Source organism: Nerophis lumbriciformis, linkage group LG14 (genome assembly GCF_033978685.3).
Source record: "Nerophis lumbriciformis linkage group LG14, RoL_Nlum_v2.1, whole genome shotgun sequence".
Classification (NCBI taxonomy): domain Eukaryota; kingdom Metazoa; phylum Chordata; class Actinopteri; order Syngnathiformes; family Syngnathidae; genus Nerophis; species Nerophis lumbriciformis.
The window spans coordinates 35,105,314-35,177,402 of record NC_084561.2 but is presented as its reverse complement, the minus strand read 5'-3'; the positions used below and the strand labels follow the sequence as shown (position 1 = coordinate 35,177,402).

Sequence of the window (72,089 nt, the reverse complement as noted above, 5' to 3'; positions counted from 1 at the left end):
GTCTCAATAAAAGAAAAACAGGAAAAAAAGGGTTCAAGATGTTCATCATAATTCTTGTTCTGTGTACTTTGTGAACACCTGTAGTCCCTTGTGGATCATTAAAGTTTGTCTAAGTCTAAGTCTAAGTTTGAACCGTCTCTTAAACGGAATCATATTGGTGCTTTGTTTGATTTCTTTGATTAATCTGTTCCATAATTTAATTCCACATACTGATATACTAAAGGTTCTAAGTGTTGTACGAGCTTACAAATGTTTTAAATAAAATTTTCTTCTAAGGTTATATTTCTCCTGTTTTGTTGAGAAGAATTGTTTTACATTCTTGGGTAGCAGGTTATAGTTTGCTTTGTACATAATTTTAGCTGTTTGCAAATGCACCAAATCACTTTGTGTCCTGACTTTTGGAATAATTAGGAGATGAGTGCCGGAGGATCTCAGGGCCCGGGAAGGTTCATAGGGTAAAAGCAATATTGAAAGATAAGAAGGCCCAATACCATAAAAACATTTACAAAACATAAGAAGAACCTTAAAATTGATCCTGAAACACACGGGGAGTCAATGCAGAGATTTTAAAAACTGGTGTAATGTGAGCCCGCCTTCTGGTCTTCGTCAGGACACGTGCCGCTGAATTTTGGAGTAATTGTAAAGGTGCAATAACCTGTTTAGGAAGACCATATATCAGGGCGTTACAATAATCTATACGACTTGTAATAAAAGCATGCATTGTAGTGCTAGTATGATAGCCACCATTTCCGCTGTGAATACTAACAGGTTATTAGTGACTCTTGTACAGATTGACACCTCAACTTCTGGAATATGTAGTCCTGCCCCAACCTTCCCTGATATCGGGTCATTTGATCCGTCTGTATAAATAATCAGAAAACTATAGAATCTTGTGTTCAGATGTGTTTCCGCCATGGGCACATTATCATATTATTTCCACCCTTTCCTTCTCTCTATTAATTCAATGTCTACCCTTGGTCGAGGTAGAATCCAAGAAGTGGGGGACATCTCCCCACACTGAAACCGGACTGTACTCCACTTTGTTTAAACTTAGCTGCTGCACTTTCAATAGTCCTTCCAAAACCTGTACACTTTTGTTTTAGTCTGTATTCCCAGCAGTCCACCAAAACATGTGTTGCTGGTTGTTCCACCTCAGAACCCTTTAGTTTTATCCAGTACACCAAAAATAGTTTGTTTTGTTTTTAAATTTAGAGGTAGCTCATTTGCTTCAATTAAGATGGCATTTGTTTGACTTGTTTTAACTGCACCAATGCTAATTCGAATTGCTCTGTATTGTATTCTGTCTATTTTTGCTAACATTGTCTTAGCGGCTGCTCCATAAACAATACACCCATAGTCCAAACATGCCCTGATCAGTGCCCTATAAATGCCCTACAATGACTGTTTATCTGCTCCCCAGTTGTAGCTTGAGACTGACCTCATGAGATTCAGTACCTTTTTGCACTCTCGATTTTATTGCTATGTGTCTTCCAGAGACATCTTCATCAAACCACAGCCCAAGATATTTAAACTATTTAACTCTCTTAATGATTGGTCCATATATTGTCAGGTTGACGTCACAGATCTTGCGTTTCTTTGTAATAGTCATGAAGCATGTCTTGCACACAGACAATTTATATGACCAGTCTTCCACTGACAGTTTGTCTGACTGGTGATCGCGTGGCGTGAAGTCCAAACATATATAGGCTGCAGGTGATGAGTTGATGACAGGCAGGTGAGTTGATGAGGGAGCTGGGATCAGCCGTGCCAGGCTGAGAGCTGGAGCCAAGCCTACGCCCAAAACACGCCCACTCTCACGAACTGTTCTGGGTCGGCACAATGATGAGACTTTTTCCACTGTTCTCAGCTTCATTTATTTTCCTTCCAACCTGCGGGCGACAATCAGACAATGTCGGCATCCCGTCTTTCTTTGGCTTACGCCCTCAGCCATGTGAAACTTTTCTGTCACACATACATCTTTAACCATTTACAATGAAAAAGACAGATACAAACAGTCTGTAAAATATTGAAATGTATATTCTAAGCGCCATTCCGTGGCAGAACAAAACATGCAACATTTGCTATAGTTAACACTTTAGGAAATAAAATAAAACCACAAACCTGCGGGTGACAATCAGACAATGTCGGTATCCCGTCTTTCTTTGGCCTATCACTTCCGGTTCCGGTTCACCGTGCGTGACTGCTCGCTGTTTCGAAAAAGCTAAGTATCGTTCTATTTGTGTGCTTTTAATTGTTCTGCAGCTTTCTTTATTACTTTCTTAACATATATAGTAGTACTATTTAACTTGCAAATCACCCGATCTCTGTCTCACCACCCCTCCCGCAGCTAGCTGCTGCTAAGCTAACGAAGCGGCTCCACGCACACCGTGACCACGACTTCTCGGAAGACAGCAGGAACTTCACTCGGTGACAGAAAACACCGTGAGTATGGCTTCCTGCGCGTCTTGCACCTTACTCACGGAGAGGCTGGCTCTGCTAGAGGGCCGTGTCCGCCAGTTAGAGCAGAGTAATCTCGTAACTTTAGATGTTGCGGACACATCTGCTAGCGTTAGCTGTAGCGAGCTAACTAGCCCAGCCTGTAGTAGTCCTAAGCGGCCTACAAGCTACGGTGTACCGGTTGAGACGCATAATAGATTTAGCTCTTTAGCTAGTCCTACACCCCAGTCTACCGGGCACCACACCTTAGTCATAGGGGACTCCATCACCCGAAACATAAAGCTTAGCAAACCAGCCACAATTAAGTGTATCCCCGGTGCCAGAGCACCTGACATTGAAGCTAATCTTAGGGAGCTAACTCGCAACAGGCCTAGTAAACACGAACGACAGGCTAATCGCACCACTAGTTATGCGAATATAGTTGTACACGTTGGCTCCAATGACACTAGAATGAGACAGTCAGAGATTACAAAGAGAAACATAGCCAGGACTTGTGATCTCGCTAGAAAGATGTCCAGGCATCGAGTAATTGTCTCTGGCCCCCTGCCTGCGAGAGGCAATGATGAGAGATATAGCAGATTAGTCTCGCATAACAAGTGGCTGGCTAGCTTCTGTAGACAACAGGGACTAACGTTTATTGATAATTGGCCCTCTTTCTGGGGCAAACCAGGCTTGCTGATGAGAGACGGCCTTCACCCTAACCAGGAAGGCGCCATCATCCTGCCTAAAAACATAGACTACTGTTTAAGTCACATTTGACTAACTACACTAGAGCAAGCCCGGTCACAGGCAATTACAGAGCCTGCTAGTCCAGGTGAGGAGTCAGTTAAGCTAGAACTAGCCAGCGCCAGGCTGGATAATTCCTGTACGCATAGCAATTCTCTTAGAATAACACACAACTCACATAATGTGTTTTCTGTTGTGAATGTGTTAGAGGTACATATGCATTCTACTGAGGTGGCAAATCATGATGCGTTCAGTCTATCGCAGCATCAAGCAAACAATCTGAAAATTCCCGTCGTATCAATTCCTAGATATGGTCGAAACTATTTAAAGTGCACTACGTATAATAAACGCAACATTATTAAAATTGCTACTACGGATAATTTAAACAAAAACTCGTCAAAACAGCCCAATACTTATAATATGGGCTTTTTAAACATAAGATCATTGTCTCCCAAAACGTTATTAGTTAATGAGGTCATTAGAGACAACAATCTTAACGTCATTGGTCTTAGCGAAACCTGGCTCAAACCAGACGATTTTTTTGCGCTAAATGAGGCATCTCCTCCTAACTATACGAATGCGCATATTGCCCGTCCCCTCAAAGGGGGGGGGGGGGGGGGGCCACTAATATACAATGAAAACTTTAACCTTACCCCTAACCTAAATAATAAATACAAATCGTTTGAGGTGCTTACTATGAGGTCTGTCGCACCGCTGCCTCTCGATATGGCTGTTATCTACCGCCCCCCAGGGCCCTACTCGGAATTTATCAATGAATTCTCAGAGTTCCTTCCTGATCTAGTGACGCACGCAGACAATATAATCATAATGGGGGACTTTAATATCCTTATGAATACCCCATCGGACCCTCAGTGCGTGGCGCTCCAGACTATAATTGATAGCTGTGGTCTTACACAAATAACAAGTAATAATAAATGAACCTACGCATCGCAACGGTAATACGATAGATCTAGTGCTGGTCAGGGGTGTCACCACCTCCAAAGTTATGGTACTCCCGTATACTAAAGTAATGTCCGATCATTACCTTATAAAATTCGAAGTTCTGACTCATTGTCAACAAACTAATAATAATAATAACTGCTATAGCAGCCAACGATAAACAATACAATAAACAATGAGGCAACGATGACTCTTGCTGACCTACTGCCTTCGGTAATGGCACCATTCCCAAATTATGTCGGCTCTATTGATAACCTAACTAACAACTTTGACAATGCCCTGCGCGAAACCATTGATAGTATAGCACCGCTAAAACAAAAAAGGGCCCCTAAAAGGCGCACCCCATGGTTTACAGAAGAAACCAGAGCTCATAAATTATCATGTAGAAAGTTGGAACGCAAATGGCGCGCGACCAAGCTTGAGGTTTTCCATCAAGCATGGAGTGATAGTTTAATATCGTATAAACGCATGCTTACCTTAGCTAAAGCTAAATATTACTCAAATCTCATCCCCCTCAACAAAAACGACCCTAAATTTTTGTTTAGTACAGTAGCATCGCTAACCCAACAAGGGACTCCTCCCAATAGCTCCACCCACTCGGCAGATTACTTTATGAATTTCTTTAATAAGAAAATTGAACTCATTAGAAAGGAGATTAAAGACAACGCATCCCAGCTACAACTGGGTTCTATTAACACAGATATGACTGTATCTACGACAGATACTGCAATACAAAATAGTCTCTCTCTTTTTGATGAAATAACATTAGAGGAACTATTACGGCGTGTAAGTGGGATAAAACAAACATGTTTACTTGACCCACTTCCTGGGAAACTTATCAAGGAGCTTTTTGTATTATTAGGTCCATCAGTGCTAAATATTATAAACTTATCACTTTCCTCTGGCGCTGTTCCCCTAGCATTCAAGAAAGCAGTTATTCATCCTCTGCTCAAAAGACCTAACCTTGATCCTGACCTCATGGTAAACTACCGACCGGTGTCCCACCTTCCCTTTATTTCGAAAATCCTCGAAAGAATTGTCGCACAGCAGCTAAATGAACACTTAGTGTCTAACAATCTCTGTGAACCTTTTCAATCCGGTTTCAGGGCAAATCACTCTACGGAGACAGCCCTCGCAAAAATGACTAATGATCTATTGCTAACGATGGATTCTGATGCGTCATCTATGTTGCTGCTTCTTGATCTTAGCGCTGCTTTCGATACCGTCGATCATAATATTTTATTAGAGCGTATCAAAACACGTATTGGTATGTCAGACTTAGCTTTGTCGTGGTTTAACTCTTATCTTACTGACAGGATGCAGTGCGTCTCCCATAATAATGTGACCTTGGACTATGTTAAAGTAACGTGCGGAGTTCCTCAGGGTTCGGTTCTTGGCCCTGCACTCTTTAGTGTTTACATGCTGCCGCTAGGCGACATCATACGCAAATACGGTGTTAGCTTTCATTGTTATGCTGATGACACCCAACTCTACATGCCCCTAAAGCTGACCAACACGCCGGATTGTAGTCAGCTGGAGGCGTGTCTTAATGAAATTAAACAATGGATGTCCGCTAACTTCTTGCAACTCAACGCCAAGAAAACAGAAATGCTGATTATCGGTCCTGCTAAACACCGACATTTATTTAATAATACCACCTTAACATTTGACAACCAAACAATTACACAAGGCGAATCAGTAAAGAATCTGGGTATTATCTTCGACCCAACTCTCTCGTTTGAATCACATATTAAGAGTGTTACTAAAACGGCCTTCTTTCATCTCCGTAATATCGCTAAAATTCGTTCTATTTTATCCACTAGCGACGCTGAGATCATTATTCATGCGTTCGTTACGTCTCGTCTCGATTACTGTAACGTTTTATTTTCGGGTCTCCCTATGTCTAGCATTAAAAGATTACAATTGGTAGAAAATGCGGCTGCTAGACTTTTGACAAGAACAAGAAAGTTTGATCATATTACGCCTATACTGGCTCACCTGCACTGGCTTCCTGTGCACTTAAGATGTGACTTTAAGGTTTTACTACTTACGTATAAAATACTACACAGTCTAGCTCCGTCCTATCTTGTCGATTGTATTGTACCATATGTCCCGGCAAGAAATCTGCGTTCAAAGAACTCCGGCTTATTAGTGATTCCCAGAGCCCAAAAAAAGTCTGCGGGCTATAGAGCGTTTTCTATTCGGGCTCCAGTACTATGGAATGCCCTCCCGGTAAAAATTAGAGATGCTACCTCAGTAGAAGCATTTAAGTCCCATCTTAAAACTCATTTGTATACTCTAGCCTTTAAATAGACCCCCCTTTTAGACCAGTTGATCTGCCGTTTCTTTTCTTTTCTCCTCTGCTCCCCTCTTCCTTGTGGAGGGGGGGGCACAGGTCCAGTGGCCATGGATGAAGTGCTGGCTGTCCAGAGTTGGGACCCGGGGTGGACCGCTCGCCTGTGCATCGGCTGGGAACATCTCTGCGCTGCTGACCCGTCTCCGCTCGGGATGGTCCCTGCTAAAAATGTTCTATAGAATTTCTATAGAAAAAGTGTAAAGAATTTCTAAAGAATATCTCTATAGAATTTCTAATGAACTTTAGGACCAAAGTTCTATAGAACAGGATTCTAAAGAATGGTTCTATAGAACAGGGTTCTAAAGAATGGTTCTATAGAACAGGATTCTAAAGAATGGTTCTATAGAACAGGATTCTAAAGAATGGTTCTATAGAACACAATTCTGAAGAATGGTTCTATAAAAGAAAGTTCTAAAGAGTAGTTCTATAGAACAGGCTCCTATGGAATGGCTTTCTGTGGAATACGGTTCAGAATGATGTAGAAATGATTGGGCAGGCATTCTACAAAATCTGTGGTCTAACACTGGCAATGGAGAAAGACAAATATTGCAGTTGAATGAATGTTGACTTGTATTTATTATATACATGTAACTCAAATCTTGACTTTTGCTCCTGTTGTATATAAAATGTCAAATTGTCAGTTTGTGTGAAAGGTCCAATTCTAGTACTTGATGGGAGTCCCCAGTTGGTTTCAAACCCAAAACCTTCAGGATGAGGCACTGAATGGCCAGTAATAAATGTCAGCAGCATAAATCAACATGATCACCGCGCTTCCCCGACTGTTAGAGACGGCTAGACAGGTCCAGCAGAATTTGTTTCTGAGGACTTCTTTTTTTCCATTTTCTGCGCAATGTTCAGTTTCACTCCAATGATTTTCTTTATCACATTTGCTTCACTTGAGGGATGGAGCTTCTTCACAAAATCTGAAAGATCAATAAAATATACCAGAATTAGTGTCTGCAGACACCAAGACACTAGCTGTCATGCAATGAGTTACACTATGGCATTTTTCAGCTCGATAAAGAGAGTGATGTCTATCATTTAATCAATGCAATGGATAGTCAACACACTGCATACATTGCATATCACGCGTTTCTATGCTGTAAGGCACTTGCACTGCTTGACGCACACAAAATCATATGTGGTGCAATCATGCCAGGCTTTACGAACTGCAACAAATCTGTATCAAATTCTGACAGTGCATGTACACTATTCATTAGCTATATAGAAAATCCATTCAGTGTGTGAAATATTTTTCAAATTATTTTCAGGATTTCACTTTCTTGTGAATCTTGTTGTGTACTTGATGGGTGTCCCCAATGGCGTTCGAACAATCACGAAAGTGCATTAATAGATTTCTAATAAAAATATTTAACTTCAATCTGATTGAAACCATATCCACATCGGGAAGGGGATCTGACGAACAACTAGTGGTAATAATGGTAATAACAGTTGCAAATGGCTTGGGCATTTTAATACGACGCCTTGCTGTTGGTGTTCAGGACATGTACCACCGGTAGGAGACCACGAGGAAGACCCAGGACACACTGAAGAGACAATGTCTCTCAGCAGGCTTGGGAGCGCCTCGGGATCCCCAGGGAAGAGCGTGCGGAAGTGGCTGAGGAGAGGGAAGTTTGGGCTTCCCTGATTGGGCTGCTGCCCCCGCGACCCAAGGCCGGATAAGCAGTAGAAGATGGATGAATGGATTATTACACAGAGAAAGTGTTGTATACACATGTATTACATATCAGTGTCTTAGATTCGTTATTGACACTATGCGTAGAAAGAAGTTTATAGCACACATTATCTGGCCAGGTGGTGGGACAACAGTGCAGTCGGAGTCAGAGGAAGGAGCGAACTCCTCCATGGCATCCAACATAGGACTGCTGAACCACACAGGGTTGGACGGGATGGGAAGGGACTGTTGCACCGGCTGTGTTCCAGCCTTCCAAACATAAAAAAAAAAAGTCACATAGTTAATTTTATGCATACAGAAAGAGAAAGGTTTGTGAGCAAACAATAGCCGGAGACTGTGCCAACGTTTATAAAGGTTTCAGGCAACTCGTTAAGAAGAGACATGCTTAACACACTCCAATAAAACAAACTATGTTTATTGTCTTTTGATGACAGTGACAACCAAATGTCAGCAAAAGTAGGCTTATACGTCAATCAATCAATCAATATTTATATAGCCCTAAATCACAAGTGTCTCAAAGGGCTGCCCGTCGATGTGAATGACTATGAGAAACCAGGGAGAGGACTGCATGGGGGGGGGGGGGGGGGGGGTAGCGTAAGATAAAATAAAAAAGCTGTCTAAAAACATGACAGTTTTTGCCGGTTAATCAGCAACACCTGTCACTCACTGCGCTGTGTTGTCCTTTCTTGTAAGGAGGCCTCATCTTATAAAAATGTTAGTTCATTATACAAATTATATTATCATGGCGACGTCCACCAAGGGGAAGGAGGCGCAGGCTCCACCAGGACGGGCGAGCCACCTGTGACGGCATGAAGATAAGAAATTGTGTCTTAAACACATGCTCATCTACATGTGAAGAGTACCTATAAAGCAGGGGTGTCCAAACTTTTTCCACTGAGGGCTGCACATAAAAAAAATCAAAGCTAGCAGGGGCCATTTTGATAAGTTTTATTTAAAAAACCAATATATGTATAAAAAATATACATTTAGGCTTCCACCCAGGGACCCCAAAGGGTTTTTGTCCAAAAATCTAAAAAATGTGTCATAATTCTGTATTATTTTTGTTATTAGTCAAGTGTCTAAATCTGTAGATCAACATTAGGTCTATCTGTCAATATAACAATTGTTAAAGATTTAAATTGTATGTACTTTTTGTCAAAGAAAACCCTTTTTTTAATGAAAAAAAACAAAATATGCAATATTTGCACCCAATAAAAATTTTAAGTGGGATATTAGAGATTATATAATAATCGGAGCCGTAAAAAGGTCAATAACTCATAACACCATTGATTTTAATTCATTATTATGTTTTGAGCAATGACACTTAAAAACTAATCACACTAAAATTGTAGGGGATCCAAAAGGGCCCTACTCATAAAAGTGTAAAAAGATAAAATGTGTTTTTTTTACCGTTTACTTTTAACACTATAATCTCAAGATCAACTTCAGATCTATCTGTCAATTATAAGTTTTATGGGTTTTTTTTTTTTGTAAGTTCGTTTTAGGCCCTTCTTAAAAAAAAAAAAAAAAGCTAGTTTTTTTTACATGGCAAACACAAAAAATATCTCAAAATATTTAATGTGACGAAATTGGAGCCTTGAATAGGTCAATAATGCATAAGGGCGAAGTTGGTAGAGTGGCCGTGCCAGCAATCGGAGGGTTGCTGGTTACTGGCGTTCAATCCCCACCTTCTACCATCCTAGTCACGTCCGTTGTGTCCTTGGGCAAGACACTTCACCCCTTGCTCCTGATGGCTGCTGGTTAGCGCCTTGCATGGCAGCTCCCGCCATCAGTGTGTGAATGTGTGTGTGGATGTGGAAATACTGTCAAAGCGCTTTGAGTACCTTGAAGGTAGAAAAGCGCTATACAAGTATAACCCATTTATCATTTATCATTTTGATTCATTATTATTTTGTAAAGAAAGAAACAGCCTACATGGCAGCTTGGTGTGATAAGAGTAAACATTGCTACATTTTCTTGTTATATTTCACCTGTTTGCTCTTTAAATACCACTTTAAATGTTTTTTTTTTTTTTTCCAATCATATTTTTGAAATGTGCCGTGGGGCCGTTAAAAAATGACCCGCAAGCCACAAATGGGCCCCCAGGTCGCACTTTGGACACCCTGCTATAAAGCATATGATAAGCTGTTCAAAACTTACGAGCGACGAACTCGGGGACAGGAGGCATGGGGGTCCATGACTGCCGCTTTGCCATCTTCCTCCAAAAAACAGCAGATGCAGTGATGCAGGCCATCTAAACATGAAAAGTGCAGTATTACACTGTTACCGTTGTGATCTACCAAAAAAATTGGCACTTAGTTTATTTTATGTATACAGAATAAGAAAAGTTTCTGAGCAAACCATAGCCAGAAACTGTGGCAACTTTTCAAAAGGTTTCAGCCAACTCGTTAAGAGACATGCTTAACACACTCCAATAAAACAATCACTGGTTTTATTTTGATGTTTGTGACAATATAATCAAAACTAGGCTTATACTTAGCATAAGATAACATCAAAAAGCTGTCAAAAAACATGACTGTTTTAGCTGTTTAATCAGCAACACCTGTCACTCACTCCTCTATTTTGTCCTTTCTTATAAGGAGGCCTCGTCTTATAAAAATGTGCACTGTTAAAGTACATCATAAAGTATAGAGCCATTGGTTATTTCATGATACAAAATGTATCATCATAAATAAAAAAGTAACAAAAACAAAAAACGGCTCTAAAATACAGACAGCGGCCCACAGCAACACATTACCTTTCCCTCCTGTCCAACCCCGGGCCACGTTGGGGGATCCAGGCAGTCCGTCCGACGAGGGGAAGGAGGCGCAGGGGGGTCGGGTGCGAACAGGGTGAGCGCAGCGTCGCACAACAGCTTCACCAGGATGGGCGAGCCACCTGTGTCGCTGAGGTGCACCTGAATAATAGATACAGAACACATTGGCTCCATAAGTGTATCCAACACCACAGAAATCAAATAGGCTGTCATAACAACTGTACAGTGGCTGTACAACTGCTGTACTTACGCCGTCATAACACCACAGCTCCAACCGATTCAGCAGGAAGCTGCTGGTCACAGCCACGAATGGGAGACCTGATCCAGATTTAAGGAAAATCATTATACTTGCATACATTAAATTTGCTGTGAAAGCCACAATTGCGCCAGTGCAAAGATAAAAGCATGAACGTACCCATGCGTGTTGTGACGCGGTGGTGCTCCTGACGCAGCAGATCCTGCAGGCCCACGGGCTTGTTCAGACGCGGGGGGAAGTCCAGAACAAACACCTACATACAGACATTTTAGCACATATATGTCTTAAAATACAATAAAAAGACAGTGGCTGCTGTAAACAGCTGTACAGTAATATACAGCAAAAAGTGAAAACAAACGCACCTTGGGCCAGCGGCTGCGGACGCTGGTCAGGAGCGCGCCGAACTCCACCGCCGCATCGCAGAAGGGCCCACGGCTCAGGTCGTTGCTCGGGGCCAGCACGCAGACGACATCCGGGGTCCACGGGAACTCCAGGCGCCCCACCTCTGTCCTCAGGGCAGCTGCACCTCCACCTGGAACAGACAGAAAAGAAAAAGAGAGAGGTACCTTGGGTAAGGCGACGTCCCCATCCACCAGGCCCCTCAGGTGGGAATCGCCGATGACGAAGACAGTCTGAAACAACAAACACTTAGCTTTAGAACAGACAAAAGAACCATGACTCCTAACAACCAACGCAGTCTTTACGAAAGAGAAGAACTGGTACCTTCTTCTCCGGGTCGAAAGCTGGAGGGACAAACTCAAATGAGGAGTCATTTTCATGAGATTATATTAGTAATATTAGTGATTTGGCCCACTTGTAATGAAAAGAAAAGAAATCGTGTTTTTCATAAGCTATGGATTAGTATTATACAATATGTCTGGATGGGGGTCCTGCTTTGTAAAACATTTGTACCCCTTTCAGAGATAATATTTAGTTTCCCTAAAACATCCTCATGTTGCACAATGAAATGTAAGCATATGAAGTGTGCATTCCTGTAACTTTCTTGAGTAACAGCATTACATGATAAATGTCAATAAATTAACATTAATAATAAATGACAGTAAAATAAGCACACGTATGACTGAGGAGTCATAGTGTAACTTTGTGTGGCGTTTGAGATGTCCGACTATTTGTGTGGCCTTAAACGCACCAGTGTCTTAGTGGTATGCATGTTGGTGACAGATGACAAGTTGCTTTAGGCCAGGTTTGTACGGCAGAAAATGAGTAATTTATCGAGATAGAAGTTTTTTTAACACATGTTTTGGTGTGGCTATGGCCGAATGTAAACAGCATTGATCAATAAAGTGATCGATATAATTCCTGTCTTCGAAGCATGTCGATAGACGTTACAATAATTGAACGCTGTTGACGAACACCGCTAGGGCCGCTTGTTGTCAGTCACTCAGAGTAGCATTGCAAAATTACACAGAATAAATGTGTTTATTTTGTTTAGAATTCAGATGGGTTTGATTTGGTACGCGGCATATATTTGCTGTGCGCAGAGGACGCTTGAGCAGTGCGCAATAGCGCAGGCGCGCACCTTAGAGGGAACGTTGGTTATGACTGTATTTTTTCCCTCACCATTTCAATAAATAAAATAAATCAAACTCACCTTAGCAGGAACTATGTGATGGGAAGTGTGTCCAGTGAGTGTGTCTGTGTGCTTTTTCAGTGAGTGTGTCTGTGTGATTGGTTTATGTATATCTGTTATGTATATGCGTGTGTGTCAATTTTTGTTCTCACAACTCTGAAAGCATTCACCAGAAGCAGTGCACACAACCTGGAATCAGAGAATAGACAGATTCTATTTAACAGCAAAATGTGTATATTTCTATAACCTAGCACTTTCAAAAGGGTTCTAACACAGGCAAACCACATTAAAGAAAGCATCTTATAGCAGCAATAACACTCACATGACTTCAGTACTGCTGCTGAACATCAGCAGCAAATTCTTTTAAATAAAGAATGATCAGAAAGCAGTTCCTGTAAACGCACACGGCATATACGCGACAAAAAAACAGGGACAGGCAATGTTCCCTCTAATTTTGCATGTTAGTGAGCAAACGCACAAACTCCCTGAGCGTTCAGTGGAGCACATGAGTGCAACATCAGACATGCACACTGTGGCCACACCAGCATCACACCTGTCCCAAACTTGACATCATAACAATTAAAATGATTTATTAAAATAATTTTCTGATATAAGTGATTTTGCCTTCATACAATGACAATAACAAAAAAACCATGTTTTTCATGACCTATGTGCTAGTGGCTATGGCTGCGGGTCCGGCCTTTCAAAGAAATTTAACCCCTTTGAGATAACGTAGTTCCTGTAACTTTCTGTCTGTAAAATACATCTTTTTATTAGCATTTATGAAATCTAGTGACAATATTTCATGAATAATATCCTTTCTTAATGAAAGGCAGTAAAATAAGCACACATCTGATTGTGGAGTCGGACTGTTACAACCTGGCATTAACACATTGTGTGGCGTTGGGGATTTCCGACTTTTTGTGTGGCCATAAACGCAGCACTGGCTAAGTGCCATGAGTGAGTGTGTTGGTGCAGAAGAGAGAGCGAGCGACTTCTGTTGAAACGACGAATGATAAAGTCGGTTACGCCTGGTTTGTATGGCAGAAAATAACCAGTTGCTATAGATAAGTTTAACGCATCTTTTTGGTGTGGTTACAAACAGTTTTGCTGAATAAAGTGATTGATGGAATTCCTGTCCGTAAAGTGTCGCGACAGACGATAATGGAACTGTGTCGACAAAGATAGTATTATTCATTGGGGCCACTGTTGTTGTCACTTGTCACTCAGAGTAGCATAGCAAAATCATATAGAAGAAATAGTAATGTGTTTATTTAGTGTAAAGTGCAGTATAAAGAAGTTATACTGTTCGATTACCTCTGTTCATAGTACTGTCACAACACAACTGCCAAAAAAACTGTAGACACCTTGATATTTATTACTTCCTATACTTTATATACCGTATATACTGCTGTACTATTTGATATTGCATTGGTACTGTATGTGACTACTGTACTTTTACTTGTACTGATACTTCGACCATAAGTACTGGGACGTATAGTGCACCTTTTTGTCTTGTAATTATTGTACATCAGAGCAATTCAAATTGTTGTATTGTTTGTATTAGTGTATTAGATTCAGCAACAAGTGTTTGGATCCCACTGTACGCAAAATGTGAAGAGCATGGAAAAAACCTTTCACTGTGGTGTACCCTTTACTGTAGCATAAAAGGTGCAGATGGCCTTAAAATGCCACAACAGTCAGACACCATATGTAAGTAACCAAAATAAAGACTGGACATAAAAAGTAATTCAATCAGAGCAGAAACATAGGAGGAAATGGGATAAAAACCCGATGCTAACCGCCCATTGAAAATACATGGGTACGGCTCGTAGCTACTATTAGCAAACAGATACACATACCAACTCGGCGTAATATCATAACATCGACGCACTCTCTCGTCGCAACTGGGTCCTACACTTTTAACATGCATTATTATACAAAGCACATTAAAGCAAAGACACGCACAACATTGGGAAACGTAACATTTAGGCAAAAAGACGTTATCCCATCAAAAGTGCAAACCATCACAGGCCCATTTCTCCAAGGGGAAGAAATATCACCAAAAAGTCTCCAACAAGGCGAAAATCACAAAAACGATCCAGCAGTTAGATGTTTATCTTCCTTATAAACATGAAGATATAGCTCTGGTGGATGGATGTCAACGAAATTACAAGATGAGGCATGGATTGTCATAAATAGTTCGAGATTGCCGGCAGCCATCTTAAGAAAAGTTTCACACGACGGCGAAGATATTTCCAGGCGTAATGAACAATAGACCATACAATAGAGAGATATTTATGTATTATCCCTGGAATATGATGAACTACTGAACAAAGTCGATTTGTTAATTGTTAGCAAAGAATAATTATAGCTAAACCACAAGGAAAAAAACCAACAGCTTCTTACCTGGAGTTGAATTCAGAGAGAAAAAAAAAGGGCGGAGCAGAGTGTTTAAACGAAAGAAAAAAGAACAACGAGCCGAACAAAGAGCCAATCACAGCACCTCTCGCACGCATGTAGGTGCGCGCGCACAAAATCATATCCCCAACAAAAACCTTCCCCTCCCCATTTACTTCCGGGGCTGCGTCCAATAAAGGCACAAAGTTGCCTGGGGTCCTTAACCGGCACGCGACTGTCCTGTTTCGCGCCTGTACAAAAAAAAAAAAAACAATAATCGATGTCTTCAGATTATAGCAGCAGTAGTCAAAAGTTGAGAAAAACAAAAATATTGTTGCATCCTGTTAACCCTAGCCATTTACTTCCGGGGCTGCGTCCAAAAAAGTCACAAAGTAGCCGTGGGTCCTTATATATTCTTTAGAAATTCTTTACACTTTTTCTATAGAAATTCTATAGAACATTTTTAGCAGGGGAGGGTCGGTCAGTGAGCGCGGCTACGTGCCGCTGTCTACGTGATGACGTCAGCAGAAGGCCCCAACGTGGTGCGTAACGTAACATTCCATTCAGAGAAGAGGAAAAGATGGCGTCCTCTAACAATCCCCGTAAATTTAGCGAAAAAATCGCTCTGCACAACCAGAAACAGGCGGAGGAGACTGCGGTGTTCGAAGAAGTCATGAAAGATTTGAACATTACCAGAGCAGCGCGGGTAAGACGTGCATGACCCTTTTCTTTTTTTAAACACATTCCCTTTGGGAGTCCTTATACAGTGGCCCTGCTGCATGGAGATTGGTCTCCCTGGGGGTGTGGTTGCTGGTAGGAGACGGAAATGGAGCCGTCCGGTACACTCTGACTGCAACCCAGGGTGACCGATCTGGTGCTGCCAGGTATTAAGTGTGGCTTGTATATGTTATATGTGTTATATTTCTGTTTCTCTTGTACTTTGCCTTTAGCCCTTGTGGCATATGTGTCACATTGTGCAATAAACATTTGATTTGATTTGTATACAAAATCAACTGTTTTTATTTCCCCACATTTTGAATAAAAGTGAAGAGCACCTGCTTTAAAAATATGTGTTCTTATTTTATTTGCATTCAAATTCTGTCAAGGAATATGCGACAAGGAGTTCATTCTGTATAAATTGCAGCCTTTCACCCAGTTATCTTCTGCCGAAGTTCTGGGTGTCCGCCTTGAAATGACACCTCACAATTTTGAATGATACAAAATTAACATTTTCATAATTGAGGGAGACATCCTGCATTGTTCAAAAAACAAGCTGAAGTCTGGTGAATCAACTTAATGAGATTAATCAATGCTATGGTGATAGCGCTGCTGCCATTTTATAGAATTTTATTCCATGGAACAATCTATAGAACTTTCAGCAGATAAAGGATAATGTCTATAGAATTTCTGTTAGACATTCTATAGAATGCCCAGTTCTATAGAACAATCTATAGACCTTTCAGCAGATAAAGTAATGTCTATAGAATTTCTGTTAGACATTCTATAGAATGCCCAGTTCTATAGAACAATCTATAGACCTTTCAGCAGATAAAGTAATGTCTATAGAATTTCTGTTAGACATTCTATAGAATTCCCAGTTCTATAGAACAATCTATGGACTTTTCATCAGATAATGTAATGTCTATAGAATTTCTATAGGATATTCTATAGAATTCCCAGCTCTATAGAACAGTGAAAAGACCTTCCAGCACATGAAGCTGATGTCTATAGAATTTGAATACATATTCTATAGAATCTTCAGTTCTAAAGAAATTCTGACGAAATTCTATAGCGTTCTATATATTTCTATAGAAATTCTATAGAACAAGAGATGAACAAGATGAAGCTAGCAGACCCAGTCTGTAGGCAGTGAGAGGCCAAGCTGGGGCTAGGATAGATCCAGGCTGTGGCAGATGGAAGGCCAAGATGAAGCTAGTCGACCCAGACTGTAGGTAGTGGAAGGCCAAGCTAAGACTAGGATAGATCCAGACTGTGGCAGATGGAAGGCCAAGATGAAGCTCGAAGATCCAGTCTGTAGGCAATGGAAGGCCAGGGTGAAGCTAGCAGATCCAGTTTGAAGCTAGCAGATCCAGTCTGTAGGCAGTGGAAGGCCAAGATGAAGTTAGCAGACCCAGTCTGTAAGCAACAGAAGGCCAAGCTGGGGCCAGGATAGATCCGGGCTGTGGCAGTGGAAGGGCAAAATTTCAGCTAGCAAAACATCTCCCGGCTTCAGCAGGTCAAAGGCCTCCAGATTTCCAAATCCAACAAAAGCAGTCAGAAATGCCACTTTTTGGAAGTAAGCCTTCATTCATCAATTGTTACGCTTAAAACTAATACAATTTACTTTAATCGGCTAAAAGAGAGACTAAAACAGATAGAAATTCAGACCACTTTGACAAGCAGACAAACAAAAGACAGTGCTGTCGGCCATCTTGGTTTGTTACACAAACATGGACACATCCTCAGTGCTGTTGAATTCCAGAAGGATCGGGACCACCAGACTGTGTTAGAGCGCTCTAGGTATGGCTTTGGTGAGCACATTCCAAACAACTACTTTCTTTGTAACATATTACAATAATGTATTTTTTATTTTTATTATTAAAAAAAGTGCAGTCATGATTATTACAATCATTTGTTCAGCATTTGTTTTATAATCTACTTGATTCGGTCAGACACAAGAAGCCAAGTGTGCCCTACACTCACAATAATAAAATGACTAACAATGAATGTACAACACACTGTTTAGCTACATAGCCTAAAGCTTTTGTTATTGTTGTAATCGTTGTAGTATCCCCATCTTCTTTCTAGCCTCCAATTTCTCATGGCCTGTGACAATAAGCTGGTGTGCCCTAAGCTTCAGAGTGGTCAGGAGCTGAATGGAATGCTTATTCACAAGGTCTTTAAAACCAAATCCTTGTATGTTAGACCATCAAGGACCCTTTTAGTACGTTTGGGATTTGTTTTGCTTTTTACCACTTCAAAAAATTCTGCTAAATATGATAATTTAAAAAAAACATTTTTTTCTTTCTCTGTTTAAGACTGACTTCGAGGAAGAAAATGACTGTTCTACCGGATCTACATTAAACATGCGTGCATTTAAGGGCAGCGATGAGGATTGTTTTGAAGTAGATGGTCCTCAGAGTCACACAAACATTAGCAGTAATGTCACCACCAGGGCTGCTACCAGGTCTAGAGCAACGAGGAGTGCTCCGTATCACAATACGTGAAGTCGTGATGGAGATGGCAAGCCTGGAACTAGCACTGGTCAGGAAGACAGCTATAGCGCCAATCACACTGTCAGCAGTCGTGGTGATGATGGAGGCTGCTGCCTTGCAAGAGACGATGGAAACCCTGGCACTCGTGGTGATGATGGAGGCTGCTGTCTTGCAAAAGACGATGGGAACCCTGGCACTAGTGGTGATGATGGAGGCTGCTGCCTTGCAAGAGACGATGGAAACCCTGGCACTAGTGGGGATGATGGAGGCTGCTGCCTTGCAAGAGACGATGGGAACCCTGGCACTAGTGGTGATGATGGAGGCTGCTGCCTTGCAAGAGACGATGGGAACCCTGGCACTAGTGGTGATGATGGAGGCTGCTGCCTTGCAAGAGACGATGGGAACCCTGGCACTAGTGGTGATGATGGAGACTGCTGCCTTGCAAGAGACGATGGAAACCCTGGCACTAGTGGTGATGATGGAGGCTGCTGCCTTGCAAGAGACGATGGGAACCCTGGCACTAGTGGTGATGATGGAGGCTGCTGCCTTGCAAGAGACGATGGGAACCCTGGCACTAGTGGTGATGATGGAGGCTGCTGCCTTGCAAGAGACGATGGGAACCCTGGCACTAGAGGTGATGATGGAGGCTGCTGCCTTACAAGAGACGATGGAAACCCTGGCACTAGTGGTGATGATGGAGGCTGCTGCCTTGCAAGAGACGATGGAAACCCTGGCACTAGTGGTGATGATGGAGGCTGCTGCCTTGCAAGAGACGATGGAAACCCTGGCACTAGTGGTGAAGTTGGAGGCTGCTGCCTTGCAAGAGACGATGGAAACCCTGGCACTAGTGGTGATGATGGAGGCTGCTGCCTTGCAAGAGACGATGGAAACCCTGGCACTAGTGGTGATGATGGAGGCTGCTGCCTTGCAAGAGACGATGGGAACCCTGGCACTAGAGGTGATGATGGAGGCTGCTGCCTTACAAGAGACGATGGAAACCCTGGCACTAGTGGTGATGATGGAGGCTGCTGCCTTGCAAGAGACGATGGAAACCCTGGCACTAGTGGTGATGATGGAGGCTGCTGCCTTGCAAGAGACGATGGAAACCCTGGCACTAGTGGTGAAGATGGAGGCTGCTGCCTTGCAAGAGACGATGGAAACCCTGGCACTAGTGGTGATGATGGAGGCTGCTGCCTTGCAAGAGACGATGGAAACCCTGGCACTAGTGGTGATGATGGAGGCTGCTGCCTTGCAAGAGACGATGGGAACCCTGGCACTAGTGGTGATGATGGAGGCTGCTGCCTTGCAAGAGACGATGGAAACCCTGGCACTAGTGGTGATGATGGAGGCTGCTGCCTTGCAAGAGATGATGGAAACCCTGGCACTAGTGTTGATGATGGAGGCTGCCTTGCAAGACATGATGGGAACACTGGCACAACGGATAATGATGGTGACTACACATCATATTTGTCACTTGTGGCTACTCTTCCGCCTGGCTCTTCAGATGACGAGGAATTACATCAAGCAATAGTTGCCAGTATGGAGAGTCAAATGTGAGTAGCACACACAGTCTGTGAGTTTGAGTCATCAGAATAACGCTCAAGAATAATGTAATCTCATAAGTGATATGAAATCAATATCCCTCACATTATCCCATCCAAGTTTGGGGTTAAATGCTTGCCTACTTTAAAATGTTCACCAAATACAAATTGCTGTCTAATCTTTTATTTTTGATTTGTGTTCAAGTGCAGAAAAGGTCCCGGTTCAAGAAATACTGCTGCAGCTATCGAGCAAAATTAGCACAAAGAGACAGTGCAAATTCAATATTAACCGTTCTGCTGTATGGGAGGGAGCCATACGAGGCTTCCAAAGGATATCTTACAACCCCAATCTGACCATCAGTGTTATTTTCTCGGATGACATGGGTAGAAGTGAAGAAGGAGTGGATTTAGAAAGACCAAGAAGGGAATTCCTAAAGCTGCTGATGGAGAATATTGCCAGGTCACCCATGTTTGAAGGATAAGAAAAACAAATGAACTTGGCTCTTGACAGCACTGGTAATGCCTGGCTTTTTTTGTTTATTCATAATGTGAGCCATTTATTTACTGTTACATTCAGTTACTGAATTTGGATAGTCAGCTAAAAAGGAACAGTCAGTATTTTTCAAGATGGCAGCCATGTCTATTCTGTGTTCAGTGTGTTCTTACCTGAGGTCTGAGTTTTTGTGTTTTTATGTATGAGATTTTAATTATTTTTAGTCTGAATGAGTGGTACTCTGCAAGATAAACAAATTCTCTGCAGAGTGGGATTTCTGGTGGATAGTTTCTCATCAAATGTCACTGGATTGTCATAGACTTTGGCCTACCTATAATCCACCTGTTCAGGTAGCAGTAGCAGACAGCAAGCAACCTCGGCCTGCCTGCGAGCCTTCCACCATCGGCCTGCTTGCTGCTAGCCATTCCATCATCGACCTGCCTGCTGCTAGCCTTCCACCATCGGCCTGCTTGCTGCTAGCCAATCCACCATCGGCCTGCCTGCTGCTAGCCATTCCACCATCGGCCTGCCTGCTGCTAGCCTTCCACCATCAGCCTGCCTGCTGCCAGCCTTCCACCATCAGCTTTCCTGCTGATAGCCTTCCACCATCGGCCTGCCTGCTAACTTTCCAACATCGGCCTGCTTGCTGCTAGCCATTCCACCATCGGCCTGCCTGCTGCTAGCCTTCCACCATCGACCTGCCTGCTAACCTTCCAACATCGGCCTGCCTGCCTGCTAGCCATTCCAACATCGGCCTGCTTGCTGCTAGCCATTCCAACATTGGCCTGCTTACTGCTAGCCTTACACCATCGTCCTGCCTGCTAACCTTCCAACATCGGCTTGCCTGCCTGCTAACCTTTCAACATCGGCCTGCCTGCCTGCTAGCCATTCCAACATCGGCCTGTTTGCTGCTAGCCATTCCAACATCGGCCTGCTTGCTGCTAGCCTTCCACCATCGGCCTGCCTGCTGCTAGCCCTCCACCATTGGCCTGCTGTTTGCCTCCAGCCATTGGTTTCGTCTACGGGCTTCCACCCATCGGCCTTGGTTGCTAGCCTTCAGCCCTGTCTGCTAACATCTTCAAAAGTGGTAAAACAAGTGGAACTTCTCCTCTCACTATGTCACAAATCATTATATTGTGTTTTATACTTTTGTGTGGTTTTACTGGTATCCCAAATGGGTCTGGTCACCTCCCCTCACAAGCTATGCTACTTCAAGATGACAACTTTGATAATTTGACATTTCACCATAGTGGCAGCTACAAAAAAACCTCGACCTTATCTCAGTTGAAGATTTCTGTGACTTTGGACAAAACAAAATGGCTGCATACTATGGTAGTGTCCATTCATTCTTTGACCCAATACTAAAAACTCCTCAAAATCTTTTAGGTGCTTGTTATTGCGTTCGGTAGAGTTAAAGGTTGGTGGAGCACCTGGTCAGGTACCCCACTACAATTGCAGAAAACAAGTCCAGGAAAAAGCATTAATATTAAATAGAGAGCTTTTGTCAAAGCCATTGTTAAATTGTTTTACTACCTACCCAGGTCCAATATTCATAGTTCAGATGTCCAGGCTACAATAGTTGGAAGGCCAAGCTAAGGCTAGCAGAGGACCAGCCTTAGTCAGTCTGAGGCTAGGATAGATCCAGGCTGTGGCAGATGGAAGGCCAAGATGAAGCTAGCAGACCCAGTCTGTAGGCAGTGAGAGGCCAAGCTGGGGCTAGGATAGATCCAGGCTGTGGCAGATGGAAGGCCAAGATGAAGCTAGTCGACCCAGACTGTAGGTAGTGGAAGGCCAAGCCAAGACTAAGATAGATCCAGACTGTGGCAGATGGAAGGCCAAGATGAAGCTCGAAGATCCAGTCTGTAGGCAATGGAAGGCCAGGGTGAAGCTAGCAGATCCAGTTTGAAGCTAGCAGATCCAGTCTGTAGGCAGTGGAAGGCCAAGATGAAGTTAGCAGACCCAGTCTGTAAGCAACAGAAGGCCAAGCTGGGGCCAGGATAGATCCGGGCTGTGGCAGTGGAAGGGCAAAATTTCAGCAAGCAAAACATCTCCCGGCTTCAGCAGGTCAAAGGCCTCCAGATTTCCAAATCCAACAAAAGCAGTCAGAAATGCCACTTTTTGGAAGTAAGCCTTCATTCATCAATTGTTACGCTTAAAACTAATATAATTTACTTTAATCGGCTAAAAGAGAGACTAAAACAGATAGAAATTCAGACCACTTTGACAAGCAGACAAACAAAAGACAGTGCTGTAGGCCATCTTGGTTTGTTACACAAACATGGACACATCCTCAGTGCTGTTGAATTCCAGAAGGATCGGGACCACCAGACTGTGTTAGAACGCTCTAGGTATGGCTTTGGTGAGCACATTTCAAACAACTACTTTCTTTGTAACATATTACAATAATGTATTTTTTATTTTTATTATATAAAAAAGTGCAGTCATGATTATTACAATCATTTGTTCAGCATTTGTTTTATAATCTACTTGATTCGGTCAGACACAAGAAGCCAAGTGTGCCCTACACTCACAATAATAAAATGACTAACAATGAATGTACAACACACTGTTTAGCTACATAGCCTAAAGCTTTTGTTATTGTTGTAATCGTTGTAGTATCCCCATCTTCTTTCTAGCCTCCAATTTCTCATGGCCTGTGACAATAAGCTGGTGTGCCCTAAGCTTCAGAGTGGTCAGGAGCTGAATGGAATGCTTATTCACAAGGTCTTTAAAACCAAATCCTTGTATGTTAGACCATCAAGGACCCTTTTAGTACGTTTGGGATTTGTTTTGCTTTTTACCACTTCAAAAAATTCTGCTAAATATGATAATAAAAAAGAAACATATTTTTCTTTCTCTGTTTAAGACTGACTTCGAGGAAGAAAATGACTGTTCTACCGGATCTACATTAAACATGCGTGCATTTATGGGCAGCGATGAGGATTGTTTTGAAGTAGATGGTCCTCAGAGTCACACAAACATTAGCAATAATGTCACCACCAGGGCTGCTACCAGGTCTAGAGCAACGAGGAGTGCTCCGTATCACAATACGTGAAGTCGTGATGGAGATGGCAAGCCTGGAACTAGCACTGGTCAGGAAGACAGCTATAGCGCCAATCACACTGTCAGCAGTCGTGGTGATGATGGAGGCTGCTGCCTTGCAAGAGACGATGGAAACCCTGGCACTCGTGGTGATGATGGAGGCTGCTGCCTTGCAAGAGACGATGGAAACCCTGGCACTAGTGGTGATAATGGAGGCTGCTGCCTTGCAAAAGACGATGGGAACCCTGGCACTAGTGGTGATGATGGAGACTGCTGCCTTGCAAGACATGATGGAATGTCACTGGATTGTCATAGACTTTGGCCTACCTACAATCCACCTGTTCAGGTAGCAGTAGCAGACAGCAAGCAACCTCGGCCTGCCTGCGAGCCTTCCACCATCGGCCTGCTTGCTGCTAGCCATTTTATCATCGACCTGCCTGCTGCTAGCCTTCCACCATCGGCCTGCTTGCTGCTAGCCAATCCACCATCGGCCTGCCTGCTGCTAGCCATTCCACCATCGGCCTGCTTGCTGCTAGCCTTCCACCATCGGCCTGCTTGCTGCTAGCCATTCCACCATCGGCCTGCCTGCTGCTAGCCATTCCACCATCGGCCTGCCTGCTGCTAGCCTTCCACCATCAGCCTGCCTGCTGCCAGCCTTCCACCATCAGCTTGCCTGCTGATAGCCTTCCACCATCGGCCTGCCTGCTAACTTTCCAACATCGGCCTGCTTGCTGCTAGCCATTCCACCATCGGCCTGCCTGCTGCTAGCCTTCCACCATCGACCTGCCTGCTAACCTTCCAACATCGGCCTGCCTGCCTGCTAGCCATTCCAACATCGGCCTGCTTGCTGCTAGCCATTCCAACATTGGCCTGCTTGCTGCTAGCCTTACACCATCGTCCTGCCTGCTAACCTTCCAACATCGGCTTGCCTGCCTGCTAACCTTTCAACATCGGCCTGCCTGCCTGCTAGCCATTCCAACATCGGCCTGTTTGCTGCTAGCCATTCCAACATCGGCCTGCTTGCTGCTAGCCTTCCACCATCGGCCTGCCTGCTGCTAGCCCTCCACCATTGGCCTGCTGTTTGCCTCCAGCCATTGGTTTCGTCTACGGGCTTCCACCCATCGGCCTTGGTTGCTAGCCTTCAGCCCTGTCCGCTAACATCTTCAAAAGTGGTAAAACAAGTGGAACTTCTCCTCTCACTATGTCACAAATCATTATATTGTGTTTTATACTTTTGTGTGGTTTTACTGGTATCCCAAATGGGTCTGGTCACCTCCCCTCACAAGCTATGCTACTTCAAGATGACAACTTTGATAATTTGACATTTCACCATAGTGGCAGCTACAAAAAAACCTCGACCTTATCTCAGTTGAAGATTTCTGTGACTTTGGACAAAACAAAATGGCTGCATACTATGGTAGTGTCCATTCATTCTTTGACCCAATACTAAAAACTCCTCAAAATCTTTTAGGTGCTTGTTATTGCGTTCGGTAGAGTTAAAGGCATTAATATTAAATAGAGAGCTTTTGTCAAAGCCATTGTTAAATTGTTTTACTACCTACCCAGGTCCAATATTCAAAGTTCAGATGTCCAGGCTACAATAGTTGGAAGGCCAAGCTAAGGCTAGCAGAGGCCCAGCCTTAGTCAGTCTGAGGCTAGGATAGATCCAGGCTGTGGCAGATGGAAGGCCAAGATGAAGCTAGCAGACCCAGTCTGTAGGCAGTGAGAGGCCAAGCTGGGGCTAGGATAGATCCAGGCTGTGGCAGATGGAAGGCCAAGATGAAGCTAGTCGACCCAGACTGTAGGTAGTGGAAGGCCAAGCTAAGACTAGGATAGATCCAGACTGTGGCAGATGGAAGGCCAAGATGAAGCTTGAAGATCCAGTCTGTAGGCAATGGAAGGCCAGGGTGAAGCTAGCAGATCCAGTTTGAAGCTAGCAGATCCAGTCTGTAGGCAGTGGAAGGCCAAGATGAAGTTAGCAGACCCAGTCTGTAAGCAACAGAAGGCCAAGCTGGGGCCAGGATAGATCCGGGCTGTGGCAGTGGAAGGGCAAAATTTCAGCAAGCAAAACATCTCCCGGCTTCAGCAGGTCAAAGGCCTCCAGATTTCCAAATCCAACAAAAGCAGTCAGAAATGCCACTTTTTGGAAGTAAGCCTTCATTCATCAATTGTTACGCTTAAAACTAATATAATTTACTTTAATCGGCTAAAAGAGAGACTAAAACAGATAGAAATTCAGACCACTTTGACAAGCAGACAAACAAAAGACAGTGCTGTCGGCCATCTTGGTTTGTTACACAAACATGGACACATCCTCAGTGCTGTTGAATTCCAGAAGGATCGGGACCACCAGACTGTGTTAGAACGCTCTAGGTATGGCTTTGGTGAGCACATTCCAAACAACTACTTTCTTTGTAACATATTACAATAATGTATTTTTTATTTTTATTATAAAAAAAAGTGCAGTCATGATTATTACAATCATTTGTTCAGCATTTGTTTTATAATCTACTTGATTCGGTCAGACACAAGAAGCCAAGTGTGCCCTACACTCACAATAATAAAATGACTAACAATGAATGTACAACACACTGTTTAGCTACATAGCCTAAAGCTTTTGTTATTGTTGTAATCGTTGTAGTATCCCCATCTTCTTTCTAGCCTCCAATTTTTCATGGCCTGTGACAATAAGCTGGTGTGCCCTAAGCTTCAGAGTGGTCAGGAGCTGAATGGAATGCTTATTCACAAGGTCTTTAAAACCAAATCCTTGTATGTTAGACCATCAAGGACCCTTTTAGTACGTTTGGGATTTGTTTTGCTTTTTACCACTTCAAAAAATTCTGCTAAATATGATAATAAAAAAGAAACATATTTTTCTTTCTCTGTTTAAGACTGACTTCGAGGAAGAAAATGACTGTTCTACCGGATCTACATTAAACATGCGTGCATTTAAGGGCAGCGATGAGGATTGTTTTGAAGTTGATGGTCCTCAGAGTCACACAAACATTAGCAGTAATGTCACCACCAGGGCTGCTACCAGGTCTAGAGCAACGAGGAGTGCTCCGTATCACAATACGTGAAGTCGTGATGGAGATGGCAAGCCTGGAACTAGCACTGGTCAGGAAGACAGCTATAGCGCCAATCACACTGTCAGCAGTCGTGGTGATGATGGAGGCTGCTGCCTTGCAAGAGACGATGGAAACCCTGGCACTCGTGGTGATGATGGAGGCTGCTGCCTTGCAAGAGACGATGGAAACCCTGGCACTAGTGGTGATAATGGAGGCTGCTGCCTTGCAAGAGACGATGGGAACCCTGGCACTAGTGGTGATGATGGAGGCTGCTGCCTTGCAAGAGACGATGGGAACCCTGGCACTAGTGGTGATGATGGAGGCTGCTGCCTTGCAAGAGACGATGGGAACCCTGGCACTAGTGGTGATGATGGAGACTGCTGCCTTGCAAAAGACGATGGAAACCCTGGCACTAGTGGTGATGATGGAGGCTGCTGCCTTGCAAGAGACGATGGGAACCCTGGCACTAGTGGTGATGATGGAGGCTGCTGCCTTGCAAGAGACGATGGGAACCCTGGCACTAGTGGTGATGATGGAGGCTGCTGCCTTGCAAGAGACGATGAAAACCCTGGCACTAGTGGTGATGATGGAGGCTGCTGCCTTGCAAAAGACGATGGGAACCCTGGCACTAGTGGTGATGATGGAGGCTGCTGCCTTGCAAGAGACGATGGGAACCCTGGCACTAGTGGTGATGATGGAGACTGCTGCCTTGCAAGAGACGATGGAAACCCTGGCACTAGTGGTGATGATGGAGACTGCTGCCTTGCAAGAGACGATGGAAATCCTGGCACTAGTGGTGATGATGGAGGCTGCTGCCTTGCAAGAGACGATGGAAACCCTGGCACTAGTGGTGATGATGGAGGCTGCTGCCTTGCAAGAGACGATGGAAACCCTGGCACTAGTGGTGATGATGGAGGCTGCTGCCTTGCAAGAGACGATGGGAACCCTGGCACTAGTGGTGAAGATGGAGGCTGCTGCCTTGCAAGAGACGATGGGAACCCTGGCACTAGTGGTGATGATGGAGGCTGCTGCCTTGCAAGAGGCGATGGAAACCCTGGCACTAGTGGTGATGATGGAGGCTGCTGCCTTGCAAGAGACGATGGAAACCCTGGCACTAGTGGTGATGATGGAGGCTGCTGCCTTGCAAGAGACGATGGAAACCCTGGCACTAGTGGTGATGATGGAGGCTGCTGCCTTGCAAGAGACGATGGGAACCCTGGCACTAGTGGTGATGATGGAGGCTGCTGCCTTGCAAGAGACGATGGGAACCCTGGCACTAGTGGTGATGATGGAGGCTGCTGCCTTGCAAGAGACGATGGAAACCCTGGCACTAGTGGTGATGATGGAGGCTGCTGCCTTGCAAGAGACGATGAAAACCCTGGCACTAGTGGTGATGATGGAGGCTGCTGCCTTGCAAAAGACGATGGAAACCCTGGCACTAGTGGTGATGATGGAGGCTGCTGCCTTGCAAGAGACGATGGAAACCCTGGCACTAGTGGTGATGATGGAGGCTGCTGCCTTGCAAGAGACGATGGAAACCCTGGCACTAGTGGTGATGATGGAGGCTGCTGCCTTGCAAGAGACGATGGAAACCCTGGCACTAGTGGTGATGATGGAGGCTGCTGCCTTGCAAGAGACGATGGAAACCCTGGCACTAGTGGTGATGATGGAGGCTGCTGCCTTGCAAGAGACGATGGGAACCCTGGCACTAGTGGTGATGATGGAGGCTGCTGCCTTGCAAGAGATGATGGAAACCCTGGCACTAGTGGTGATGATGGAGGCTGCTGCCTTGCAAGAGACGATGGAAACCCTGGCACTAGTGGTGATGATGGAGGCTGCTGCCTTGCAAGAGATGATGGAAACCCTGGCACTAGTGGTGATGATGGAGGCTGCTGCCTTGCAAGAGACGATGGAAAACCTGGCACTAGTGGTGATGATGGCGGCTGCTGCCTTGCAAGAGACGATGGAAACCCTGGCACTAGTGGTGATGATGGAGGCTGCTGCCTTGCAAGAGATGATGGAAACCCTGGCACTAGTGGTGATGATGGAGGCTGCCTTGCAAGAAATGATGGGAACACTGGCACAACGGATAATGATGGTGACTACACATCATATTTGTCACTTGTGGCTACTCTTCCGCCTGACTCTTCAGATGACGAGGAATTACATCAAGCAATAGTTGCCAGTATGGAGAGTCAAATGTGAGTAGCACACACAGTCTGTGAGTTTGAGTCATCAGAATAACGCTCAAGAATAATGTAATCTCATAAGTGATATAAAATCAATATCCCTCACATTATCCCATCCAAGTTTGGGGTTAAATGCTTGCCTACTTTAAAATGTTCACCAAATACAAATTGCTGTCTAATCTTTTATTTTTGATTTGTGTTCAAGTGCAGAAAAGGTCCCGGTTCAAGAAATACTGCTGCAGCTATCGAGCAAAATTAGCACAAAGAGACAGTGCAAATTCAATATTAACCGTTCTGCTGTATGGAAGGGAGCCATACGAGGCTTCCAAAGGATATCTTACGACCCCAATCTGACCATCAGTGTTAATTTCTCGGATGACATGGGTAAAAGTGAAGAAGGAGTGGATTTAGAAAGACCAAGAAGGGAATTCCTAAAGCTGCTGATGGAGAATATTGCCAGGTCACCCATGTTTGAAGGATAAGAAAAACAAATGAACTTGGCTCTTGACAGCACTGGTAATGCCTGGCTTTTTTTGTTTATTCATAATGTGAGCCATTTATTTACTGTTACATTCAGTTACTGAATTTGGATAGTAAGCTAAAAAGGAACAGTCAGTATTTTTCAAGATGGCAGCCATGTCTATTCTGTGTTCAGTGTGTTCTTACCTGAGGTCTGAGTTTTTGTGTTTTTATGTATGAAATTTTAATTATTTTTAGTCTGAATGAGTGGTACTCTGCAAGATAAACAAATTCTCTGCAGAGTGGGATTTCTGGTGGATAGTTTCTCATCAAATGTCACTGGATTGTCATAGACTTTGGCCTACCTATAATCCACCTGTTCAGGTAGCAGTAGCAGACAGCAAGCAACCTCGGCCTGCCTGCGAGCCTTCCACCATCGGCCTGCTTGCTGCTAGCCATTCCATCATCGACCTGCCTGCTGCTAGCCTTCCACCATCGGCCTGCTTGCTGCTAGCCAATCCACCATCGGCCTGCCTGCTGCTAGCCATTCCACCATCGGCCTGCTTGCTGCTAGCCTTCCACCATCGGCCTGCTTGCTGCTAGCCATTCCACCATCAGCCTGCCTGCTGCTAGCCATTCCACCATCGGCCTGCCTGCTGATAGCCTTCCACCATCAGCCTGCCTGCTGCCAGCCTTCCACCATCAGCTTGCCTGCTGCTAGCCTTCCACCATCGGCCTGCCTGCTGCTAGCCATTCCACCATCGGCCTGCCTGCTGCTAGCCATTCCACCATCAGCCTGCCTGCTGCTAGCCTTCCACCATCAGCCTGCCTGCTGCTAGCCTTCCACCATCAGCCTGCCTGCTAACTTTCCAACATCGGCCTGCTTGCTGCTAGCCATTCCACCATCGGCCTGCCTGCTGCTAGCCTTCCACCATCGGCCTGCCTGCTAACCTTCCAACATCGGCCTGCCTGCCTGCTAGCCATTCCAACATCGGCCTGCTTGCTGCTAGCCATTCCAACATCGGCCTGCTTGCTGCTAGCCTTACACCATCGGCCTGCCTGCCCTGCTAACCTTCCAACATCGGCCTGCCTGCCTGCTAGCCATTCCAACATCGGCCTGCTTGCTGCTAGCCATTCCAACATCGGCCTGCTTGCTGCTAGCCTTCCACCATCGGCCTGCCTGCTGCTAGCCTTCCAACATCGACCTGCCTGCTGCTAGCCCTCCACCATCTGCCTGCTGTTTGCCTCCAGCCATTGGTTTCGTCTACGGGCTTCCACCTATCGGCCTTGGTTGCTAGCCTTCAGCCCTGTCTGCTAACATCTTCAAAAGTGGTAAAACAAGTGGAACTTCTCCTCTCACTATGTCACAAATCATTATATTGTGTTTTATACTTTTGTGTGGTTTTACTGGTGTCCCAAATGGGTCTGGTCACCTCCCCTCACAAGCTATGCTACTTCAAGATGACAATTTTGATAATTTGACATTTCACCATAGTGGCAGCTACAAAATAACCTCGGCCTTCTCTCAGTTGAATATATCTGTGACTTTGGACAAAACAAAATGGCTGCATACTGTGGTAGTGTCCATTCATTCTTATTGTTTCCTGGTTTTGAGAGATCACGTCAACATTACTGCATCCTCCCCTATTATGAGCACTTACTTTCACAGATTAAAGACAGACTCAAAAGATGGTAACTTTAAGCGCAAATGTTTAGTTATATTATTGTTATTGCTCTCAGGAAATGTTGAGACTAATCCAGGCCCTGATACACCTACACAATGTTTTACACCTGCAGATTTTAAAACTAGATCTGGTCTTGGGATTATTCATATCAATGTTCGGAGTTTACTCCCTAAACTTGATATGATAAAGATATGGATAAACTCAACAAATGCTGATATTGTAGTCTTATCTGAAACTTGGCTTAAACAATCCGTGCTTGATAAAGATATTTACATTCATGGCTATAATGTCTATCGTATTGACCGACAAAGAAAAGGTGGTGGAGTGGCCATATATATTAAGCAGAGGTTTGATGTTAAATTAGTGCTCTCTGAATCAGTAATTAAAGAACTTGAACTGTTAGCACTTGAAATTGAATTAGCTAGAAATCACCACATTATGGTAGTGGGGTGTTATAGACCTCCATCTGTCCCTAGTAATTCCCTCTTGTGAAGCTTCTGTCTAAACTGAAATAGTGATGGTTGGTGATTTGAACTGGGACTGGCTCACATCTGTGTCTGACTCTTTGAAAGCACAGTGTAAATCTCTAAATTTAACACAATTAATTAACTCAGCTACAAGACCTAATGCTAAATACCCTCAAAAAGCTACACTCATTGACTTAATTCTAACAAATATGCCCTTTAAATTTGTTGCATCTGGTGTTTTGCCTAATGATGTGAGTGATCATTGTATGATTGCAGTAGTGCGAGACACAAGGACTCCTAAAAGCAAGCCTCGTCTTCTTGAAAAACGTAATATGAAATTATTTGAGACGCAAGCTTTTTTACATGACTTGCTGTCAAGACTTGGACTTTGGCGTGGTTTGTTTTCCCATGGTGCAAATGATTTGGACCGGACATGGCGTGAAGGTAAATACATATTTAATTTTAACACTCAAAAAAAAAGAACAAACAAAAGGCACTCACAGTGGAGGTACAAAACTTAACGCAGGGACCAAAAACTTGGACTTTGCATAACTATGAAAATGGCAAAACAAAAGACACTAACTGTGGCATAAATAAACACAACTTAATTGCGGAAGCAAAGAGCAGCATGAATGTGATGTCGTCAGGCCGTCCAACAGAAAATGACAGGCTTAAATAGTCATGGGGTGATTGAAAACAGGTGTGTGAGTTCAAATGAATCAGGTGCGTGAGTCGTGAGGACAGGTGAACTGATTGGTAGTCATGGAAACAAAACAGGGAGTGAAAACACAGAGACTTACAGAGTGCAAAAACCAAACAGAACATAGCCAAACTAAACATGATCACCAAGACATGACACTTTTTAATTGGGATAGAATTGCTCTTTTAGATAATGTTGAACTGGCTTGGAAATATTTTCACAAACACTTCTTGCGTATAGTGAACAAACATGCCCCTTTTAGAAAATTTAGGGTTAAAGGACGTGACAATCAGTGGTTTACATCGGACGTGTCAGATGTATTGCATGAGCGTAATGCTGCTTGGGCCAGGGCACGCAAGTCAGGGTTAGAAGCAGATTGGTTGAATTTTAGACAATTAAGAAGTCAATTTACCTCTCTCCTTCGGAAAGTCAAATCAGAATTTTATTTCTCCACAACAACTGAAAACCTCAAACACCCAAAGAAGTTTTGGAAAATCATCAAATCTTTGTCCGCCTGCTGTAATTCAGTCAATATCCCACCTAGTATACTTGTTGATGGTGTCAGACTAAGTGTCAGAAGAGAAATGGGTCGTCATCTTAATAATCATTTTATTTCCTCTGGTTTTCTCTACAATTCTGACAACTCTAGTGAAGTTCCGCTAACTCCAGAAAGAACCGTTGAAAATACCCAGGTTTTTAACTTTACGCCCTTTACCACAACAGAGGTCATGAGGGCTCTAAAACAACTTAAACCTAGAAAGCCAGCTGGCTCAGATAAGTTAGAGCCGCTCTTTTTAAAGTTGGCAGCTGAAATTATAGCTGAACCACTGACTCACATTTTTAACCTTACTCTAATTTCAAATGAAATCTTTTTGGATTGGAAATCTGCCCTTGTAATCCCGCTATTAAAAGGAGGTGATCCTAGTAATCTAAATATTTACAGACCAATCTCTAAACTCTCTGTTCTGGCAAAAGTGCTTGAATCCCTTATCAGTGAACAGACAAAATACTTTTTGGACTCCAACTTTATTCTGTCACCATTTCAGTCAGGTTTTCGCAAAAATCACAGTACTGTTACTGCTGCTTGAAGTTTATAAATGATGTAACTAAAGCTCTTGACAAGAAGCAGTGTTGTCTGTCCCTCTTTATTGACTTTTCAAAGGCATTTGATACTGTTGATCATGTCATTTTAATTAAACGTCTTTCAGCTATTGGTTTTTCTCAGCAAGCAGTTGGATGGTTTGCAAATTACCTCACAAGTAGAACTCAGGCTGTTCAGATAGAAGGTTCCTCCTCGGACGTACTACAAGTGAAAAAGGGTGTCCCTCAAGGTTCTGTGTTAGGCCCCTTATTATTCACTATTTACATAAAAAATCTTGGACAGAATATTCCGAACTCAACTTTCCATTTCTATGCTGATGATACTGTCATATACTGCACAGCACCCACTCCTGCTGAGGCCTTTAAATATCTACAACATGCATTTGACAGAGTACAAGAACAACTTTGCTATCTTCAACTGGTTTTAAATGCAGAGAAAACAAAGTGTATGTTCTTTACCACATCAAAAACTGTAAGATCAGCACTGTGTGAGAACATTTTAACAAGAAATGGGCAACAAATTATGTTAGTATCTGCTTTTAAATATTCAGGGTTTTTAATTGATGACCACTTGAATTTTAAGGAGCACATTCAGTATGTTGTAAAAAAAACCGAAACTTTTACTGGGATTTTATTATAGAAACAAGTCTTGCTTTTCTTTTACTGTGAAACAGAAATTGGTGGAAACAACCTTTTTACCTGTTATTGACTATGGAGATGTGTTGTACATGAATGCTACTGCTGGTTGTCTCCACAAGCTGGATAGTGTGTACCACGGGGCACTGAGATTCATCACCAACTGCGCTCCCCTTACTCACCATTGCGTATTATACTCAATGGTTAACTGGACATCTTTATGTGCTCGACGCCTCAATCATTGGTATGTTTTCATCTACAAAACCATTCTGGGTATCACTCCATCTTATCTGTCTTGTCTTTTAACAAAGAAACAAGGAAATCACAATCTTTGTTCAATGAATGTTCTGCAATTTGTCGTTCCCAAAGTAAGAACTGAACTGGGCAAGAAAGCATTTAGGTTTTCAGCACCGAAGACTTGGAATAACCTACAACCGAATATTAAACTTCAAACCCTTGTTACATTGAATGAGTTTAAAGCTTCTGTGAAAGGATTGCAGTCCACCTTGTCTGTATTTTTAATGTAACCTTGCTGCTGCCCTCTTGGCCAGGTCTCCCTTGGAAAAGAGATCCTTGATCTCAATGGGATTTTTACCTGGTTAAATAAAGGCTAAATAAAAAAATGTTCACCTGGACTTAGCAAAATTATATTGCTGATTTTGTTCGATTGGTCATTGGAGACTCAGCTTTTAATTACCAGTTTTTGTTTGCTAAAATGTGGTATTTCCTTTTTATGCCATTGTTTTGCAGCTCTAAGAGAGGACCGGTACTACTTTGCTGGCAGAGCCATTGCAGTGGGCTTGGTGCATAGCGGTCTACCACCAAACTTCCTCTCGCCAACAGTATTTTCTCTTCTGGTCAATGGTTGAGCAAACCCAAAACTAGAAGACATAGCTGACACAGAACTTTTATAAATAGTAAAAAAGGTCAGTTGATAGCGTTTGAATTTTATACTGATTTATGATTTGTATATTTTTAAAGGGGAACATTATCACAATTTCAGAAGGGTTAAAACCATTAAAAATCAGTTCCCAGTGGCTTATTTTATTTTTCGAAGTTTTTTTCAAAATTTTACCCATCACGCAATATCCCTAAAAAAAGCTTCAAAGTGCCTGATTTTAACCATCGTTATATACACCCGTCCATTTTCCTGTGACGTCACATAGTGATGCCGATACAAACAAACATGGCGGATAGAACAGCAAGTTTATAGCAGCATTAGCTCGGATTCAGACTCGGATTTCAGCGGCTTAAGCGATTCAACAGATTACGCATGTATTGAAACGGATGGTTGTAGTGTGGAGGCAGGTAGCGAAAACGAAATTGAAGAAGAAACTGAAGCTATTGAGCCATATCGGTTTGAACCGTATGCAAGAGAAACCGACGAAAACGACACGACAGCCAGCGACACGGGAGAAAGCGAGGACAAATTCGGCGATCGCCTTCTAACCAACGATTGGTATGTGTTTGTTTGGCATTAAAGGAAACTAACAACTATGAACTAGGTTTACAGCATATGAAATACATTTGGCAACAACATGCACTTTGAGAGTGCAGACAGCCCAGTTTTCAGCAATTAATATATTCTGTAGACATACCCTCATCCGCTCTCTTTTCCTGGGGGTCTGGCGGCAGATTTCTTTGACTTTATCGTTGGAAATGCATCTGCTTTGAGTGTCGCAGGATATCCACACATTCTTGCCATCTCTGTCGTAGCATAGCTTTCGTCGGTAAAGTGTGCGGAACAAACGTCCAATTTCTTGCCACTTTTGCATCTTTGGGCCACTGGTGCAACTTGAATCCGACCCTGTTCGTGTTGTTACACCCTCCGACAACACACCGACGAGTCATGATGTCTCCAAGGTACGGAAAACAGTCGAAAAAACGGAAAATAACAGAGCTGATTTGACTCGGTGTTTGTAATGTGTTTGAGAAAATGGCGGATTGCTTCCCGATGTGTTGTGACGTCACCGCTCCGAGAGCGAATAATAGAAAGGCGTTTAATTCGCCAAAATTCACCCATTTAGAGTTCGGAAATCGGTTAAAAAAATATATGGTCTTTTTTCTGCAACATCAAGGTGTATATTGACGCTTACATAGGTCTGGTGATAATGTTCCCCTTTAAAAGGTTATTTTATTGTTTTACATTTAGAAAACAAATATCAGCCCAATTTTACTATACAGGTATGTTGTCATTTGAATGCCACCACTATTCAACCGACTGGCTCCAAAAGAGCATATTTTTCTTGTTATTTATTGCATTGTAGCAATGTGTGAAAAAAATTGCACCGCTACGAACTGTTAGTGTCTGGGTTCTTGGTAATAAGTTAAAAAGACTAATAAGAAACTTCCATAACAAATTATCTTGCTGCTTCTTGTGATACTAGGTGTCTGAAAGTACAACCCTTGAAGACCTTGAGCAGTCAAATACATCTCTGCTTGACTACTTGGCCAAAGCAGGATGTCTGAGGCCGATGCGGTCCATAAAAGACAAGGATCTCCTGGTACAGGACATTGTCATGTTCCAGGTCATCCACAGGGTTCAAGGTCCATTTCAGAGGTATTCAGTATTAAAAATTAACCTGTTATACAGACCTGTATGAAGTTGCCCACTTTATTATTGCAAATATCAAAATAACACTGCAATGCGTTTGTGCTGTAAACATTTATGTTTCTACCGTTGAGATTTTTAAGTTATTTTAAAATACATGTTCTGACTAGTAATGTCATCTAGCCCCCACCACCACACACACTTTGTCAAAATCTCCCCAAACTTGTCCCAAACGTTTGTGCAACACAATAATTTTGTCTTATGATTATTGTATTTAGGTTAGGGGCTAGGTGTAAGTATTAACACATTAACTTAAACTATAATTTTAGACCCAAAAAATATTCAGCACAAAAAATTGGGACAAGTTTGGGAAGATTTTGAGGAGGTGGGGGGGCTGGATGACATCACCAGACAGAAAATCTATTTTGGAATAACAACAAACTTAACAGCACAAACATAAGGGCAAGGAAAAACTCACAACCCAGTGAGACGTCAATGTGAATGACTATGAGCAACCTTGGAGAGGACCGCAGACCGGATGCAAAGGACGTCGAGTGGGTCTAGCATAATATTGTGAAAGTCCAGTCCATAGTGGATCCAACATAATAGTGAGAGTCCAGTCCATAGTGGAGTTCTAGATCGGTCTTGAACTTTACTCCAATTGTAGAAAAAAAACAAGAAAATATTTAACTAATGGCTACAGAGAGATTTATCCTTAAAAGGCAGAACCATACTCTCCAAAGCAGAAGGTATCTCCAGGCTTACGTATGCGGCTATTTCTTTAGATGTAAACCAAAAAATTTGTAAGACTATTGACAAAATACTTTATTTGGAAAAACTAAATGGATTATATTAAGAAATCTGTTATAATGAACAATTACAATCAGGGTGGTCTAAACGTTCTCGATTTCACTACACTAAACAACACCTTCAAGATTAATTGGATAAGACACTATTTGAAAGACCCTACCTCAATTTGGAACTTCATTTATCATCATGTATTTTCTAATCTTGGAGGCTTAAAATGGTTGTTACTGTGTAACTACAACATTGATAGGATTCCTGTTGCTCTTTCAAACTTCCACAAACAAGCCCTTCTGGCATGGTCTCTTATATACAAGCACAATTTCTCACCTACAAAATACTTCATTTGGAACAATGAAGACATATGTTACAAAAGGAAATCTCTTTTTTCCTCAACAATTGGTTCCAGAATGGTATTATTTTAGTGAGTCAGCTTTTCAATAAGGAAGGTAAACTTTTTAATTTCCAAGAATTTCTCAACCATTTTAATTTTAATCTTTATGTGCTCGACGCCTCAATCATTGGTATGTTTTCTACAAAACCATTCTGGGTATCACTCCATCTTATCTGTCTTGTCTTTTAACAAAGAAATAAGGAAGTCACAATCTTCGTTCAATGAATGTTCTGCAATTTGTCGTCCCCAAATTAAGAACTGAACTGGGCAAGAAAGCATTTAGGTTTTCAGCACCGAAGGCTTGGAATACCTACAATCGAATATTAAACTTCAAACCCTTGTTACATTGAATGAGTTTAAAGGGGAACATTATCACAATTTTAGAAGGGTTAAAACCATTAAAAATCAGTTCCCAGTGGCTTATTTTATTTTTCGAAGTTTTTTTCAAAATTTTACCGATCACGCAATATCCCTAAAAAAAGCTTCAAAATGCCTGATTTTAACCATCGTTATATACACCCGTCCATTGTCCTGTGACGTCACATAGTGATGCCAACACAAACAAACATGGCGGATAGAACAGCAAGTTTATAGCGGCATTAGCTCGGATTCAGACTCGGATTTCAGCGGCTTAAGCGATTCAACAGATTACGCATGTATTGAAACAGATGGTTGTAGTGTGGAGGCAGGTAGCGAAAACGAAATTGAAGAAGAAACTGAAGCTATTGAGCCATATCGGTTTGAACCGTAAGCAAGCGAAACCGACGAAAACGACACGACAGCCAGCGACACGGGAGAAAGCGAGGACGAATTCGGCGATCGCCTTCTAACCAACGATTGGTATGTGTTTGTTTGGCATTAAAGGAAACTAACAACTATGAACTAGGTTTACAGCATATGAAATACATTTGGCAACAACATGCACTTTGAGAGTGCTGACAGCCCATTTCAGGTGCGCTAAGAACATATATTTTTCCACGATTTCAGCACTCAGGTTAACCATACCTAAATAGACACAAAATACTGCATTACACAAGACTACCCGAATGTACTCGAATGATTGAAAAAAATAAATGTTTTTAAGCTAAATTATTGGTAAACACAGTTTATGTATAAGGATTTACGTAAAACCGCGAGTAATGAATAACGTTTTCATCAATTAATATATTCTGTAGACATACCCTCATCCGCTCTCTTTTCCTGAAAGCTGATCTGTCCAGTTTTGGAGTTGATGTCAGCATCTGCTTTGAGTGTCGCTGTCATGTCTGTGTTAATCATGTTTTGTTTTAGTCATGTTCGGTTTTGTTTTTGGACTTTTTGTGCACTTTTGTTTTGTTTTGTCACCATAGCAACCATTAGTTATCACCTGTCACGTCACGCACCTGTTTCACGTTTTGAGTCACGCACCTGCTTTCACTAATCATGTCTATAGTATTTAAGTTCATTGTTTTCAGTTTGTCGTTCTGACGACATCTCACATTTATGCTCTGTACATTCCTGACACTTTTTTTCATGTCCATCCTTCATGCTGCTATTTTTGTCCAAGCCAAGTAAGTTTTTGTTTATTAATGCTATAGTCTTTTGGTTTCATAGTTTGTTCTGCGCCACTGTGCGCGCTTTTCGTTTGTACTTTTTTTTAATATAGTCTTTTGGTTTCATAGTTTGTTCTCCGCCACTCTGCGCGCTTTTCGTTTGTACTTTTTTTTGATATATTAAATAAATCATGTACTTACATTCCCGTCTCGCCCGAGCCAACTTTCCGTTGCCTTCTAGAAAAACTAAACCCCAGGACCAAGTCTTGACAGTCGCATGATATCCACACATTCTTGCCATCTCTGTTGTAGCATAGCTTTCGTCGGTAAAGTGTGCGGAACAAACGACTGACCATTTCGTCGGTTTTCCCCACAGCCTCTTATTTTGAACAAATTTCGTCCAATTTCTTGCCACTTTCGCATTTTTGGGCCACTGATGCAACTTGAATCCGTCCCTGTTCGTGTTGTTACACCCTCCGACAACACACCGACGAAAGTGAGAAAATGGCGGATTGCTTCCCGATGTGACGTCACGTTGTGACGTCATCACTCCGAGAGCGAATAATAGAAAGGCGTTTAATTCGCTAAAATTCACCCATTTAGAGTTCGGAAATCGGTTAAAAAAATATATAGTCTTTTTTCTGCAACATCAAGGTATATATTGACGCTTACATAGGTCTGGTGATAATGTTCCCCTTTAAAGCTTCTGTGAAAGGATTGCAGTCTACCTTGTCTGTATGCACATGTGTCATGTGAGCAAGTTTTAATGTTGTAAATGTGATGTTTTATGTGTTGTTTACTGTTTTTTAATTGTACCTTTCTGCTGCCCTCTTGGCCAGGTCTCCCTTGCAAAAGAGATCCTTGATCTCAATGGGATTTTTACTTGGTTAAATAAAGGCTAAATAAAAAAAAAAAAAGATCTCTGTGACTCCCAAACAATTTGCCATTGTATTTGATGCCATTCCACCAGGTGTTGTTATTTTGTACAGGGCTTACTCATCTCCTCTTTCTGCTGTAACAATTGTGAATGATCCACTTGACACTCCTGTCGGAAAACTTTGTTTTAATCATAAAAAAAATAACAGAAAAATCTGCAGCTTATTCCAAAATGATTGTGTGTCTGTCTCCTATGTAATAATGTTGTGAATGACATCTGCTTGGTCAAAACGTGGTCCCTTCCTAACAGCTATTTACTTACCAACAAAGTCAAAGAGATATCTTTCAAAATCATTCATGGTTATTACCCTGTAAAGACTGTGATGGTTAGATGCAAGAAGGACATTGATGTTACCTGCACCTTATGTATCATGCATCCAGAGACTGCTTACCACCTGTTTCGGACTTGTGGAAGCACTCCATCACTATGACAGCGCATCTGTCGGACAATATTCATGACAAATGTCTGCTTTGTTTTAAAGATGTGCTATTTGGATTAACACTGTATGAAAACAAATTTGAAAAGGAATTTTACCTTTGCAACCTCATTATACTATTGGCTAAGTGTTATACTCATAAATGTACGTTTCTCAATACCCGACCTCTTTTTTGTGCCTTTAAAAAACAATTAGAACACTATTTTAAATCGCTCTCTACCTCTAACAACCATACAGCTGTGAAAACTATGACGCTGTGTTCCAAATTTGGATTATTTACGGAACTTGTGTGAGTTTATGGCAGGGGTCGGCAACCCAAAATGTTGAAAGAGCCATATTGGACCAAAAATACAAAAACAAATCTGTCTGGAGCCGCAAACAATTAAAAGCCATACTACATACAGATAGTGTGTCATGAGATATAAATTGAATTAAGAGGACTTAAAGGAAACTAAATGACCCCAAATATAGCTACAAATGAGGCATAATGATGCAATATGTACATATAGCTAGCCTAAATAGCATGTTAGCATCGATTAGCTTGCAGTCAGGCAGTGACCAAATATGTCTGATTAGCACTCCACACAAGTCAATAACATCAACAAAACTCACCTTTCATGCACAACGTTAAAAGTTTGGTGGACAAAATGAGACAGAAAAAGAAGTGGCATAAAACACGTCCTAGAAAGTCGGAGAAAGTTATACATGTAAACAAACTACGGTGAGTTCAAGGACCGCCAAAATTTGTAGGACAAAACGGCGCTCGCCAAATACTCGAATCAGTGAAGCATGTTTAATATAAACAGTGTGCTTTGTAACAATTAGGGAGGCGTGTGTCATGTTTGTCCTCCTACAGAAACCATATTAAAACAAAAAATAGATTTTTTTCCCCCTCATCTTTTTCCATTTTTTATACATTTTTTAAAAAGCTCCAGAGAGCCACTAGGGCGGGGCTAAAGAGCCGCATGCGGCTCTAGAGCCGCGGGTTGCCGACCTATGGCCTATGGCTTTACATTTTGTTACATATATATATTTTGCATTCTATTTTAGTTACTTTATTGAGTTTACAACCACCCTGGTGCTGTTTTGTAATGTTTATGTACTTCTTTGATTATCATTATTTCTTGATTTTAAATGTTGCACATTATAAATAAAGGTTTATAAAATAAAAAAATAAAAAAAAGTAAATAAATAAATCGCTGGGTTGGAAGAGCTGGCGCATGCGCATTTCGAAGAAGAAGAAAAACCGCTGGGTTCAAAGAGCTGGCGCATGCGCATTTCACTTCAAAGCGCTGGTTTGTCAAAGGACCATCCATCAGTGACAGAACACAGGCAGGACGGCAGCAAGGAGTCCGAGTCGTCCGATGACACGACGAATAATGGCGCAAGGATGGACTGATAACGTTTTTCTCCCCATTCACCCGACCACTGATTCGTAAGTTTATTTGAGCGTGTGTGAATTTTAACAGAATGACGTTGTGTTTACAAAGCTTTTTAAGCATGGCAGTTGGAAACGGTTAGTACAACTTTTAAAATGGGTCAATGGTGTGATCAAATAAGCTTGGAAAAAGTGTCCGTTTGCTTTTGCTTAATTTATGTATTTTACATAAAACTAATAAACATGGGACATGTTATCTTAGATGTTTAAATAACCGTCCCTAAGGTTGCGCCACATGACTTTCGCAGCTATCAATCAATCAATGTGTATTTATATAGCCCGAAACATAGACATCTTATAAGTAGACGAAGCATTGGCTGCTGTGACGCGAGAAATTCGGCCGCCATCTTGAAGTGGTGATGAGGAGCCGGCGAGCAGCCTAAACTGACAGTTGACAGGTAGAAAACAAAGATGCCGGCTGGTGTTCAGCGTTTTCCTGCTTCAAATGAGCAGACTGTTGAAAATAAGAATCGGGGGATTACTTTTAACAAGTAAGATTTAACATTAACGTACTATTGGTTGTATTTTGTGAAAAGAATATTACCACAGAGTTGAGTTTGATTGATTGATTGAAACTTTTATTAATAGATTGCGCAGTACAGTACATATTCCGTGCAATTTACCACTAAATGGTAACACCCGAATACGTTTTTCAACTTGTTTAAGTCGGGGTCCACGTTAAGAGAAAGAGCAAAGATCTTCAATGGTACTGAAATCGTAGCCGCCTAGCAAACAAGAGTATGACCATAATAGAATTGATTGTCAATGAAATTAATTAAATTTAAAAATGTCATACTTGAATAACATTTAAGTATTTGGCAGATGCTTTTATCGAAAGCGACATACATAAAATATACATATAAAACAATAATTTAAGGGAAGAATGTAATACAAAATATCAATAAAAAGTGTCAAGACAGAATAAACTCTCTGCTGCTGCAGCAACAGAGATACAGTCTATAGGTTCCTAAGATATATAGATATCTAATGTATTCATACATTGTTTATGTAGGATATACGCATATAACCTAATCATATTGTTTCTTGAATTTAAAAATAGCTGACCGTTTTTTTCCCCCTTCTCTGGGATTATATTCCCAGTTTTGATCTCGGACGTCTGGTCACTTATAGCATATAAGAAAATTATATTACTGTTACGCAAACTATGAATAATAAAACACGCCAAAACATGTGTCCTTTATCATAGCTACACGTATGACAAAAAAGCGCGGGAAAATCAGTGGTATTCAGTGAGGTAAGATGAATGAAATGCGCTGACAGTTCATTGCTCCTGCCAAATGAATTGCACTGATCACCACTCCAAGATGGCGACCGCGCGTCTCTTCAGCGCCAGTAGGCAGTAGCGGTCGATGCTGCGTTTACTTATAAGATGTCTATGGCCCTAAATCACGAGTGTCTCAAAGGGCTGCACAAGCCACAACGACATCCTCGGCTCAGATCCCACATCAGGGCGAGAAAAAACTCAACCCAAAGGGCTACAATGAGAAACCTTGGAGGGGACCACATATGTGGGGACCCTCCCTGGGCGACCGGTGCAATGGACGTCGAGTGGATCTAGTTAATAGTGTGAGAGTTCAGTCCATAGTGGGGCCAGCCGGAGATCGTTTTGGGTGGAGACAAGTCAGCAACGCAGAGACATCCTCAACTGATGCACAGAGGAGTGGTCCACCCCGGGTCCCAAGTTTGAACAGCTAGCACTCATCTGTGGGCAAATTAAAACCGGGTTCTGTTTGGAGACCTTTATTAGCTTTCTCTAACAACATGTCACTTTTAGAGAGAATAAAGAGTTTTACTTTGAACTAAAATCATCCGGTTCACTGCTTTTAACTTCAAAATTAAAGTCATTGGGAATATGCCACCTTGAAATTTGACAACATACAAATTGCTGTACAATAGGTTTTCAGTTATCTCAACAGTTTAAAAAAAAAGAAAAGGGTATTTGAAATAATTTGTTAGTCCACGATAGTGTTGTCTCGAGTAAGCAAACAATGCCTCCTTATTTAGCTGCTGACATATGCAATAACATATTGTGTCATTTATCATTCTATTATTTTGTCAACATTATTAAGGACAAGTGGTAGAAAATGAATTATTAATCTATTTGTTCATTTACTGTTAATATCTGCTTACTTTCTCTTTTAAAATGTTCTATCTACCGGTACACTTCTGTTAAAATGTAATAACCACTTACTTTTCTGTCGTTTGATACTTCACATTAGTTTTGGATGATACCACAAATTTGGGTGTCAATCCGATACCAAGTCGTTACAGGATCATACATTGGTCATATTCAATGTCCTCATGTGTCCAGTGACATATTTCCTGAGTTTTTATAAATATAATAATATACATTTTTTAAAAACGAAAGAAGATGTGATGCCAAAAAATATCGACGTAATCATAGTCGTATCGACTAGATATGCTACCGTACTTGGTATCGTTACAGTGGATGTTAGGTGTAAATCCACCAATGGCGTTTGTTTACATTGTGACGCCGGTGAGCTACGGTGTGTAGTGAAGCATGTTTAGCTATTCCTCGTCCTGCAGGGATGATACTTGTAAGAAACTTACTTTATTTGTCGCCATGGAGGCGAGGATTAGTGATTTAGAAGTAGCTAAAACACTGCCGACAGGGGCTGGATGTTAACTGCTAGCTAGCTAGCCATGTCTTAAAGCACCTCTTCCGGTGGGCGTTTCAGTGTTATAACTTCACCTTTATCTTTCGTTTTTAAATGCGTCCGTTCTCCCTTTTCTGTCTACACACCGTGTCTACTTTTAAGTACTCCGTGATTGTGCGCTGCCGAACATGCTCATCTGCTCGTAAACCAGCACTGACACGACGTGACGACAGGGGGTGGTGGCGGACCGGTACTTTTCAGAGGCGTTATAATTAGGGATGATGTTTGATAAGAAATTATCGAGTTCGAGCCTATTATCGAATCTTATTATCGAATCCTCTTATCGAACCGATTCCTTATCGATTCTCTTATCAAATCTAGATAGGTTGTTGTATATGGAAAAAAAACACAATATTTGGTTTAACAAAAGCTCACTTTTATTTTATAAGAAAAACATTTTTTAAATAAATATTGACTGTTACCCTCCCTAAAAAAATAAAATAAATAAATATTGACTGTTGTTACCCAAAGTATATTAAGTGGGATTTTTCAGAAAAACAAATATATACAGTAACACAAAAACAACCTGTCTCTGTGATCACTATAGGTGTATAAATAATAATATAGTGTTAAATAAAATCAGTCCCTTGGGCACAAAACTGAAAATAATACAGCTCTCCAAAAAGTTGCTGCTATTGGAACATACTAACTACACACACAGGCAGACAGCTAACAAACAATCCAAGACGTCTAATAAAGTTTCAAAGCAGATTAATCCATTTAGGCTCTTTATTGTTGTTGATCTTGCTTTGTCTTTTCCTATCTTTACTTTTGTCTTGCACTGGACTGTTATTTTGATTTTTTTTTTTTAACTGAAATACACACAATGACAAATGTATAAGCTATGTGATTCAATTAACATACTCAAATGTAATACACAATATGTAAATATTAACTTCACACAATTATACAGTACTATCATCAAACAGATACTTCTGAGTGTTGAAACTATTTCGATGGTGGAAATACACGACTGCCATTTTAAGTCCTCAAAACATCCATTGAAACAGTGCACAAAAATCGCTTTTCAATAAACATCTTAGTTTTAAATTTAACCACTTTCCACCTTAATATTGAGTATAAACAAGTTAAACAGTTTACTTACAGACTTCTCTTTTCCAAGGCTTGTAAGAGCTAGCACAACTTGTCTACTTCTCAATTGTCTCATGAACTGAACTGACTCGCCAACCCGGAAGTGCCCAAACTAATGACGCGTAGTATTTTCATATCGCCACAAGGTGTCAGTAAGAGTCTACAATCAAATGGGCATAACATTGCCCATTTGGGATTCGTTCCCAGGGATTCTAATAAAGAACCAACTCTTTTTCTTTACTATAGTGGTCTCGATAACAGGTACCGGTTCTCAAAAAGGGATTCGAGTCCGAGGACTCGGTTCTTTTCTTATCGAACAACCGGGAAAATCGGTTTCGAGCATCATCCCTGGTTATAATACCGAATATGATTCATTAGTATCGCGGTACTATAATAATACGGTATACCGTACAACCCTAGTGCACGACATGTTCATTATTAGGCTATATTTGATTCATCTTAAGGTTAAATAACATTATTAAATCAAGGCGTGGAAGAATACACAAAACAGTTAGTTCTTTACTTACTGCATCTTTAAAAACAAACTCTGATACATTTGGAATCGCACACACACAACACGTTGATTTTAACATTTTGCCTAATGCTCTCGTCTCTTAATCGGTTGACCTTGGTTGAAATCCCGGGCAGTGTGAATGTGATGGATCCAGGCGTACACTGCTCACAAAACGTTAGGGATATTCGGCTTTTAGGTGAAATTTCAGAGTGAAACACTTCACGGTGGCAGAGGGGTTAGTGCATCTGCCTCACAATACGAAGGTCCTGAGTAGTCTTGGGTTCAATCCCGGGCTCGGGATCTTTCTGTGTGGAGTTTGCATGTTCTCCCCGTGACTGCGTGGGTTCCCTCCGGGTACTCCGGCTTCCTCCCACCTCCAAAGACATGCACCTGGGGATAGGTTGATTGGCAACACTAAATTGGCCCTAGTGTGTGGATGTGAGTGTGAATGTTGTCTGTCTATCTGTGTTGGCCCTGCGATGAGGTGGCGACTTGTCCAGGGTGTACCCCGCCTTCCGCCCGATTGTAGCTGAGATAGGCTCCAGCGCCCCCCGCGACCCCAAAAGGGAATAAGCGGTAGAAAATGGATGGATGGATGGATGGACACTGCAAAGTATGTCCAATTCCGATTTTTTTTTGGTCTTGTTTTGGATTTTGTTCACGTAACAAAAAAAAATAATGCTGTGTACAATGTGACCCGCATGACATCATGACGTCACACGTGCTGCAGCGTTTTGGGAAATAAACATGGCTTCAATTATAGTATGTCTCAGTTGTGGAGCATTTTTGTGGCAATTTCAAGAATTTTGTGCTGTCAATGTCAACATTGCCCATAGAAATAACAATAACAGTACAATACTTTTTCATAGCATCGTCACTACTGCCTAGTTTCTCTTGTTATATTCTTATTTTACTGTTATATTTTTATTCTCATTGTTGTTTTTTTATTTTTATTCTTATTTTCTATTTTGTTTCCATTTATACCCCCATTATTTACTTCTTACTTTTTAAAATTTGATCTCAATTCTGTACACTGCTGCTGGAATTTAAATTTTCCTGAGGGAACTCTCCTGAAGGAATCAATAAAGTACTATCTATCTAGAACAGGGGTCGGCAACCTTTACCAGTCAAAGAGCCATTTTGACCAGTTTCGCAAATTATAGAAAACAATGGGAGCCGCAAACATTTTTGAAATTTTAAATGAAATATGAAAAATAACACTGCATACAAAGTTTTTTTTTTGCTTTGTGCTATGTATAAACCAAGGGTCTCAGACATGCTGGCCACACCTTTATATGGAATTTGAAAGCTGGTGCGGCACGCAGGTTTTAAATGAATGGCGCTTGTCAGCGTCATACGTGCCGTGATGGTACAGCATATAGCACCCACTACAACCAGCGTGCCTGATCAGCCACACGTTGTATGGTGTTTCCGCTTGCTCACGTCGGTGACAGCAAGGCATACTTGGTCAACAACCACACAGGTTACACTGACGGTGGCGGTATAAAAAAACTATAACACTCTTACTAATAATGCGCCACACTGTGAACCCACACCAAACAAGAATGACAAACACATTTCGGGAGAACATCTGCACAGTAACACAACATAAACACAACAGGACAAATACCCAGAATCCCATGTAGCCCTAACTCTTCCGGGATACATTATACACCCCCGTTACCAAACCTCGCCCACCTCAACCGACGCATAGAGAGGGGGTTGGGGGGGTTGGTGGTAGCAGGGGTGTATAATGTAGCCCGGAAGAGTCAGGGCTGCATAGGATTCTGGGTATTTGTCCTGTTGTGTTTATGTTGTGTTAAGGTGCCGATGTTCTCCCGAAATGTGTTTGTCATTCTTGTTTGGTTTTGGTTCAAAGTGTGGCGCATTATTAGTAAGAGTGTTAAAGTTGTTTTATATGACCACCGTCAGTATAACCTGTGTGGCTGTTGACCAAGTATGCCTTGCTGTCACGTACGTGTGCAAGCAGAAGATGTATATTGTATAACAAGTGTTGGGCTGGCACGCTGTTAATACAGATTGTAGAGGGCGACAAATGCTGTACCATCATAGCACGCCCTCATTATAGCCGTAAGGGTAAAAATCGGTGAACATTAATCCCGGGAGTTTTCTGCGAGAGGCACTGAAATCCGGAAGTCTCACGGGAAAATTGGGGGGTTCAGCAAGTAAGCTGCTGAGCCGCATCAGAGCGATCAAAGAGCCGCATGCGGCTCCGGAGCCGCGGGTTGCCGACCCCTGATCTAGAAGATTATAAAAGGAAGAGGCCAAAACATTATGGCTTCCGCAGTTTGCGAGACATTTGCTTCGATGTCTGCAGTGGTAGGTAGGAGTCGTGCAACATTCATGTTTTAGCCTGTTTTCTACACATTTGTCAATTATTTAGTTTGCAAAAGTTTATTTTGGTGACGAATGATGACACTTACTGTTGTTTGATGATATATTTGGTTGGATGAACACGATCGGAGCATTCAGACTGCAGACAAATTCAATACATCTCTGATTTATATCTACATACAAAAGAGGTCCAGATTGGATTTGAACATTTTAGAATTGCATTGTTCACATTGACATAAACAAATCCGATACAGGTCACACACAGGCAAAAAAAAACCCAGAATTGACCTGCAGTGTGAACAAGGCCTAAAATTCACTACAACCTTTAACATTTGGACATGTGTATTCAAAAGTTTACAGAGCGTCAGGAACACAGTAACGGAGAGGCAGGTGCTCAAAAGAATAGATGACCTACATAGTGAACAAATGGAGCGAATTAAAAACGTCACCAACCCGTTGGGCGCTGTCAATGTAATGTCTCAGGTTCAAAGGGTAAGTAGAGCTCAAAGTTGTTGTTGGTATTTCAGCTGTTTTTCTTCAATATTCATACTAATAAATGCTTCTATTTCTGTCCCAAAGTTGCCCAGACGCAGAGTTACACGGGGACTAAAATTGGTTGCACAAGCTCCAACAGCCGGGCTTTCCACCCGTCGCTTTGACCTACTCGCCACTCGGAAGGGTAAAGCTGAACTGAAAAGGCAGCTTGAAAAACAACAAGACTCGGAAAAACAGGTGTGTGTTGAACCAATCGTGTACAGTAGCAGTTCTTAACCACTAAGCTGCGGAACACCTGACGATCACTCATAGTAAAATAACCCATTTCTGTTGTTCCTCCCACCTCCAAAGACATGCACCTGGGGATAGGTTGATTGGCAACACTAAATTGGCCCTAGTGTGTGAATGTGAGTGTGAATGTAATCTGTCTATCTGCGTTGGCTCTGCGATGAGGTGGCGACTTGTCCAGGGTGTACGCCGCCTTCTGCCCGATTGTAGCTGAGATAGGCTCCAGCGCCCCCCGCGACCCCAAAGGGAATAAGCGGTAGAAAATGGATGGATGGATGTTGAACCGATTGTGTACAGTAGCAGTTCTTAACCACTAAGCTGCGGAACACCTGACGATCACTCATAGTAAAATAACCCATTTCTTTTAAAGGTCTCTGTGCAACATTTACACAGATGTCTAGAGGGCGCTAACTTTACAATGTTATACCCCGCCCTCTTACGGCTACGAGGCCCTAAGGATGTAACTACGTACATATGTAACTGGCCTTGTGGTTAGAGTGATACCGAGTCATACCAAAGACTAGAAAAATTGGACTCATTACTAGAGATGTCCGATAATGGCTTTTTTGCCGATATCCGATATTCCGATATTGTCCAACTGATACCGATATATACAGTCGTGGAATTAACACAATATTATGCCTAATTTTGTTGTGATGCCCCGCTGGATGCATTAAACAAGGTTTTCCAAAATAAATCAACTCAAGTTATGGAAAAAAATGCCAACATGACACTGCCATATTTATTATTGAAGTCACAAAGTGCATTATTTTTTTTAACATGCCTCAAAACAGCAGCTTGGAATTTGGGACATTCTCTCCCTGAGAGAGCATGAGGTGGGCGGGGTTGGGGGGGGATAGCGGGGGGTGTATATTGTAGCGTCCCGGAAGAGTTAGGGCTGCAAGGGGTTCTGGGTATTTGTTCTGTTGTGTTTATGTTGTGTTACGGTGTGGATGTTCTCCCAAAATGTGTTTGTCATTCTTCTTTGGTGTCGGTTCACAGTGTGGCGCATATTTGTAACAGTGTTAAAGTTGTTTATACGGCCACCCTCAGTGTGACCTGTATGGCTGTTGAGCAAGTATGCTTGCATTCACTTGTGTGTGTGAAAAGCCGTAGATATTATGTGACTGGGCCGGCACGCAAAAGAAGTGCCTTTAAGGTTTATTGGCGCTCTGTACTTCTCCCTACGTCCGTGTACACAGCGGCGTTGTAAAAAGTCATACATTTTACTTTTTGAAACCGATACCGATAATTTTGAAACCGATACCGATCATTTTTCCGATATTACATTTTAAAGCATTTATCGGCCGATAATATCAGCAGTCCAATATTATCGGACATCTCTACTCATTACCTTTCTGCTTGACACTCAGCATCAAGGGTTGGAAGTGGGGGTTAAATCACCAAAATGATTCCCGAGCGCGGCCACTGCTGCTGCTCACTGCTTCCCTCACCTCCTGGAACAAGGGGATGTGTCAAATGCAGAGGGTAATTTCACCACACCTAGTGTGTGTGTGACTATCAGTGGTACATTAACTTTTAACTTTAGCACATGCACGTGCATTAGCGTTGGGTGTTGTTAACTAATGATACCGATTTGGATTGTTAGCATTAGCCATCATTAAATGTATATTCCATCATAGCAACAACATGACTGCAAATTGTTTGTTGCTTTTGTTTGTTTGCACGCGCTCCCTGCGTGTACGTGTTGACGAGATAGGGTGAGTAACTGCCACAAACACCAATCATTTAATAATTTTATTACACAAACTTAGTAATTGTGAAAAATGTTGACAGTTTTAAAACCAATATGTTCTGCTAAACCACTAACGGTAACATAAGCTAGCCACGGTTCTTTGCTACATCCTTTGCTTTGAAAAAATGCAACTGTGAGCAAGTCCTTTTAACTGATGCGTTTTTATTTTGCTCCAAAAATGCATCATTGTTCATCTTTCTATGCCAGCGATGCATGGTGACAGGCAGACCAATTATGTCCTCCCACCAGATGGCAGAGACTGCTGTACATATAACTTTTTTATATACTGTGGGGAGGCGTGGCCTGCGGACCTGCAGCGAAGCAGGGCGTGCCAGGACCGGCTTCGAAATCAGCGGCAGGTGCGTAGATGACACAGCTGAGAGTGTTTGTCTGATCACCTGTCGCTCTGTTAAAGGTAGCAGTCGGGAAGGAGAGGGTGTGGTTGTTGATGGTGGAGAGCGAAGCCGAGCGCGAGCGAGAACCAGTGTCGTGTCTCGCTCTCCACCATCAACAACCACCCCCTCTCCTTCCCGACTGCTGCCTTTAACAGAGCGACAGGTGATCAGACAAACACTCTCAGCTGTGTCATCTACGCACCTGCCGCTAATCTCGAAGCCGGTCCTGGCACGCCCCGCTTCGCTGCAGGTCCGCAGGCCACGCCCCCCCACATATACCTAGTGCTATTCATACGATACCAGTTCACGTAAAATAAAATCGAAGACATATTTGGATATCTTTGTTGCACGTGACATTACGTCCGGTTGTAGACATGGCTCAAACACTTGGCGGGGAAACAAGCACTCACTGCAGACTCAGTTGTTAAAATTATGATTTAGCCATCCTGTCTCCTAGCAGTGCTAACTTCCAGCAGCTGCTGAATATATGTACAGATTATGGTTTAAAATATGATGTGAAATGTAATGCCAAAAAGAGTGTCGTCATATGTAGAACAAGAGAAGACAAGGACCTCTCTTTTCCTTCGTTCTATCTGTCAGGACAGGTGCTGAGTGTGTGTGATAAAACTAAGTATCTGGGGCACATCATTACTGACCTATTGGGTGATGATGATGACCTATACAGACAGCGGCGTATGCTGTATGCCCAAGCCAACATGCTGAGAAAGAAATGTTATTATTGTACGGATGATGTAAAGATAAACTTATTCAGAGCCTATTGCACTCTTCTGTATACTGCCCCCCTGTGGGTAAAGTATAAGCAGAAAAGCATACAGAAGCTGCAGGTTGCTTATAATGATTTAATGAGGCTGCTTCTGGGAATTCCAAGAAGCTCCAGTGCAAGCCAGTTGTTTGTTAGTGTTGGGGTGCCCACTTTCTCAGCGTTGCTATGCAACCTTATGTATAAGTTTATGTGTAGGTCATCTGAGTCTGAAAATGACATAATCACTGTGATAACGAACCCTGGCCGCAGTTCTGTTAGGTACTCATCTGGACTGTGGAACCATTGGGACACATGTTTGTATGTCAGAAACTGACATTTGGGCTTTATGTTTTAATGTTTTGTTTTTACTGTTTTATTTTTAATGTTTTGTATTGTGTTTTTTTTATGTGTGTAATGGATCTTAAAGTCTGCAATAAAGATTGGTGAATTACAATTTCCCATGCCAACTGTAAGGCTCCACTTTTCTAAATGTGCTAGAGCTGTGCTAATTCATGTTGAATTTGCCATAGACACTAATTAGTAGGGGTGTGGGAAAAAAATCTATTCGAATTCGAATCGCGATTCTCACGTTGTGCGATTCAGAATCGATTCTCTTTTTTTTTTTTTTATTAATCAATCCAACAGAACAATACACAGCAATACCATAACAATGCAATCCAATCCCAAAACCAAACCCGACCCAGCAACACTCAGAACTGCAATAAAAAGAGCAATTGAGAGGAGTCTCAAACGCGACACAGAACAATCCAAAAGTAGTGAAACAAAAATGAATATTATCAACAACAGTATCAATATTAGTAACAATTTCAACATAGCAGTGATTACAAATCTCTCATTAACATTATCATTAGACATTTATAAAAAAAAAACAATTGTGTCACAGTGGCTTACACTTGCATCGCAGCTCATAAGCTTGACAACACACTGTGTCCAATATTTTCACAAAGATAAAATAAGTCATATTTTTGGTTCATTTAATAGTTAAACCAAATTTACATTATTGCAATCAGTTGATAAAATATTGTCCTTTACAATTATAAAAGCTTTTTACAAAAATCTACTACTCTGCTTGCATGTCAGCAGACTGGGGTAGATCCTGCTGATATCCCATGTATTGAATGAATAGAGAATCTTTTTGAATCGGGAAAAAATCGTTTTTGAATCGAGAATCGTGTTGAATTGAAAAAAAAAATAAATCGATTTTGAATCGAATCGTGACCCCAAGAATCGATATTGAATCGAATCGTGGGACACCCTAAAGATTCACAGCCCTACTAATTAGCATTAATTATTTTACATGGCGATATCAACACCTCTCAATCTGGTAATGCAAACTACAACTAAGATGTAGGTTGCAAACAGCTGATGTGTAATAAGAACAATACTTAAAGTATGAACCCTATTTAGGGCGCAACAAAAGACTAGATTCAGCTTAATGGCCAAGACTACTCCCTGATTTGGCAACACACCATAACTTATTCACTACTTCCTATCTAATATTTTGGAATTGCAACTGCTTGCAAAATCTACTACTATATACTTGCAAATGAGACTCAGATGTAACAAATCTAGATATAACAACCAAGACAATACAAGACGTTTTATTATGAAACAAATTAACACTTGACACATGAACACAAAAGTTGGTACCGTTGAATACATGGATCGATTCCCAGGTACCGGGAATTGGTACCATCTTGATTCAAATGTGAAAAAGTACTAGGCATGGGCCTAGTTCTGTGGGATTTTTCTCATGTAAAATATATGCCTTGGCTCAACAAAATACTGGGAAACACTGGTGCACACTGTTTATTGTGGACCTTTATTATGTCATATCAACTTTTATGTTAATTCTCTATGATTTTTTTTTTTGTAGGTGCGGGTAGATTTTGCTGAAACATTGCAGTTTTGCAAGGGCCTGATCAAACAGAAGGTAAGTGTCTTCCATGTGTCAATAACTTTAGACTATTATGTTACTTTGCTATTTGTCTACTTAAAGTACTGCCTACAGTTCAGCTTTCTGTTATAGTTCGTAAGAATAGTAAGACAAAATAGTTTGTGACTTTTAAATATTGTAGAGCTGAAGTCTTTTTCCTTGCATGTGTGTGAATGAACAATCGAACGCGAATACTTGTACAGTGGTGCTTCAGTTTTTGTCCGCCCAACTTTTTGTGTGATTCTTTTTTTTAATTAATATTTTCACCAAAATTTGTCAGTTTTTTTTATACAGGCCAAACACAGTCATAGTTTGCCAGAGTATAATCCTGAAAGTGAGCGGCCAAACAAAGAATTCCAAATGTTGGTTGGTCTGTGAAAAATGGGCATTAGTTATTTTAGAGTTGGGACACCATACAGATTCCATGCCATGCAATCTTTTAAAATCATCTTTGTGTGTGCAGTTTATTGGTTCATAGAACGCACACTGACCGTGAACAACTCCTAATGAGAAACGTTGAATTCAAGAAAGAACTTGCTGAAAAGTATTAAAGTGGCTTCTCTTGCAATAGGATAGTAATGTAAAAGTTTCTAGCAAACACAAGTTGCTCGGGGAACGGTTAAAGGAGACACGGCAACGGGAAGTAAGATAGGCCAGTGTGTGTAATGGTTGTGCCTGCTGCTGTTGATTTGATTGACTTGATTTCGATTTATTGGTCCCCCTCGGGGAAATTCATTTTCACTGCTGTACATTTAAGCAATAGACATTACACATCACGAACAAAAATAATAAAAATACATCATACATGACCAACACATTTACAGGCTTGTCAGACAGGTCGGCCGGGCCTGCTGTTTAGGGCGGCTATTGCTGCACACTGCAAAAAGTCAGTGTTCAAAAACAAGGAAAAAAATACAAAAATTAGGTGTATTTTACTTGAACTGACAAAATTATCTGCCAATAGAACAAGAAAATTTGGCTTGTCAAGATTTTCCAAAACATGTCAAATTAGCTAACCTCAATGAACCCAAAAATACCTCAAAATAAGTATATTCTCACTAATAACAAGTGTACTTTTCTTGGTAGAAAAAAAATATATGAGACCTTTTTTCTCAATATGTTGGAAAATATTCTTAAATTAAGTAAATACTAGTGCCATTATCTTGACATCATGATATGCGCCCGGCATTACATTTCTTGAAACCAGCAAACTTACACTAAAAACTAGTTTATTTTTAATAATGGAAAGGCAACAAGGTAACCGCTTGTTACTCTCAGGGTCTACGAGCCGCTATATATATATATATATATATATATATATATATATATATATATATATACATACATATATATATATATACACATATATACATATATATATATTCAGCCCGGCCCCCAGCCAAATGTCACATGTTAAATGTTTAAATATTAACTGTCCGTTTACTGCACTGTGCCGACTGTACTACTATATGAGTACGTATTTTCTCTTGTTTCATTGAAAATAAAACCGCAAAGTCCATTTGGCTGTCATCCGTTTTAATTATGAGACACAATTGTGTCAAAGTCATGATTTTTTTGTTCATGCTTGATATAAGAAAGTTTTACTTTAAAAAAGTAGTTTTATACTCGTGAGTGTTGATGACAGCTTTGCAACAGTTGATATTCTAGTTTCAAGCATGTTTTACTCAATATAGGTCATCAAATCTCAGCAACAAGCTGTAATATCTTACTGAGATCATTTAGGACCAAAACACCTAAAACAAGTAAAACACTCTAACATAAAATCTGCTTAGTGAGAAGAATTATCTTGTCGGACAGAAAATAAGCAAATATCACCCTTATTTGAGATATTTAATCTTACTTAGATTACAGTTTTTGCAGTGCAGGAATAAGCCTTTTCCCGATGCGGGCCCTTCCGGAATTTGATAGTTCTGTACCTGCGCCCTGATGGTAGTGGGATGATGTATTGGTGTAGTGGGTGAGTCATATCCTGGACTATTGTGTTTGCCAGTCGAGTGATGGACCTGTGGTTTAGATGTGAAATGTTGGGTGTGGGTAGGCCGATGATTTTAGCTGCTATGTTTGTAATGCGTGTGAGTTTGGTCCGGTTGGTTACAGAAAGCATAGTGAAAAAACATGTGGAACAGTACAGAAGGATGGGTTGAACGATGCTTTGGTACAGTAATAACAGGAGGTGAGGTGCAACGTATAGTCCTTTAAGTTTACGGATGGCTGACATCAGTCAGCAAGTTTACAGCACTAACCATCCACTCTTAAAAGTTGACTTTTTCAGGGTTTCCCCCAGATTGCCGACATATCTGTGGCGGTGGGGGAAGGGGGGTGGGTGTCTAGGGCTGTGGTCAACATGACAGTCAAATAATTTGCTATTATGCACATATTTTTTTAAATTGGCCAAAAAAATACACATGCATTTAAAAACAAATCTGTGTTAATTGGTATTTACTAGGGGTGTAACGGTACGTGTATTTGTATTGAACCGTTTCGGTACGGGGGTTCCGGTTCGGTTCGGAGGTTTACCGAACGAGTTTCCACACGGACATATTAAGTAGCGTAACGCACGTTGTGTAAACAATGCACACCGAGGCACAACACACGGCATGCTAGCAGCTAACGGGCTACGATAGACTGACCATACGTCCTCTTTTCACCGGACATGTCCTCTTTTGCGGAGCTGTCAGGGCGGAGTTTCTTAAATGCCTCGAATGTCCGGCATTTTGAGTTAGGGTTGCGTGTATTTTCAATGTACGTTCAGGGTTAAGAAGGGGTTAAAAACAAAACAAATTGTGCGCGCAGCAGCATTCGTGAGGGAGGGGCAGAGACAAATTGAGCGAGAGAGAGAGTTATGATAAACGCGCATGCGTCGCCAGGCTCTGCTTTTTATCCATAGATTTATCAGATTTAATTTTTTAATATCAACAGGGGTGTCAAAAGTGTGCCCCGGAGGCCATTGGCGGCCCACAGCTAATGTTTTAAAGGCCCACGGCACATTCTAAAAATACTATTAAAATAAACAAAAACATAACAAAAGTGAAATAAAAAAGCTTAAAGGTTAAGTGTAATTTAGAAAAAGTTGCAATGTTGACTAATAAAACAAAGCTGTTTTTTTTTCTTTCAAACTGTCTTTGCCGAAAACATAATATTGAATCAAAATCAATGTTATTATGAATATTGACCTATCCAAAGTTCCGATTACTTAACATCAAATATTCCACTAAGAAAAATATTTTTGGTGGAAGATTTTGCAAATTTGGTAAATAAATAACCCCAAAATGTATATTTTGTTGTTTTCTTACTGTACCGAAAATTAACCGTTACCTCTAAACCGAGGTACGTACCGAACCGACATTTTTGTGTACCGTTACATCCCTAGTATTTACATACATTTTATCGTATATAATTTTGCTCTATTTTTTAATTCTTGCTGCATATTGTACAATGTAGTTTGTAGAGATGTTCGTCAAGTTTTAGAGACTTCTGCAATCCTTTGAGATTGTTTCTTTATTAATAACGACTAGCAACAAATCTAGCGTCTTTTTCTGGTTATTGTGGACTCTACTCATGTTTAGAGACTCTACGTCTGTCGCTCCTTGACAAGGGAGAGCTGCAGCGAGCCTGATGTCAGTCAACACCGACCTCTTATTATTTGCACATTTACATTTTGTAGATTACTGTCGGTGGAATATATTAAAGTACATCCACATCGCAGACATGCTGCCTCTGCTGCAGACAATAGCGTGCGTATTGCTTACGTTGTCGCAACATACGGTTTAGGCAGTGTTGTTTGGGTCTTTTTTCAGTGGTCGAATTTTCGGTGCTTCACTAGTAAACAGTGCGCAAATAGGTTATATATAGGTTAATGTGTTATTGGTGTTACCGTATTTTTCGGACTATAAGTTTGGCCGGGGGTGCGACTTATGTGTGAAATTATTAACAAATTACCGTAAAATATCAATTAATATTATTTAGCTCATTCACGTAAGAGACTAGACGTATAAGATTTCATGGGATTTAGCGATTAGGAGTGACAGATTGTTTGGTAAACGTACAGCATGTTCTATATGTTATAGTTATTTGAATGACTCTTACCATAATATGTTACGTTAACATACCAGGCACGTTCTCAGTTGGTTATTTATGCGTCATATAACGTACACTTATTCAGCCTGCTGTTCACTATTCTTTATTTATTTTAATTTGCCTTTCAAATGTCTATTCTTGGTGTTGGGTTTTATCAAATAAATTTCCCCCAAAAATGCGACTTTATACTCCAGTGCGACTTATATATGTTTTTTTCCTTCTTTATTGTGCATTTTCGGCCGGTGCGACTTATACCCCGGAGCAATTTATATTCTTTATACTAAATACGGTAATTGTTCCCATGATCGTGAACACACTGTGCCAGAAAGGAGATTGGCGGAGAATGAGGAAGTGTTGTGTGTAGAGATGTCCGATAATATCGGACTGCCGATATTATCGGCCTATAAATGCTTTAAAATGTAATATCGGAAATTATCGGTGTCGGTTGAAAAATTTTCCGTATCGGTTTCAAAAAGTTAAATTTATGACTTCTGAAATCGCCGGACGTAGGGAGAAGTACAGAGCGCCAATAAACCTTTAAGGCACTGCCTTTGCGTGCCGGCCCAGTCACATAATATCTACGGCTTTTCACACACACAAGTGAATGCAAGGCATATTTGGTCAACAGCCATACAGGTCACACTGAGGGTGGCCGTATAAACAACTTTAACACTGTTACCAATATGCGCCATACTGTGAACCCACACCAAACAAGAATGACAAACACATTTTGGGAGAACATCCGCACCGTAACACAACATAAACACAACATAACAAATGCCCAGAACCCCTTGCAGCCCTAACTCTTCCGAGACGCTACAATATACACCCCCCGCTACCCCCTCCCCCCACCTCAACCCCGCCTCCCCCAACCCCGCCCACCTCATTCTCCTCATGCTCTCTCAGGGAGAGCATGTCCCAAATTTCAAGCTGCTGTTTTGAGGCATGTTAAAAAAAATAATGCACTTTGTGACTTCAATAATAAATATGGCAGTGCCATGTTGGCATTTTTTTCCATAACTTGAATTGATTTATTTTGGAAAACCTTGTTTCATTGTTTTTGTCAAGTCCGAGTCCATGGTTCTCGCCCGGAAAAGGGTGGAGTGCCATCTCCGGGTTGGGGAGGAGACCCTGCCCCAAGTGGAGGAGTTCAAGTACCTAGGAGTCTTGTTCACGAGTGGGGGAAGAGTGGATCGTGAGATCGACAGGCGGATCGGTGCGGCATCTTCAGTAATGCGGACGCTGTATCGATCCGTTGTGGTGAAGAAGGAGCTGAGCCGGAAGGCAAAGCTCTCAATTTACCGGTCGATCTACGTTCCCATCCTCACCTATGGTCATGAGCTTTGGGTTATGACCGAAAGGACAAGGTCACGGGTACGCGGCCGAAATGAGTTTCCTCCGCCGGGTGGCGGGGCTCTCCCTTAGAGATAGGGTGAGAAGCTCTGTCATCCGGGGGGAGATCAAAGTAAAGCCGCTGCTCCTCCACATCGAGAGGAGCCAGATGAGGTGGTTCGGGCATCTGGTCAGGATGCCACCCGAACGCCTCCCTAGGGAGGTGTTTAGGGCATGTCCAACCGGTAGGAGGCCACGGGGAAGACCCAGGACACGTTGGGAAGACTATGTCTCCCGGCTGGCCTGGGAACGCCTCGGGATCCCCCGGGAAGAGCTGGACGAAGTGGCTGGGGAGAGGAAAGTCTGGGCTTCCCTGCTTAGGCTGCTACCCCCGCGACCTGACCTCGGATAAGCGGAAGAAGATGGATGGATGGATGGATGTTACATTGTTTAATCCATCCAGCTGGGCATCACAACAAAATTAGGCATAATAATGTGTTTATTCCACGACTGTATATATCGGTATCTGTTGATATCGGAATCGGTAATTAAGAGTTGGACAATATCGGGATATCGGCAAAAAAGCCATTATCGGACATCTCTAGTTGTGTGTCTGGGAGTGAAGCATGGAGACAGACAGGAGGGAATGTGTGTTGGAATTGGGCCGATTATTAGCATAAGATTGGCAATAAAAATTAAAAAAGAGTGTAAGTCTTCGTTTGACTTCTTTTGTAGCTTACATTATTCTGTTTTCACGTTGTTACAAAAATAATTTTTAAGGTGTGGCGACTTATTTTCCCGTGGCGGGCCGCCACGATCGATTACCCCTGTTTGAAACGGATTGGAGTGGCTTCTCTGTTCACTCCCCCTAACCTCTCTGCTCCCCAATGAGGGTTTTCAATAAAGTCAAAAGTTCTAATTTAATTGTATTTCACATCAATTTTTCCGTTCATATTTTTGTGTTCATGTGGTTGCGTGTCGAGAATGTAACAAATCGGATTTGCATCATTTATTATGGGAACAATTGTTTCGATTTGCGCACAATTCAGATAGACTCGATCTTCATTTGCTATTAGTTTTGGAACGGATTACTAACTAAAACCGAGGTATCACTGTATTTTCACTGGCTCTATCACTTCTGTGTCATTATCCAAGGTGGTGTTGCTCATGCTGTTGTTTGTATGTTTCTAGAGTAAGCTAATTACTCAGCAGGACCATCTCCTTCGAGCGCTGAGCAGAACAATGGAGATCAACAAAAACCTTTCTTGGGACCTGAAGATGAAGACCATTGAGTTCATCTCCCTGCAGGAACAGGCTAAGAAAGCATATGAGGAAGACAAGAGGAATATGACAGTGAGTATGTTTTTGAATATTGTTGTTGTAAATGTACTTTGCTGCTGAGAACAACCTCATTGTCACATATACTCACGCATTGGGATGGGTACTGAAACGCAGTTCCTTAATGGTACAGGTGTGGACGATAACGGTAGGAACCAGACCAAAAAAGGAAGTTGCTATCATTGCTAAATAAATGACGATGATGTTCTGTTTACAATTTTTGAGGCGGCATGACTCAGATGGTAGCGCGAACATCCAGAAAATGTAGTTTTTGATTGATTGAGACTTTTATTAGTAGATTGCACAGTACAGTACATATTCCGTACATCCATCCATCCATCCATTTTCTACCGCTTGTCCCTTTCGGGGTCACGGGTGGTGCTGGAGCCACAGCTGCATTCGGGCGGAAGGCGGGAAACACCCTGGACAAGTCGCCACCTCATCACAGGGCCAACACAGATAGACAGACAACATTCTCACTCACATTCACACACTAGGGCCAATTTAGTGTTGCCAATCAACCTATCCCCAGGTACAATTGACCACTAAATGGTAACACCCGAATAAGTTTTTCAATTTGTTTGAGTTGGGGTCCACGTTAAGAGAAGGAGCAAAGATCTTCAATAGTACTGAAATCGTAGCCGCTAGCAAACAAGAGTATGACCATAATACAGGGGTGCTCATTACGTCGATCGCGAGCTACCGGTCGATCTCGGAGGGTGTGTCAGTCGATCACCAGCCAGGCATTAAAAAAATAGTCCTAAAAATGAGCGATCATAAATCTTCACTATGACGTCACTTTCGTCACTTGATTGACATTCACGGCACCCGAGGGTCTTCTGAGATGACGCTGGCTGCTGCCAGCTCATTAAAATTACCGACTGGAAGGCGAGAAACACTTTATTTCAACAGACTGGCGCCGTACCTGTCGTCAAAACTCCAAAGACCGACTGCACAGTTGCACAGTTGCGCTAACAAAATAAGAGTCTCAGAAAGCTGGCGTGCACAAGCTAGCAAGCTACGGAGTTTGCCGACAATGTATTTCTTGAAAAGTGTATACAAAGGAGTACGGAAGCTGGACAAATAAGATGCCAAAAACCAACCACTTGCATGTGGTATTGGACAGAAAGGAGGACTTTTTTTCTCCTCCATTCGAAAATGCGGACATTATCAGCACCACTGTCTGATTCCTATCAATGCAAGTCATCAGAATCAGGTAATACACCAACTTATATTCTTGTCTTCATGAAAGAAAGGAATCTATATGTGTTAAAAATTCTTGTATTATCTTTAAACACCTTTAACTTATTAACAATATTAACTATATGTGTTAAACATGCTTGTATTATCTTTAAACACCTTTAAGTTGTTAACAATATTAACTATATGTATTAAACATTCTTGTATTAACATTAAACACCTTTAATTTTTTAACAATATTAACTATATGTGTTAAACATGCTTGCATTATCATTAAACACCTTTAACTTGTTAACAATATTAACTATATGTTTTAAACATTCTTGTATTATCATTAAACACCTTTAATTTTTTAACAATATTAACTATGTGTTAAACATGCTTGTATTATCATTAAACACCTTTAACTTGTTAACAAAAACATATATTTCATAAATAAGTAAATGTAAATTATATATATGAATGAGGTAGATCCCCACAACTTGATCAATTGAAAAGTAGCTCGCCTGCAGAAAAAGTGTGAGCACCCCAGCCATAATAGAACTGCTTGTCAATGAAATTAATTACATTTAAAAATGTCATACATGAATAACATTTAAGTATTTGAATATGAGATATGAATATGAGAATGATGGGTTCTCAGTTCTTGCTCTAAAGCGCTTTCACTATCTAGAAAAGGGCTAAGTAAATTCAACCCATTATTAGTAGGGGTGTAACGGTATTGCAGATACCGCGGTATTTCGGTTTTAAAGTCTTCACAATAATACCGTGACGCCTGATGGTATCAAACAAAATCTTGGCGTGTAGTTTTTTCCAGCCCTTTAGCGTTGGCCGGGTCTAAAAATAAACTACATCTCTCAGAATCCCCTGTGCAATGCGAGGCGCGTGGAACGCCGTAAGCAGGAGGTCAAATGTGTTCGTAGTCAATGAGAGGAATTGTTTGCAAGGTTACGCGGTCTGGTTATGTGAGGTTCGGTTCAGTTCAGTTCAGTTTCAGTTTATTTCAAACATGCATACGATACAATGTGATGCATCACATACAGTATTTCCAGTTGTTTCATTACAGCTCGTCGAAAAAGAAGTAGGAAGAAGCAGAGCTTATTTAATCCTACCCCTTTTCATACATAGCAATTTTATCCAATTTCCTTGTTCTCTGTAACAGAACAGTGAACAAATAAATAATAATTAAATAATGTACCATAGTAAGCATACAAATATTAAATACATACATAATCTTTGTCTCAATAAAAAAAAAAAAAGGGTTCAAGATGTCATAATTTTTGTTCTGTGTACTTTGTGAACACTTGTAGTTTGAACAGTCTCTTAAACTGAATCATATTGGTGCTTTGTTTGATTTCTTTGGTTAATCCGGTCCATAATTTAATTCCACATACTGATATACTAAATGTTTTAAGTGTTGTACGAGCATACAAATGTTTTTGTCACGAGTTGTTGGTGACGAACCCCAAGATGCAGAGAAGGCAGGCTTTGTGCGGGAAAACATGGTTTAATGTCGAAAATAAATGTAAAACTCAAACCAGGAACCAGGAACGGACAAACTGGAAACAGGGAACAAGAACGAGCAAACAGGAACTAGGAACAAAAAGACAGAAAGCTGCAAACAGCTACAGAATAAAGCTTACCGTTACAATGACAAGTAGTAATGACAATCACATTGACAAGGACAGGTAGACATTACTCCAGCCCTGACTGGAGTGCAAAGCAGGTTCAATTAGCAGCTGGCTGATTGACACCAGGTGTGGCCAGGTGCCAATCAGCCACAGCTGAGGGGACACAGCACTCAGAGAGACAAACAGGAAACTGAACCAAAATAAGAGTGCTGACAGGAAATAAAACAAACACAGAGGAAAAACTAAAACTTAACCAAACTGTCAGGGACAAGCCTGACAGTTTTAAATTAGATTTTCCTTTAAGGTTATATTCCTCCTCTTTTGTTGAGAAGAACTGTTGTACATTCTTGGGTAGCAGGTTGTAGTTTGCTTTGTACATCATTTTAGCTGTTTGCAAATGCACCAAATCATTGAATTTCAATAATTGTGATTTAATAAATAAAGGATTTGTATGTTTTCTATATCCAACATTATGTATTATTCTAAGGTGGATGTACTTATTTAAACATTAAAGGGGTCCTATTATGCAAAACCAACTTTTGTTGTTTGTAGGTACCTGTTTTTGTGCATTTAGGATCCCAATTAGTCTCGAATATTTGAAATGAGAGATGTGTAGAAAACAATCTTGCCTTCTTCTAAACTTGTTCCAAACAAGCCTTTTGGAATTTTGTCTTAGTTACGTCAGCGAATATCTCCATATATGGAAGAGCTTTGTACGAGTCTACCATTTTTTATCCAGTTGTAGTCCGAAGTTGTAGTTAAGTTCTTTTGGTTTATTCGCCTGTTGTGCTTTTTCTAATACAAAGTAGCGTTTGTTGTAACTTAAATCTGTCAGACTTCATATGGAAGCGCTAAAAACAACATGGTTAACGGGGTGAATACGAAGTGGAGGGACGTAAATGAGGCCGCCCTGAAAAAGGTGCATCATGAAGCGACGGTCAGAAAGCGGCTTGAAAACGGTCTGGAAAGTATAAAGTATCAAATGTTATGTAGACCACAAGGAAGGATAAGTAGTATTTTCATCTAATGAATAATATGTGCATATTAACACCAACATGCGGTTATATAAATGCTGCCCAAAGCAGTTTTTTTATGCGCGTCTGAATCAATCGGCGAATGTGCAGGCGTACCAAATGATGTGACCGGGTGAATCTATATAATGTTTATGAAGTTTATTTTATTTTCGAGTGTCTGGGGAAAAAAACAGCGGCGTCGACTTCAAGATATACAAACCCCGTTTCCATATAAGTTGGGAAATTGTGTTAGATGTAAATATAAACGGAATACAATGATTTGCAAATCCTTTACAACTTATATTCAATTGAATAGACTGCAAAGACAAGATATTTAATGTTCAAACTGAGAAGCTTTTTTTTTTTTTTTGCAAATAATCATAAACTTAGAATTTAATGGCAGCAACACATTGCAAAAAAGTTGGCACAGGGGCATTTTTACCACTGTGTTACATGGCCTTTCCTTTTAACAACACTCAGTAAACGTTTGGGAACTGAGGAGGCCAATTCTTTAAGCTTCTCAGGTGGAATTATTTCCCATTCTTGCTTAATGTACAGCTTAAGTTGTTCAACAGTCCGGGGGTCTCCGTTGTGGTATTTTAGGCTTCATAATGCGCCACACATTTTCAATGGGAGACAGGTCTGGACTACAGGCAGGCCAGTCTAGTACCCGCACTCTTTTACTATGAAGCCACGTTGATGTGACACGTGGCTTGGCATTGTCTTGCTGAAATAAGCAGGGGCGTCCATGGTAACGTTGCTTGGATGGCAACATATGTTGCTCCAAAACCTGTATGTACCTTTCAGCATTAATGGCGCCTTCACAGATGTGTAAGTTACCCATGTCTTGGGCACTAATACACCCCCATACCATCACAGATGCTGGCTTTTCAACTTTGCGCCTATAACAATCCGGATGGTTCTTTTCCTCTTTGGTCCGGAGGACACGACGTCCACAGTTTCCAAAAACAATTTGAAATGTGGACTCGTCAGACCACAGAACCCTTTTCCACTTTGTATCAGTCTATCTTAGATGAGTTCAGGCCCAGCGAAGCCGACGGCGTTTCTGGGTGTTGTTGATAAACGGTTTTCGCCTTGCATAGGAGAGTTTTAACTTGCACTTACAGATGTAGCGACCAACTGTAGTTACTGACAGTTGATTTCTGAAGTGTTTCTGAGCCCATATCCTTTACACATGTCGCTTGTTGATGCAGTACAGCCTGAGGGATCGAAGAAAAAACTACTACAACTTTTTGTACTAAAACAAATGACAATGTGCTACCCTAACTTTACTGTATTTACAAAATGCAAAACATGCTACACATGTATATCAAATGTACAATTGTTTCACTGACATGCATGATCTGCTGCAGGAGAAGGTGAAGAAAATGTTTCGCCCAGTCTTTAGAGCATTTACAGCTCAGGTTTGTTGTACTTTTACTACTGTAAGGCTATTTTTATTAATCACATTACTTCATTGCACAGCTGTATGATCATATGTATGTAATGTCTGGGTTTTTTTTTGCAGAAGAATGAACTGAATGCGCTCAGACAGCAGGTAAATGGACTGACAGAAAAGTTGGGAGATGTGATGAGAACATTCAAAGCTGAGCATCATTGAATGATTACGGTGCCTTAAATCGTATACATGAGTTAAAAATGCAGGCCCTTAACCTGTAGTTCATGCCATGTTGCCATCGCATTAATTCAATTACGTGTCTTTATTTTGACTTTGAGTTATTTTGGAGTCTTTATATTGAGGATCCAGGAAATATAATTAAATACCTATTAGTTTATCAATTTACCTTCACACCAGTTTAAGAAATCTCGAAAGACTCCTAACAAGGGATGTGCTGATCGATCAGCCACCGATTTTCTTGAATAAGTATGTGATCGCCATTGCAGATTAATGCCTTTTCATGCCGATCACAAACACCAATCTTTTCTATTAATTTTTAATCTCCAGGCTGACAAGCTCGCTGTTAATTCTTGATCCACAAATACAGTGTGAAGCCACTCCCTCAAGTTAATAATCACCTCCATTGCTGCAAAAAAAACCTACATTTCTTAGTTTCTTATGTAGGAATGTGTTGACAGATCGGTCACCAGTCATTATCGGACGATTTTTATGAAAAAGTATGTGATAGCCTTTTAATGGCTGACATTGTATTTTTATTCCACCGGTTGACTAGCTTGTAGCTAATTGTGTATTGCCATATACAGTGTGGAGACAGTCCCGTAAGTTATTAATCACCTCCATTACAGCAAATAAACAGCATTTCTTATTATCTTAAGTATTGTTAAGTATTAGGACGGTGCTATACGTGTTACACACCGAGAACAAGCAGGAGAAGGCATGCTAGCAGCTATGGTTATCTACTCAGTGGCCTAGTGGTTAGAATGTCCACCCTGAGATCGGTAGGTCGTGAGTTCAAACCCATTCCAAAGACTATAAAAATGGGACCCATTACCTCCCTGCTAGGCACTCAGCATCAAGGGTTTGAATTGGGGGTTAAATCACCATAAAGGATTCTCGAGCGTGGCCACCGCTGCTGGGGGGTGATCAAGAGTGATGGGTCAAATGCAGAGGATATTTTCGCCACAATCATTGGTACTTTAACTTTAAAATAGCAGTTAAGCTTGTGTAACCCGCATGGTTCAGTCCCTGCTTTTTGTTATGCCCGGGACTCGAACCTTGGTCGCGGGCATGACAGACAAGCATGCCAGCTACCGGGCCTGAGCCCGGGTTTTAGCTTGGTAGCTAGCACGCTCTTCTCTCACGCCAGCCACCCAGGTTCGAGTCTCGAGCGTAACAGAAAAGCGAAAATGTTGATACCAACAACCAGTACAAAGATTTGACTTTGTATCTATAATATGATTTTTTTTTAGCCTTTTAAAAAAAGTAGAATTAAAGCAGTCTCAACATTCAGTATGCAGCCCTCGCTGGAATTTTTAAATAAAGTACATGCTGAACAGCTAGATTTTTGTATTGTGACACTATAAAGTGATTTATAAGTAGTCATACCTAATTTGTTATAGAAAATGTATATTGGTACTTACACTGCACTTTGTTACACCAAGCTCAGTGAAAAGAAGCAAGCATGATGCAGATCTATTCAAAATCTCTACATTTTCCAGCCTATTTAGTTATATTTTCAAAGATGTTATATATTTTTGGTCTGTTCTGAACTATGAACACATGTGCTTTCAGATATCAAGACCGCCGAAGGGATTACCTGCAGACAAAAATGGTAAATGTCTTTAAAGTATTATTTTTCAATTTAAAACCTATTTAATATGGAGTCAGGTGTGTCGGAGTAACTTTCAATATATCACAATATTTATCCGACACCACATGTACGCTATGTCAACAGTGTTTTACACAAACAGGCACATTTTAGCCATATGTTGTGACCACCCTGATACGAGTGCGATACTGACATTTTTTGTGTTGATCCGATACCATGAAAATACAAAGGGCCAGTACCGCCAATACTTTTTAGGTTGAACATTTTTCAATATCAATTTTGGTATGGTATGGTTTATTTGTGTCAAACAGGGCAGGCTCCTGGCATTTACACCCCACGGTTGTTGAGAGCCACGTGATCACAAAGGCTCTAAACCTCAGCCAAGTACATTTAGACCAGTGCTTATCAATTATTTGTTACACCCCGTCTACCTAACCCAGGAAGAAGAAAATATTTTGCAACTATAATTGGCATAATTTGTCGATAGCATTTGTTATAAGTACACCGCTGCATAACACTGTATCCATATTAAAATAACGAAACAAAATAAATAAATAAATATAGATTTACTTACACAGACTAACTTTGTTAACAATGTTTTTTAGTCCTTAACACATATTTAATGTGTATCAATTTGCCTGAGATTGAAAACATTTGAATCTCTATTTAAACTATAAACATTTTTAACCAACTTGAAAATTTAATAAACTACATAAATAATGAGAAATACATTTTAACCAACAAAACAAAAATTAATGCAACAATTTGTGCTGATGATTTTCATTCATTCATGTATATATATTCATGTATATGTATATATGTATGTATTAGGGATGTCCGATAATATCGGACTGCCGATATTATCGGCCGATAAATGCTTTAAATGTAATATCGGAAATTAACGGTATCGGTTTCAAAATTATCGGTATCGGTTTCAAAAAATAAAATTCATGACTTTTTAAAACGCCGCTGTGTACACGGACGTAGGGAGAAGTACAGAGCGCCAATAAACCTTAAAGGCACTGCCTTTGCGTGCCGACTTTTCACACACACAAGTGAATGCATGCATACATGGTCAACAGCCATACAGGTCACACTGAGGGTGCCCGTAAAAACAACTTTAACACTGTTACAAATATGCGCCACACTGTGAACCCACACCAAACAAGAATGACAAACACATTTCGGGAGAACATCCGCACCGTAACACAACATAAACACAACAGAACAAATACCCAGAACCCCTTGCAGCACTAGCTCTTCTGGGACGCTACAATATTACCCCCCCCCCCCCCCCCCCCCCAACCTAGGCATAATAATGTGTTAATTCCATCGGATATCAGCAAAAAAAACATTATTGGACATCTCTAATATGTATATATATATATATATATATATATACTGTATATATATATACACATATATATATATATATATATATACACACACACATATATATATATATATATATATATATATACACATTCATATACATATATATAAGGAAGCAACGAATGATGGTTACAGTGATATTCAAAGCAGGATTTGAAGCATTATACTGATAAAGCAAGTTTTATATTTTCGAGAACAAGTCACTTTGAGCCTTGATGGGTTCAGTTTATATCAACAACCTACAAAATCAAACCCTATTAGAAACAATAAAATGGGACCATGCATGTCTAAGTTACAATATTGTTATTCTTACACGATTTGACGTGTCTAATAATAAAAAAAAAAAGAGCAGAAAGAAGTGTGGCTGTGTGACTGTATGTGATTGATGTAAACTTTATTGCCTGATGCCTTAAGTGCTGCACTGGACAATGGGGCTTGTTAGCTCATTAGCCAGTGCTGCTTGACTTCACTTCTGAAATGGGGATGTGTGGTCACAGAGTGGCCACTGTTACAGAAGTAGGGTTTATTTAATGCTACACCAATGTAGGGAATTTATTCACAGCATAACTTAATATTAAAAAAACAGTTTAAAAGTATAGACAAAAAATAAGGGCAACTAAAATTGAAAAAAATGCCTTTAATGTGTTGTTCATGATTTTATCTGCGTTATCAGAATAGGACAGGACAGATTGAAGTTTAATCAAATATCTAATCTAATTGACTAATACAATTTGTTTTATTTATTTTCCAGGCAAGGAACTGGAGTGCAGTGTCTGCATGGACAGAAAGTCCTGTATAGTCTTTGTCCCGTGTGGTCACCTCACCACATGTGAGGTCTGTGCACAGGCTGTGTACTGGTGTCCAATCTGCTGTGGCTTCATTGCACAAAAAGTGAAAACCTACATCAGCTAAGGGCTGGATCTGATTTTTTTAAATGTCTCAAATTAAAATATGACTTTTGTTGTTAAGTTTTTAAATGTGTAATATTAAAATATGACTGTGGAGAGGGGCGTGGTCCACGCGTTCCCTGCGGGCAGGGAGTGTGCAGGTGCCGGCCATGAAGCAGCAGACAGGTGAGTGGATATCTCAGCTGGAAGGAGTTATCTAATCACCTGTTTCTTTATTAGCAGCGTCGGAGACCATGAGGGGAGGTTGATGGAAGCCAGGAGGGAGAGTGAGATGAAAAGGAAGGACATACAGACTTCTTTATTTTTGCAAATAAGGAAAAGTATTTTGCGAGTTGCTTTTCAGCTCCGCTTCTCCCTGCTCGCTCCTCGGCGCCACCTCCTCAGCTGCACCCTCCTGGCTTCCATCAACCTCCCCTCATGGTCTCGTTCCAGCTGAGATATCCACTCACCTGTCTATCTGCTTCATGGCCGGCACCTGCACACGCCCTGCCCGCAGGGAACGCGTGGACCACGTCCCTCTCCACAATGACTTTTGTTGTTAAGTTTTTAAATGTGTAAAATTAAAAATATGACTTTTGTTTTAAAGTGTCGTCTGGTTACCGGCGGTTACTTTTTGCAGTACAATAACTCTTGATGTACCACATAGCACAATTGAAAATAGCTCATTTCTGTTAAGGTTGTGTAAAGTACAAGGATATTGTCTTTTTGAAGAGATGTTCTTTTACATAGTGACTATTATTTCAAGAAGCAATCTGTGTGTAGTTCAAATGTTATCATTTTTGTAAAAAGTAGAAACTATTTTAATACAGCATTTACAGTAAGGAAGGGATTCAATCCGGTTTCAGGGCAAATCACGCTACGGAGACAGCCCTCGCAAAAATGACTAATGATCTACTGCTAACGATGCATTCTGATGCGTCATCTATGTTGCTGCTTCTTGATCTTAGCGCTGCTTTCGATACCGTCGATCATAATATTTTATTAGAGCGTATCAAAACACGTATTGGTATGTCAGACTTAGCCTTGTCGTGGTTGAACTCTTATCTTACTGACAGGATGCAGTGTGTCTCCCATAATAATGTGACCTCGGACTATGTTAAGGTAACGTGCGGAGTTCCTCAGGGTTCGGTTCTTGGCCCTGCACTCTTTAGTATTTACATGCTGCCGCTAGGCGACATCATACGCAAATACGGTGTTAGCTTTCATTGTTATGCCGATGACACCCAACTCTACATGCCCCTAAAGCTGACCAACACGCCGGATTGTAGTCAGCTGGAGGCGTGCCTTAATGAAATTAAACAATGGATGTCCGCTAACTTCTTGCAACTCAACGCCAAGAAAACGGAAATGTTGATTATCGGTCCTGCTAAACACCGACATGTATTTAATAATACCACCTTAACATTTGACAACCAAACAATTGCACAAGGCGAATCAGTAAAGAATCTGGGTATTATCTTCCACCCAACTCTCTCGTTTGAGTCACACATTAAGAGTGTTACTAAAACGGCCTTCTTTCATCTCCGTAATATCGCTAAAATTCGTTCTATTTTATCCACTAGCGACGCTGAGATCATTATTCATGCGTTCGTTACGTCTCGTCTCGACTACTGTAACGTATTATTTTCGGGTCTCCCTATGTCTCGCATTAAAAGATTACAATTGGTACAAAATGCGGCTGCTAGACTTTTGACAAGAACAAGAAAGTT

The 72,089-nt window shown here is 41.3% G+C and overlaps 2 protein-coding genes across 2 annotated transcripts; one reads left to right on the top strand and one right to left on the bottom strand.

Annotated features, from left to right (window-relative positions):
- Positions 1-8,852: 8,852 nt before the first annotated feature.
- On the bottom strand, positions 8,853-14,145 carry LOC133616857 (uncharacterized). The gene is made up of 8 exons (XM_061976471.2): positions 14,136-14,145; positions 11,951-11,970; positions 11,590-11,859; positions 11,387-11,480; positions 11,222-11,289; positions 10,954-11,112; positions 10,356-10,449; positions 8,853-8,994 (listed from the first exon to the last, which is right to left on the bottom strand). Exons 1-8 carry the CDS (start codon positions 14,143-14,145, stop codon positions 8,936-8,938), a joined length of 774 nt encoding a protein of 257 aa, XP_061832455.2. The 3' UTR covers positions 8,853-8,935.
- A 27,622-nt stretch (positions 14,146-41,767) lies between these two features.
- LOC133616759 (E3 ubiquitin-protein ligase XIAP-like) lies at positions 41,768-70,486 on the top strand. Its single transcript, XM_061976347.2, has 9 exons — positions 41,768-41,903; positions 48,920-49,058; positions 49,146-49,298; positions 54,161-54,217; positions 60,842-61,003; positions 66,206-66,256; positions 66,361-66,390; positions 68,044-68,083; positions 70,224-70,486. Exons 1-9 carry the CDS (start codon positions 41,833-41,835, stop codon positions 70,382-70,384), a joined length of 864 nt encoding a protein of 287 aa, XP_061832331.1. The 5' UTR covers positions 41,768-41,832; the 3' UTR covers positions 70,385-70,486.
- The last annotated feature ends 1,603 nt before the right edge of the window (positions 70,487-72,089 follow it).

Excerpts from the sequence above, each read along its gene's own strand:
- LOC133616759 (XM_061976347.2), top strand. The coding sequence starts at position 41,833 with ATGACACGACGAATAATGGCGCAAGGATGGACTGATAACGTTTTTCTC. Across the intron at positions 49,299-54,160 it reads AACAAGACTCGGAAAAACAG|GTGCGGGTAGATTTTGCTGA; the intron begins GTGTGTGTTGAA and ends TTTTTTTTGTAG. Across the intron at positions 54,218-60,841 it reads AGGGCCTGATCAAACAGAAG|AGTAAGCTAATTACTCAGCA; the intron begins GTAAGTGTCTTC and ends GTATGTTTCTAG.
- LOC133616857 (XM_061976471.2), bottom strand. Across the intron at positions 11,860-11,950 it reads CTTTCGACCCGGAGAAGAAG|ACTGTCTTCGTCATCGGCGA; the intron begins GTACCAGTTCTT and ends TTGTTGTTTCAG. Across the intron at positions 10,450-10,953 it reads GGGTTGGACAGGAGGGAAAG|ATGGCCTGCATCACTGCATC; the intron begins GTAATGTGTTGC and ends TTTCATGTTTAG.